General features: G+C 38.6%; 5 protein-coding genes and 3 long non-coding RNA genes across 11 annotated transcripts; 4 read left to right on the plus strand and 4 right to left on the minus strand.

Annotated features, from left to right (window-relative positions):
• Nucleotides 1-1,068: 1,068 nt before the first annotated feature.
• On the minus strand, nt 1,069-2,964 carry LOC126611544 (uncharacterized). Of its 2 annotated transcripts, none has more exons than XR_007618890.1 (5): nt 2,591-2,964; nt 2,425-2,490; nt 2,264-2,331; nt 1,630-1,729; nt 1,069-1,118 (listed from the first exon to the last, which is right to left on the minus strand). It is a non-coding gene; the product is annotated as an uncharacterized LOC126611544 (long non-coding RNA). The 2 variants fall into 2 exon arrangements; XR_007618891.1 differs by having other exon boundaries at nt 1,072-1,110.
• An 11,129-nt stretch (nt 2,965-14,093) lies between these two features.
• LOC126611536 (uncharacterized) lies at nt 14,094-17,484 on the minus strand. Its single transcript, XM_050279842.1, has 5 exons — nt 17,397-17,484; nt 16,808-17,311; nt 15,745-15,900; nt 15,183-15,658; nt 14,094-15,102 (listed from the first exon to the last, which is right to left on the minus strand). Coding segments are annotated over exons 3-5 (1,131 nt in total). The 5' UTR covers nt 15,746-15,900; nt 16,808-17,311; nt 17,397-17,484; the 3' UTR covers nt 14,094-14,448.
• Nucleotides 17,485-17,641: 157 nt separating this feature from the next.
• Nucleotides 17,642-18,985, minus strand: LOC126611545 (uncharacterized). Of its 2 annotated transcripts, XR_007618893.1 has the most exons (4): nt 18,743-18,985; nt 18,561-18,658; nt 18,199-18,296; nt 17,642-18,023 (listed from the first exon to the last, which is right to left on the minus strand). It is a non-coding gene; the product is annotated as an uncharacterized LOC126611545 (long non-coding RNA). The 2 variants fall into 2 exon arrangements; XR_007618892.1 differs by having other exon boundaries at nt 18,561-18,974.
• A 4,159-nt stretch (nt 18,986-23,144) lies between these two features.
• On the plus strand, nt 23,145-24,111 carry LOC126611547 (uncharacterized). The gene is made up of 2 exons (XM_050279850.1): nt 23,145-23,463; nt 23,628-24,111. Exons 1-2 carry the CDS (start codon nt 23,301-23,303, stop codon nt 23,855-23,857), a joined length of 393 nt encoding a protein of 130 aa, XP_050135807.1. The 5' UTR covers nt 23,145-23,300; the 3' UTR covers nt 23,858-24,111.
• Nucleotides 24,112-30,348: 6,237 nt separating this feature from the next.
• LOC126611915 (uncharacterized) lies at nt 30,349-32,079 on the minus strand. The gene is made up of 3 exons (XM_050280228.1): nt 30,987-32,079; nt 30,751-30,845; nt 30,349-30,663 (listed from the first exon to the last, which is right to left on the minus strand). Exons 1-3 carry the CDS (start codon nt 32,017-32,019, stop codon nt 30,349-30,351), a joined length of 1,443 nt encoding a protein of 480 aa, XP_050136185.1. The 5' UTR covers nt 32,020-32,079.
• Nucleotides 32,080-46,324: 14,245 nt separating this feature from the next.
• On the plus strand, nt 46,325-47,380 carry LOC126611552 (uncharacterized). The gene is made up of 2 exons (XR_007618895.1): nt 46,325-46,736; nt 46,815-47,380. It is a non-coding gene; the product is annotated as an uncharacterized LOC126611552 (long non-coding RNA).
• Nucleotides 47,381-48,290: 910 nt separating this feature from the next.
• On the plus strand, nt 48,291-51,681 carry LOC126611548 (uncharacterized). Of its 2 annotated transcripts, XM_050279852.1 has the most exons (6): nt 48,291-48,630; nt 48,744-48,880; nt 49,796-50,054; nt 50,504-50,594; nt 51,113-51,179; nt 51,259-51,681. In XM_050279852.1, the coding sequence occupies exons 1-6, from the start codon at nt 48,306-48,308 to the stop codon at nt 51,310-51,312; spliced, it is 933 nt and encodes a 310-aa protein (XP_050135809.1). In that variant the 5' UTR covers nt 48,291-48,305; the 3' UTR covers nt 51,313-51,681. The 2 variants fall into 2 exon arrangements, with proteins under 2 accessions (XP_050135809.1, XP_050135810.1); XM_050279853.1 differs by lacking the exon at nt 48,291-48,630 and having other exon boundaries at nt 48,738-48,880; nt 49,801-50,054.
• Nucleotides 51,682-58,216: 6,535 nt separating this feature from the next.
• Nucleotides 58,217-59,645, plus strand: LOC126611549 (26.5 kDa heat shock protein, mitochondrial). The gene is made up of 2 exons (XM_050279854.1): nt 58,217-58,635; nt 59,054-59,645. The coding sequence occupies exons 1-2, from the start codon at nt 58,317-58,319 to the stop codon at nt 59,464-59,466; spliced, it is 732 nt and encodes a 243-aa protein (XP_050135811.1). The 5' UTR covers nt 58,217-58,316; the 3' UTR covers nt 59,467-59,645.
• The last annotated feature ends 5,201 nt before the right edge of the window (nt 59,646-64,846 follow it).

Here is a 64,846-nt window from a genome sequence, read left to right on the forward strand (position 1 = left end):
TAATGGCTGCAGAAGAAGAGTTCTTAGCAATCATTTAATGTATGTGTGATGAAGTGAATTTGCAAATGTTCCATATATCTGCAAACACTAATCAACAAACAAAAAAAATATAACAAAATGATAATTAAATTGACTGAAAATATTCATTTTTTTTATTTTTTGATGAGCACATTGAGCAGCGAGGATGCACAGTAACCAATGGTTTCAACCCAAGGAAGTAGAATGCAACACAGTAGCTACCATCTTCTTCTAAGGAATGTTGGAGATATAATCTAGGAACCATCGAAGGTATTCAGGCTAAAGAAAAACACCATCAAATCTCAAAAAAAATAAAGACAAAGAAAAATTCTCAAAAACAGTTAATTTGGTAGAACCTAATTGAACACTCATAAATTCAAGAATCCATGTCAATTATATTCATAGAATTTCCAAAACACATCTCATCTCAAGCAAAATAATCCAAGGAATCTCTTAGGACTCTGTTAATACAAAGCTCTTAAAGCTCTGGTCAAAGAACAAAAAAAAAAAAACCTTGTACAGTTCTCTAATTGAAAGCCAATTGCAGGTTGCAAAAAGAGATTTATCTTATTTTAGCAAAATGAATTCCAACTGGCCACAAACCAATGCCTTGACCAAAATGAATTCCACTTAAGTGTCAACCAAATTTGCAAACATCTAAAAGTTCTTCGATTTTCACACACCAAAACAACATATCAAATTAAAAAACCAATGCAATGTTAGTGAAATAAATTTGCACGGTATTTTAAGCTGTAAAACAATCACCTTGCAAATGAATAGGCACATCTGATTCTTCCAAATACTTCCACCTCCATCCTAGAATTCGTCCTGTGTCACCGCAAATACATGTAAAAAATCCGAGAAAATCAAATGCTAACGAATCCAACTCTACAAAGTCTATGCAATGATTCAAATGCAATGTAGCATATGATAAGATCAAATCCACAACCTGGTATTGAAATTGCTCATAGATGGCCAAGTCAGTTTTCTCTTCACATATTCCCATTTGCTGCCACACAGGAATTACTACTCCCATTACTCACAGCTCCAGCAGTGGACTGCTCGTTCTGCTGCGGCTCCGGCATTTTCTTTCTACCAAACTTGGCATCATAAAACAATTTATAATCTTAAAAATATAAATAATTTTAGATGAGATAAATCCACGAATTCTTTAGACAATCCTATCCATCAGATCAAGATTTGCAACTGCACAATCTGTTCAACCAAAATTTAATCCAAAGCTACTAAAACTCTAAGCATGTAATTAATCCCCAAACAAAAATTATATTAAAATAAATTTGAAAACAGAGGCAAACAAAAAAACAAAAGCAAACAGAAGGTTTGATTTTGTTTGCATATAAAATTAAAAAAGTGCTTGCATTCAAAACCCACGTTATGAAGGCAAGAAGTGGATTGCGTTCATATCAGCCACATCATACCCTTATCTCAATCATTACTTTATCTAAATCCTAAATTTGTAGAAAATGCATCGAAATAACATAGTGGTACATTGTGTTGGTACAATTATATAGACACGTTATCATTGACATCCCAAAGTTTTCGTGTATACATTTGAAAAAAAGAAAGGAGAAAAAAGTGCAGAGCAAATACCTATGAGGAGTGATATCAAAGATTTCGATGGGAGCTCAAGACATCAACGTACTTCCAACACAAAGCAAGCTTCCTTCAAAGTCCAGACCATTATTTGTACCTTCACCAGCAAAAATGGTAGAATTGTAATCATCAGTGGTTAAAGTTGAATTAATAAAAAAAATTAATTAAGGAGTAGGCAGGTACCATAAAAAACATACCGAAAAATTTTTCCAACCCCCTCCTGCACCAACAAACTGTGTATCTACAATTTGATAGCGTTTCTACCAAACATATACCAAGTCGCATTAATGATTATTAAACTTGACCCTACACTACATATGAAATTTTACCCATCACTTTAATAAAAAACTTTTACAAATCCAAAATAACGTAGATATCACTCTTCCAATTTTATCACCACAACCTCAAATCTTATGAATCAAGCATAACCATCACAACAAATCAAATAAATAGAAGAAGCTATGGATTTAAATAAAATTGCTAGCACAAAAATCAGCAAGAAAATATGCATCACCAATTAACAACCCAAAGACGCACAAAAAAAGTCCCAAATCGCCAAAACAAAACCAAAAAAAAAAAAAATTCAGCCGCAAAGAAAACAAAGGAAAAAACAAATAATACATTTATATACCTTTAGCACAGAGAGTTCCAAGAATCAGAATCGAAAATCCAAAATTTGAAAGGGACTGTTTCCCGAATCTGGAAAACAAAACGCATCAGACACACACAACAACGATCCAACGAAAAAAAAAAGATCGAAACCATATAAGCTGATAAACATGCAAAACTCACCTGGAAACGCCGGATTAGATCGATCGCAACCAAGTTCGAAGCGAACCCAAGATGGGCACAAAATTTCTGAAATCAAAAAGCAAAGCCCATGAGATATTAACAAAAAAAATCCAAAAAAAACATGGAAAATCGAAACCCCGTGCGGTAATATACATGTAAAACTTACTTGGAAAACCCGGATTCAACGAACCAAAAACCCAAAAAATTATTGGAATCGAACCAAAAAGGCAGAGAAATTAACAACTGTGACCACTAATCGAAGAACAACTAAGCAAAATGGCCTGCGTTTTGAACAATGAAGTAACACGATGAAGAAAACAGAAGCGAAAGTGGAGAAAAAAGGACGGCCAGAAACAAAGCAAATGGAGATATGCGAGAGAGAATAGGCGAAAGCAAAAGAAAGATCCAGAAATAGAGACCTCGATTGAAGAGAAATGGTGAAGCCCTTCCTAAATCGAGCGGCTTGGTGCAGAGAAGAGTGAGGCGATGAGGGAGGCGGTGAGAGCAGGAGTCGAAAAGGTGGGTTTAAAGTCTGAAACGGTGGGGAAACATCTAGAGAAAAGCTGGGTCGAGAAGATATAGGAAGGAAGGGCAAAGTTGAAATAACAAAAACGAAACAGGGATGGAAATGGGAGAACACTGTTAATGAACAGTGATTTTTCTGTTGGGTTTTAGTATATGTATAATTTGTTTGATTGCTGACTGTGAAAAGAGAGATTTTTCTTCTTGCTTCGTTACGCCTGCTGTCAAAGATCTCTTGCTTTACCTAGGGATGAGTAACGGTTACGATGGAAGGGTAATCATGGTTATTTACCCATAACCATATATGTTCATACTCGCATAACCGTTCATCCGTTGAGTAATTGCATAAATGGTTATACCTATACCGATAACCGTTTATAAACAGTTAACCATACCCATAATCGTGTACTATTTAACCATAACCGTTTACCCATTTAACCATAACCATTCACCTGTTTATCCGTTTTTGAACTCTTTTATCCTTTTTTTACCCATTTACCCCTTTTTCACCGGTCTACATGTTTTTTTTTATTAACAACTTGAAAATTACAAAAGAAAAATTTGTCATAATTTTCATTTTCTGACAATTAAACACCATTATAGGTACATTTTAGCATGCATTTCCTTATTTTAATCATTTAAGTCCTCATACAATTCCAATAATTGAAATAATAGTTTACAAACAATATTTTTCTGCTACACCCAAGCAAGTCTTTAATTATAATCCATATGATTACAAAGTAAAGCTTCTAAAAACAAAAAGTAGTTATTATCGTGAATACTAGATGATTCAAAGCTCAAAAATATTCTGAAACTAAACACTTTCGAACACTAATGCTTTAGCACGTTCAATCACAATGTCTCATCGTCCCGTTGTCACCAAAAGAGACCTACAAAAGAAATGTATAAATTGAATTAGTATCCCATTTTGAAACACCGACACCAATTAGCATGAATCCAACAAAGGTATTACATAGCAGCTCAAGAAGAATTTGATTTCCTAGAAGCAATAAGATCACACACACACACACACACACACACACCCCTCTCTAATAGATTCATTTGTGTAAAGGCAAAAACCAAGGAACTATCTTATAAGCATTCATAAACAAATAAATCAATAATTAATTAGATAAGTATGAAATCGGAAGGGTAAAATGCACCTTGAGGGGTGAGGAGAGAGAGAAGAACGGCGGAGATGAGAGAGAGATGACCGGCGAGGAGAGAGAGAGATGAGAGGCGTAGATGAGAGAGAGAGCGGTGGAGATGAGAGAGAGATGACCGGCGATGAGAGAGAGAGATGAGAGGCGTAGATGAGAGAGAGGGCAGCGGAGATGAGAGAGAGGGCATCGAAGAGAGATAGATGAGCAGCTGAGATGAGAGAAAGGGTAGTGAGGAGGGAGAGATGAGCGGGGGACGGGGCGTTTGAGACTCTGAGTCTGGCGGAAAGATTGAAAATTTAGGGTTTTTAATTTTACATATATTAAATTAATTGGGTAAATGGATACCCGTTATAACCGCGGGTAATACCCATAACGATGGATACCCATTATAACCGCGGGTAATACACATAATTGCCCATTTAAATTTCACGGATAAACGGTTATACTTATAACCATTTGTTTGTCTAAACGGTTACCCATAATCATAACTGTGAACTTTAAATGAGTGGGTAACCGTGATTACCCAACTCATGGGTATTTTGCCCATCCCTAGCTCCACCCCTCAAATGGGTTTACATTTATAAAGATATGCCACCGACCATGTGTCATAATTTGAGTAAATTAGGTTTGTAAGCACGAAAAATTCTGCGACAAAGAACAAGAGAACAAGTGTACCAAATAAATGTATTGTATTAATGAGATTAAAGTTACAATCTCCTTACCATTTGAATCCTATGATTCGCTCTCCAAACATGTAATTGTGTAGTGTTGTAAGGGTTGTTGACCTAAGAGTTGCAATGACTTGATCTCGGATGAACGGTTGTCGCGAGGTTTTGGCTCTTGGCGATTTGAGGATCAGCATGGGTAATAGTGCTTGATGATTCTTCGAATGTTAGGTGAAGAACATTGAGAACGTTCTTAATTCTTCTGAGTACTTTGGTGATTTAGGTGCTTGAGCTTTGGCAACTCAGAATGCTTGAATGATTTCTGGATCACTTTTTTTGTCTTTGAGCCTTCTATTTATAGACTCTCCAAACTTTACCTACGAAAGAACCAAGACTTGATTTGTGTCTTGGTTCGTAATTTGACTCCATCAATTAATTTGTTTGATTTAAATTAAAACTAATTAAAGAATTAATAAAGATAATTCTTTAACTAAATTCTGCCAAACGTCGCCACGGGTCCTCTTGATGACTCGTCTGATTTTGATAAGTCACATGTCATGTGTACAATTTGTGAAACATATAATACATGCCACCTAAACTCTCGCATGCCAAATTTAATACGTTGATAAATATTTAGTTTAACCGAAATTTGCATGTTTACAAGATCATTAAGGGCCTAAAACTTTCCAAAAAAAAACATCTCCATTATAGCAAAAGAGAATATCCAAAACGTAATTTAAGCCGAGTTCGTAGTCTAGGACATCAGTGTTCACGAAGCCCACTACGTTACAACCGAAAGTAAATGATCTGCTGTTGCGGATTGCATGCTTTATCATGCACTCGCAGCTTTTGTGCCGCACAATAAGATTTGTTTGGAAAGCTAGCTGACGTCAGGGCGCTACTAGCCTCTATAATTTTATTAAAAAATAAACATAAAGTTAAGAAAAATTCTAACATTCCCTACTTCTCCACATAGCTTTCATACACTTCTCCTTAAAACATTTCTTCCCAATTTTTTTCTCCTCACTCGTTTAATTTTTCAAACCGTTTGAGAAATACGAAGATTCGAAATTGGACATGAAGTGAAGATCGAGTTCTCTGCAAAGCTTAACGTTAAAGTGACTAACATATCTTAAGAAACGCTTTGAAATCGCATTGCATAAAATACTTGGAGGCACAATCGCTCCTAGAACACCACAAGCCTACATGTGTGATGTCAGAAATATATATCCGCTCTTAGAGCACCACAAGCCTACACGTGTGATATCCGAAATATGCATCTCCATAGATAGATACTTTCTATATATATCTTTTTAAAAGAAATTTTGGATTCAAATAATTTAAACAATGCACAGTATTTGAATGTTTGTGTAGTGTACCATAGTATTTTTCAATATACAAAAAAGTAATAAATATCGAGAGGGATAAAATGTTGCCCCTGCACAACTGGAGATGTGAAAACAATATACTTAGGAGGCTAAAAAAATGACATGGTGGCTAAATATGGCCAACAACTAGAGATGGCTTTAGTAACTTTGCATCAGCATACACAAAAATTTAGGACTTTTGGTTAAAAATGATTTAAAATGAAATCTCAATTGTTGAATTGCTCAAATATTGACGACATATCAATTATGTATTGACGATACAATGATGAGATATAGTAAAGAAATGATAATTTCACCAGATAGAAACTGAAATTAGATCATCTTAGCCAAAAATTCAATAGTTTACCCTAGTTTATAGCTTATTCCATGATAAAACTTTTTTTTTTTTGAACAAACAATAGTATCTAAACTAAGGGGAGGGGTGGGTTAAGTCTCACAGTGGGCTAGCAATAATGTGATTTAAATTCGTCTTTGGAGATAATCGAATATAAGACATCTTACTTACAAGTGAAGAGGAATACCACTAGACCGTAATATTAAGTGGTTTCTATGATAAAACTTGTACTAACCTTTTACCATATTACCATGAGTCAAAGTTAGTCTAAGTTTTATCCATTATCTTTTCCACATTAATAATTTACAGTTAATTGTTTAATTGTTTGGATACTTAAGGATTAGATGAAATTGTAGCAATAGTCCTTAAACTTTAACTCGATGGAGCAATGATTCATAAACTAAAAATTCATGACTAGTAGTCTCTCAACTCATAAAAACGTGCAACTATGGTCATTTTCGTTAACTCCGTTAGAACTTCCGTCAAAATAGGTTATGTGTCACACACATGAGGCTGAATCAAGGGGCAAACATGGAAAACCAAATGAAAAAAATTGTAGCAATGGTCTCTCAACTTTAACCCAATTGGAGAAATGGTCTCCCAATTTTAACCCAATTGGAGCAGTAGTCCCTCAATTTTAACTCAATTATAGCAATGGTCATTTTAACATGAGTCATTTTGATGAAATTCTCACGGAGTTTACGAAAAGGATAATAGCTACACGTTTTGATGAGTTAAGAGACCAATGGTCATGAGTTTTTAATTGAGGGACCATTGCTCCAATTAGGTTAAAGTTGAGGATCGTTGCTACAATTTTCTCTATAAATTAGTATGAACTCTTACTAAAAATTTTCGTGTTCCAGTCCAAATGTTTGTGCTTATGATCAGAACCGTTCATATTATGAATAAAAATATTTTAAAGCTGTTTGTACCATACTTGACCAATCCCGAAACTACCGAGCACCGGCCAACGCTATACTGTCAAGGACCCAGAAGAGTTCCCCTCCGACCAGGAGGCCAATCACTACTCGACACGTGTCAAGATTAGAAGCCAATCAGAGCGCAGCACGTGTCAACATCAAGAACCAATCATAACATGACACATGTCAATGTGACAAAGCTACAAGTTTTTCTATAAATAGGGGTCATTCCCCCACAATATTGCCTAATGCCATTTTGTGTTAAATCATTCACAAGAACTCACTAAATTGAGAGCTTGATCCTTTGTACTTGTGTAAGCCCTTCACTACTAATAAGAACTCCTCTACTCCGTGGACGTAGCCAATCTGGGTGAACCACGTACATCCTGTGTTTGCTTCTCTGTCTTTATTCATTTACGTACTTATCCTCACTAGTGACCGAAGCAACCAAGCGAAGGTCACAAAACCTGACACTTTCTGTTGTACCAAAGTCTTCGCTGATTTTGTGCATCAACATTTGGCGCCGTCTGTGGGAAGCGACACTTATTCCTACTCTCTTCAGCTGTGTCAAGCTGGTTTCTATCATTCGTACACTTTCTTTTGACCAGGCATCCCTCTCCAACATGGGAAGCGAAGGAAGCCACAGCACACAGAATGACACCCCCCTTGCACATAGTGCGAAACAACGAAAGAAGGAAGGAAAACGAGTTCTTCTTCAAGCTAAAGTCGATGAGTTGGAAGCTCAGAACAACAAGATAGCAATAAGGAATGAGGTCCTCCAAGAGCAATATGAGAAGCTCTTCGAGACACTCCACGAAGCTAGGCAAGCTCAGACACGCGAGCTTGTTGCCCCCGTGGAAGTCAACCATCAACTGGGTGCCCTCCAACATGGAGGGTCACATGCATTCGACATAGATATCCCTGATAGGGAACAGATTACCCCTCGACTTGATAATCAACATGAGGCTTCTCTTAACCCAGTTGCTTCGACCCGAACCATGAGAAGTGGAGGAAGACACCTCTTTACTGAAGGGGCAGAAGGATCGAAAGCCGTCTTTCGCGATTGTCGGGATTTCCTGAAGCAACGTCGAGAGAATTCCATCCATATAAGCTCAAAGATTAATGACCCAAGGATTTCTGAGAGACTCGGTCCCCTGCCACGGCCCAAGCCGGCCACCAATTTGGGGAAGGGGCAACAAGTCCCAGAGAGACATGAGGGTACAGGGGACTCAGAGGTGTTCCGACAGACATACCCTGGAAGCCAGTACAGCGAGTCCAGGGAAAAATCACATGCCCTTGATCAAACCTTCCTAATTCCAAGAGGAGATGGAGATTTACGAAAGAAAGCTCCAGTGACACATAACTCCGCTCAGGACCCCCTTGTCCTACAACTTCTTGAGGAAGTAAACAAGTTGAAGGCTGAACGTCAGGCTGAAATACCTGACTGGAACCAACCCAGGCCTGGCCCTCTTACAAGGAGGATCCTCAACACCCCCCTTCAAGCAAAGACAAAGCAAAAGCTTGGCTTGCAACTTTATACTGGAAAAGAGGACCCGATTGAGCACCTTAACCTCTTTGAGTCCACCATGGCATACCGGATGCACACCGACGAAGAGCGATGTCTTCTCTTCCCCTTCACCCTCTCTGGTGGAGCTCTAAATTGGTATTGTCGTCTTACACCTGAGACGGTAGACTCATTTGAGGAATTGAGGAAACTATTTGTTTCCCAACACATTTTCCAAACCGATCGCTTGCACTCTGCAGATGACTTGTACACTATCCGCCAGAAGCCAGACGAGTCATTACGTATGTATGCTGGCCGCTTCAGCCATGAATACTCCCGGTGTGCCGAGGCAGATGACAAGACTGCCCTCAAAGCCTTCACGGCAGGCCTACGTGATTGTTTCTTTAAATACATGATCAATGCCAATACTTGGAAGACTTACTCTGAGGTGATGGCGCAGGCTTATAACCATGCCTCCGCCGAGGCAAAGACATATCAGGGGAAACCCCCTACAACCATCCTTTATCAACAAGTGGGAGGTGGAAGCCAGACTCACCTAAATGAGAAGACCTCGACTTCCCAAACAGCAGTGGCACCTCCCCATGCCTTGCATAATGCTTCACCGAATCAACAGACATATCAATTTCAAGGCAAGATGAAGGATTTCCATCCTCACCACTCTCCTTTCAGTAAAAAGAGTAAGGGACACTATCCCGATAACCAAGGGTATCGCCACAATAACGCTCGCCCCCAGGCAGTCAATGCAGTGGGTCAAACCCGCGTCAAGATACCCCCTACCCCAAGGTATGAGACATACACGCCCTTGAATGCCACATGCGCGGCCATTTACCCCAGCATAGCTCACCTGATACCAAAACCAAAGCCGAGGCACCCAGATTACACGCCCCCGAATAACGCGGGCACGTTTTGTTGCTACCATGAGCATAACGGCCATGATAGCGAGAAATGTATCATCCTCCGTGATCGTATTGAAGCTTTGGCACGAGAAGGAAAAATTGATCAATTCCTTCTTCACCCTCAAAGGGATAACCGTAACCAACGCCAGGTGAATGTCATATATTCCATAAGCGGCGGCACACCCATATCTGAATCTTCCAATAGGGCCATGAAAAACAGTGAACGAAGTCTGAGGCCTGGTCACCAAGTGTTTCACGTGGAAGACATCAGGGGAGGGAAGTATCAAAAACCTAACTGGGATCCGATATGTTTCTACCCTGAGGAAGAAAGAGGCATCATCTACCCTCATAACGACCCATTGATCGTGGAGGCTCACATAGCCAACTTTGATGTTCGACGAATCCTCGTAGACACAGGGGCTTCGGTCAATATCATGTTTGCCGAAGCTTTCAGGGCGCTCAGTGTAGCTGAACACTTGCTCGATCGCTCGATTTCTCCTCTGATAAGCTTCTCCGGTGATATCGTGCAACCCTTAGGGAGCATACATTTACCCTTTACTATTGGTACAGGCCCTTACACGGCTACCATTACCACTAACTTCCTAGTGGTTGACTGCCCAACGGCATACAATGTCATCTTTGGGCGCACAGGCATCAATGATCTCAAGGCTATGGTATCCACGCATATGCTGTTGATGAAATTTCCAACCCCCCATGGCAACGGCTACATCAGAGGAGATCAGCTTAGTGCACGATCATGTTACAACACTTCAGTTAAGCAACAACACTTGCCCGGACCCAAGGAACCCTGTCTGTACATGACCAAGTCACAAAGACCAGCCTAGATGAAGCGAACTTGGATCTTCCTGATAGCAACAATCAACCCGATGATCCTCGAGATGACTCTTTCACCCAGCAAGCCCAACCTGCTGAAGAGTTGGAGAAGGTACCTATCTCAAGAGATTATCCAGATCGCATGGTGAAGATTGGCACCACATTGTCACCACCCCTTCGGTTAGCATTGATATCTTTTTTGAAAGAGAACACTGAAGTCTTCGCCTGGTCATACGAGGACATGCTAGGCATCTCTCCCGATGTCATCTGTCATCGTTTGAGTATTGACCCCAAGATCAAGCCGGTGAGACAGAAGCGAAGATCTTATGACGCTGAACGATACGAGGCAATGAAAGCAGAAGTTGAAAAACTCAAAGGCATAGGCTTTGTCCGCGAAGTCAATTACCCGACATGGGTAGCAAATGTGGTCCTTGTTAAGAAAAATCCGACCAAAGAAAGTCTTTTGCTTCAAAAGGTCTTGTGGAGAATGTGTGTTGATTACACCGACCTAAACAAAGGGTGTCCGAAAGATAGCTTCCCTCTTCCTCTTATTGACAGACTTATAGACTCTACGGCCGGGTGTGAACTCCTGAGCTTCATGGATGCTTACTCAGGATACAACCAAATCCTCATGAACCCTTCGGATCAAGAACACACAGCCTTCACTACCGACAGAGGACTATACTGCTATAAAGTCATGCCTTTCGGCCTAAAGAATGCAGGAGCGACTTATCAGAGACTAGTCAACTCAATGTTCGCCGAGCAGATTGGGAAGAGCATGGAAGTTTACGTTGATGATATGTTAGTCAAGAGCAAACATGCTGAGCAACACATCACCAACCTATCTGAAACTTTCACTATTTTGAAGAGGTATCGAATGAGGTTAAACCCCAACAAATGTGCCTTCGGCGTAGGCTCTGGCAAATTCTTAGGTTTCATGATTAGCCAACGAGGCATTGAAGCTAATCCCGAGAAGATCAAAGCAATCCTCGACATGAAGGAACCGGTAACTTCAAAGGACATCCAGAGCCTTACTGGCAAGGTGGCAGCCTTAACCAGGTTCATTTCTAAGGCCACAGACAAATGTGCTCCCTTTTTTAAAGCACTTAAGGGAAGTAGGAAGTACATTACATGGACTGATGAATGTGCCGAGGCATTCAAAAACCTCAAGGAGTACATGAGTAAAGCCCCTCTACTCTCCAAGCCCGAGGTAGGAGACATTCTCATTATCTACCTATCGGTATCAGCTTCAGCCGTAAGTTCCGTTCTCATTCGAAAGGATGGGAATATTGAGCGACCTGTCTACTACGCTAGCAAAGCCCTACAAGATGCGGAGACACGATACTCCAACATTGAGAAATTAGCTCTAGCATTGGTCATGTCTGCTCGGAAACTTCGCCCTTATTTCCAAGCACACGTCATCATCGTGCTTACCAATCACCCTCTTCGACAGATACTCCAGAGTCCTGACACGTCTGGGCGAATGATCAAATGGGCGATAGCATTGGGTGAGTTTGACATCTCCTACCAACCAAAACCAGCCGAAAAAGGTCAAGCAGTAGCAGATTTCATTGCCGACTTCACATATCCGGTTGACATTGCTTCTACACCTGAAGCAGTGGCTTCATTACCCCCGGAAGCTCAGAAGGTAGAATCAACGACCTCAGCTTGGAGTCTGTATGTTGATGGCTCATCCAACCAACAGGGCTGTGGAACGGGACTAGTCTTGACTACGCCCGACAAGGTAGCAATGGAGTATGCTCTTCGTTTCAAATTCAAGGCATCAAACAATGAGGCCGAGTATGAAGCCCTTCTGGCAGGATTACGTTTGGCCAAACACCTCGGGGTTAAACAAATTGATATTTTCAGTGACTCCCAATTAGTGGTCAACCAGGTTACCAACAACTTTGATGCTAAGGACAGCTCCATGGCAGCATATCTTGCGCAAACACAACTTTTGCTCAAGCACTTCCACTACCAGATCACCCAAGTTCCTCGAGCGGCAAACAGTCATGCAGACGCCCTGGCTCGCCTCGCCTCAGCTGTGGAAGACAAGATTGGAAGAAAAATTCATGTCGAACTGTTGGCAACACCAAGCACCATGGCCGCAGAAGTATGCAACTTACAACAGGGGGATAGTTGGATCACCCCGATCTATAATTTCCTTGCTCATGGCACCCTCCCAAATGATAAAGTCCAGGCTAAGCAAATTCGATACAAGTCTACCCGCTACCTGATCATCAATGATCAACTCTATAAGCGAGGTTTTAGCCTGCCATACTTAAGGTGTCTTACGCCTGCCGAGGCGGAAATCGTCCTTCGGGAAATACATGAGGGAGTCTGTGGAGATCATGCTGGATCTCGGTCCCTAGCACACAAGACTTTTCGCCAAGGATATTACTGGCCAACACTCCACCAGGATGCCATCAAAGTATCCCGCTCATGTGACAAATGTCAACGATATGCAACTATTCCTCATTCCCCTCCAGAGCCTCTTACTCCTATGATCAGCCCTTGGCCCTTCGCCCAGTGGGGACTTGATTTGATCGGCCCAATGCCGGCAGGGAAGGGCAAAGTCTGTTACGCAGTCGTTGCAGTGGACTACTTCACAAAGTGGGCCGAAGTAGAACCCTTGGCAACCATTACTGAGGCAAAGATAGAAGACTTTGTGTGGAAGAACATCCTTTGTAGATTCGGCATTCCCAATGCGATAGTCACTGACAATGGGCGACAGTTTGACAACAAGAAGTTCAGGTTGTTCTGCTCTAAGTTCAACATCAACTTATGCTTTGCCTCTCCAGCTCATCCCCAGTCTAATGGACAAGTTGAAGCCATCAACAAAATAATCAAGCGCACTTTGAAAACCAGCTTGGACAAAGCTAAAGGCTGTTGGCCAGAATTTGTACCCCAAGTTCTTTGGTCATATCGCACTTCATATCGGACTTCAACAGGAGAAACTCCATTCTCACTTGCCTTTGGCACAGAGGCGGTTGTCCCTGTTGAGCTCGAGCAAGCAACATTCCGAGTCCAGAACTACATTCAAAGTGAAAATGACAAACAACTCACCCTCAACTTGGATTTAGTCGAGGAACACAGAAACCAAGCTCACTTGAGGAATGTCGCCTACAAGCAGCGCATCTCCAACTATTATGACTCTAGGGTCAAGCTTCGTTCTTTCAAAATAGGAGACTGGGTCTTAAAGAAAAGATTACTTTGCGACAGAGTCCCGAGTGAAGGCACACTTAGTCCAAACTGGGATGGACCGTATGAAGTCATTGGCATCAGTCGCCCTGGCTCTTACACACTTAGAAGCTCCGATGGCAAGACCCTTGGCCATCCATGGAACGCTGATCACTTGAAGTACTACTACAAATAGACTCACGATGTACAAGTGTTGAGCTATAGCCGTTCGGCATCCTATGTAATGAAGGCCATTTGGCAATGAATTCAATAAAGAGGTAATTTAGCCAACTCAGCCCTCACTCTTTTACATTCCTAGCAAGGGAACACTCAAGTGTTGAAACCTCAAAGCAGATATATCCAACACGAAACAAAATCTAAGTATGTGTCGACAAGACTATACAAAGAAAGGAACAACCAAACAATGGCTTATATCCAAACAATAGATCTATTCATACATAGCCAAACATGCATTAATAATAGTGCAAACACTCATAAACACCTAAAATCCAAAACTCTCAAGCTTATAACATGGGCACATGTTATACACACATCAGACTACTACATCCAGAATACATGCAGATAGTAAAGACACTGCTATTCATTCTCATCTGAAGCCGAACCCCTGGCAGTATCATTCCGCGTCCTACCATCATCCTCTGCATCCCCAAGATCCTCTTCACCATGCTGAGTCTGTGCATCAGCACTACCTTCATTATCAGACTCATCTTCGCTGCTAGGATCAACAGCAAGGACAAATGTCTCGCCCTTTCGATGATGCTCATCTATATCTTCGTGGTATTTTCGAAGAATGCTCCCATCATCATAACGATCAAGGACGGCCATCCATTTCCTTTTTTCAAAGCGAGCTTCTTGAGCACAGTAGGGTTTAATAGCAAGATGAAAGGTCGAAGAACTTAAGTATTCTTGCACAGCAGCCTCCCTTTCAGTTGGAATGCTCTTCTCCAGTTCAGAAATCTCAACTAAGGCACCATCCAATTCTCCCCTAACCTTGGATACTTCCAAGGTAGCCACTTCCAACTGTTTTTTAGTTGCCTCAAACAATTTCTTAAGCCTTAGGTTCTCACCATTTCGCCTTTTCAAGCTCTCCATGGTTTCATCCTTCAGTTGGAGAGCCTGAGTCAAAAGTCCCTTATTCCTTCGGGCCTCGTCCACAAGCTGCTTATTCTCCTTCAGTTTTGCCTTGTACCGCTCAACCTCTTGCAGTCTGTCGTGATACTCGGCCATGACCTGCATGGCAAGACGATCATCACTACCTAAATAATGATAATAAAGAGGAAAAAGTAAGGAAATGACAAAGTAACACTCACATATGAAGACAGCTTCAACATCCGGTCGCAATTCGATTCATCCTTAGCTAAGGGCTCTCCGAGCTCATCGAAGGCGAATCGACGCCCTGCCAAGCAATTGTTGATATCCCCAAAATCCTTTGGCCGCGTGGCAACCCTCAAGTCCTTCCACGGGACACTGCCAGCTCTTTCCTTGCCTTTCCCCTCATGGCGGGAACCAGGATCACTTTCCTGGACAGTGTGCTCCATAGTAAGAGGATGAGGCAACAGTCGGCTCCCTTCTCCTGCAACTACGGCAGTAGCATTATCAACGGTCTCGACTCCAGTCTTCCTAAAGGCAGGCCCCTTAAGGACCCCATCTTGGGACTTAGGTCTAACGGATGGTTCCCCTCGGAACTTATGAATTTTCTTATGCGGTAGGATGTCTTCCGAAGGAACTAACACTGGTGCTTTCCTTTTATGGGTGCTAGTCCCTGTTTTCTTGCTTACCTTCTCCACTGCATAAGGAAAATCAAAATAAGAAATACAACTTTCCAAATAAAGTAAGGAATTGAGCTAAGTTTACATGAAAGATACAACTTACTCGATCGTCCCTGGCTCTCGGAAACTAAGGGTTGAAAACCGTACCGACGAAATAAGGGTCGTAGCTTGCTTAAGTGTCTATCCTCTTTGGGCACCCTCAACACCTTCTCTATGTCAGATAGCTCCTGCCCAAACAGTTGGATGGTGCCCCGCGTCACTACATGAAGCAAAGTGTTAGAAGCAAGAAAAAACCACAACAAATAGCAAATAGTACGAACGGTTGATACGTTACAACCTACAGTCTGGAAGTGAGTAAGCACACGTCGCTCAGGCGTGACACCCTTATCATACTCCCAATCATTATACAGAAAGCACCAACGGTTTTTCCATGTGTAGTATGCCTTTTTCTTACCATACACAATACGCTCTCTCTCACTCCGACATGCACACTCGGCATAACCAGTGCATGATTTTGCTGGGCGCATCTTGTAACAGTAACGCCACTGATGGAAGGAAGGCTCACACAACCCACACTCCATCCAAATGATATAAAATCCAATCAAAGTATCCCAGAAACCAGGATTGAGTTGCCCAGGTGCATATCCGATCAAAGATAACATCTTTTGCAACCACGGATGTAAAGGTAGTCTCACCCCTAAAGTCAGTAATATCTGGGTGTAGAACATAACATGACCCTGGGGAGGCTCAGAAGGCCATTCTTCATCATGTACCAAACGTATCCCTACACTACGAGGGATATTACATGACTGCCTTAGCGCCTCAACCTGCTTCTCATTATCTAACAAGTTATTCTTTAGATGGTCTGCTGTGAACTCAGAGCGAAATATGGGTATGGCATCAAAAACAACCCCCTCACCCAACGCCATGGAGGAAGAACTAGCAATAGCTAAAGTTTGACGGTTGGGAAGATCATCCAATGTTTCTCTAGTACCGGACTCTAACAAAGACCCTGAAGACTCCGACATTGCAGACTCAGACTTAGAGCTAAAGCTAGAAGAGCCCTCATCACTAGAACTTCCAGGCTCTGACATCTACAATAAGAAGAAACAAATTCTATCACTACATGCATGATCAAAACATAAGGAAGTTCCTATATTACCCACATGAAGATGGTGCAAAGCGATGCCGGAACCCTTCTCAATCAGAAAGCAATCCGTCTTCCACAGTCACTACAAAACAAGCAAATGAAGACCGTGTCAAGCGCCAAAAAAAAAAAAAAAAAAAAAAAAAAAAAAAAAAAAAAAAAAAAAAAACAGCTTCATCCAAAAAAGCTTCACCCGAAAAGCTTCACCTCCAAAGCTTCACCCACAAAGCTTCACCTCAAAAGCTTCACCCACAAAGCTTCACCCAAAAAAGCTTCACCCACAAAGCTTCACCCGAAAAGCTTCACCTCCAAAGCTTCACCCACAAAGCTTCACCTCAAAAGCTTCACCCACAAAGCTTCACCCAAAAAAGCTTCACCCGAAAAGCTTCACCTCCAAAGCTTCACAAGGGCCCAAAGCTTCACTTAAAAAAGCTTCACCTCCAAAGCTTCACCCACAAAGCTTCACCTAAAAAGCTTCACCCACAAAGCTTCACCCAAAAAAGCTTCACCCGAAAAGCTTCACCTCCAAAGCTTCACCCACAAAGCTTCACCTCAAAAGCTTCACCCACAAAGCTTCACCCAAAAAAGCTTCACCCGAAAAGCTTCACCTCCAAAGCTTCACAAGGGCCCAAAGCTTCACTTAAAAAAGCTTCACCTACAAAGCTTCACCTAAAAAAGCTTCACCTAGAAAGCTTCATCTACAAAGCTTCATCTACAAAGCTTCACCATCAAAGCTTCACCTAGAAAGCTTCAACACCAAAGCTTCACCTACAAAGCTTCAACACAAAACCTTGCTCCAAATAAACAAATTTTGTTCACACAACCTAAACATTTTTTGTTTTACACCCACAAGGGCCCAAAATCTTCCTTCTTATTTATTCACTTATATATGTTCCCAAACATATTATGATAGATCAAATAATAATTCAAAGTCCAAAATTTAGTTATGGACAAAAATACAAGCAATTCACCAGTACTGAAGTTGCTACAAAAACTGGAATCTTCCCCAGCCTAGAAATCCAACAAAGCTTCGCCTCCTTTTCTCTATCAAATTTTTGCAGCTGCTGCTTCTCTCCAATGGAGCTGAATTTTGGACACCCTCTAGTTCTTGAGCAGATGAACAACTTTCAAGAAGGAACCATTTCTGTTTGAGCCACGGAAATTAAAGTGTTGAAGCTCCAAGCATGACAGTCGGATTCTTGCAGATTTCGAAGCTGCTGTGATGTTTCGAAGATCTGGAAATATTTAACCATTAGTTCATTCTGAATTTTTGATATGTTATGAAAGAGACGATGAGGAACAACTTCAATGAAGAAAGCATGCTGATCTGAACAATAGAAAATAGAGTTTCAAAGCTCACAACAAATCTGACGGGTTGACAGAAAAATAATAACCAGTCATTCATCATACCTGGATTTCTGGAGTTATACTTCTCCGAGGGATCTCAAATTTGGATATGTTGAAGTTCACAAGCTGAGGAACAACTTCAATGAAGAAAGCATGCTGATCTGAGCAAGAGAAAATAGAGTTTCAAAGCTCACAACAAATCTGACGGGTTGACAGAAAAATAATAACCAGTCATTCATCATACCTGAATTTCTTGAGTTATACAGCTCCGAGGGATCTCAAATTTGGATATGTTGTAGTTCACAAGCTGAGGAACAACTTCAATGAAGAAAGCATGCTTATTTGAGCAAGAGAAAATAGAGTTTCAAAGCTCACAACAAATCTGACGGGTTGACAGACAAATGATAAACAGTCACTCATCATACCTGGATTTCTGGAGTTATACTGCTCCGAGGGACCTCAAATTTGGATATGTTGTAGTTCACAAGTTAAGGAACAACTTCGATGAAGAAAGTATGTTGATCTGAGCAAGAGAAAATGGAGTTTTTGAAGCTCACAACAAGTCTGACGCGTTGATATACAAATGACGAACAATCACTCATCATACCTGAATTTCTGGAGTTGTACTGCTCCGATGGATCTCCAATTCGGATATGTTGTAGTTCACGAGCTAAGGAACAACTTTCATGAATATGGTTTTGCGATCTGAGCCACAGAAAATGGTGTTATATTGAAGAAAAGCTAAAGGAAGACTAAAGCAAAGCAAAAGAGAAGCTAAAGGAAGACAAAATCATGGCACATGATAATGAGTCATACCCTACCCCTCATTCAGCTCCATTCGAATACACCCATGTAAATGACACAAGAAAAAGGGAGGGAGTAAAAAAAAAAAATAAAAAAAAAAATAATAATAAAAAAAAAAAAAAAAGTTCCTAGGCCTCCACTTCTTTGGGCCTAACACATCTTCATAACAAAAAACAATATATGAAGAAAGAGCCCTGGGTTACCACTTCGAAAAGAAACAAGTGAAGTTTTCCTACTCATGACATTGACTACTAGCTAGACACCTCATTCGGCAACTCTCTTCGCCTGAAGACTTGGGGGACTCCCACCATATGCTACTGCACCTTGATACTCGGCAGTCTCACAACCACTCAGTGACTTGGATTTTTCAAGTCTCCAACCGAGAAGTTTTCCTCACTCGGGAAATTAAGGGAACACTACCTCAAACTACATGCTCCACTCACAAAGCTTCAACAATACAGGTTTCAACAAAAGCAAAAAATTCAAAGAACTTTATGAAGAAGGCTTTGGTGTATTTAACACAATATGTTGAAATGAAGCAAAGCTTATTTATTAATATTTTCGATAAGCCACAAATATGTACATATACATGAGTCAAAATAAACAAACAAAAGGGAGCCTTCACAAAGGTTGCTTAGGGGAAGTCTCAGCAGTCGGTAGAGCCCCAGAAAGAGAAAGCACCGGAGGGTGGTTATCCGGAGCCTCAGTACTTGACAAAACCCCAGAAGGAGGAGGCATTGGAGGTTCATCATTTGAAGCTTCATTACCAGGTACAGCCCCAGAGGACGAAGGCAATAAATGCCTTTGGAACAAACCCACAAACCGCTGATGATCAAGTAAAACCTTACCATCAGATTCCTTCATCTGGTCAAGCTTCCTCTTCATGTTTGTAGCATAGTCATGGGCGAGCCGGTGCAACTGCTTATTCTCATGCTTGAGCCCTCTAATCTCCTGTTTGAGACTCATCACTTCAGCAGCCAATGATTCAACTTGGCGGGTTCTAGCAAATAGGCGTTGGGCCATATTAGACACAGAACCTGCACACTGAACACTAAGAGCCAGAGAGTCCTTAACAGCCAACTCATCAGACCGTTTGGAAAGTAGTCTGTTATCTTTGGGAGTGAGAAGGTTCCTGGCCACCACTGCAGCGGTCATATCATTCTTCATCACAGAATCCCCAACGGTAAGAGGACCAGTAGGGGATATGAAGGATGGGCGCCATATGTTGTCTGGAGAAGGCGTGGCTGTCTCTTCTCCAAGGTTCAAGTCAAAACGACGGTCGGAGGGTCCAGACATTTTCAAATGTGTTGAAGAAGGAAGAGGTCAGACAAATCAAGATCTTAGAAGTGCAAGAAATGAGCTTCTACTGGTAGAGATTCAAGTGTGCTGTGGAACTTAATGCCAGCCTCTATAAAAATCTGCACTCGACGGAGCTTCAGAAATCGAAGAGGCGTTTGCTTTCTCAAAAGCTGGGCTGCTCAGAGACCACGAGGGCCGATCTCAGAAATCGAAGAAGCACCTGCTTTTGCAGCCTCGTCAGCACCTGTCACATGCACAATCAGCTTTGCGGAAATTACGGGCAATCTGTCGAAGATTTCTGGTGAAGTAGAAAGCACGTGAATCTTACTGATCAATCACCGCTCTCCATATGCACCATCAACTCCTCGGGTACCACATATAACTTTGTCAAAGATCTCTGACAAAGTTTAGGCACGAGAATTTCGAAGTGCCAGCTACCCTACTATTACCCATAAGGGTAAAGGAACAGCACCACTGCTTGACAACTGGAAAGTCCCTATGTGTGTCGACCTCCGTGTTTTGTGGCAAGACAGGTTGGCAAGAACGACCAACCTTTACTCACATTCGAGAAAAGACTCCCAACATAATTACTTTCTCAAAAAACCGGAGTAGCACCGCTTTCCGAATCTCGAGAGTCAGATCCTCGACGGGATTGCTTGTTCGAAAACCGAAGAGGCACAACTCTCAGAACTTCGAGAGCCAGATTTCCTTAGATAAAGCTTGTCTGTAATCTCCACACGTAATATCAGCTTTCCAGATACCACATACCACTTTTTCAAAGTGCTCTGACAAAATTAAAACACGTGAAGCTGGCAGCTCCCACTACATCGCTGTGACCAAGAAGGGTAAAGGAATAGCATTACTACTTGTTATTGGGAAATCCCTATATACATTGACCTCCCTCCTCAACGGACAGGCAAACCTGCAAAAATGCTCAACCCTTTCTCACATTCGAAAAGGCACCCTCAACATAACCTCTCGAAATACTCAGCTTTATTTCCCCCCGATAATACCTCAGCAAATAAGCCACACCAAGAACAAGAGTATCTCATATCATCAGGGTCGAAAGCAAGAGTATCCCATATCATGCTTTCTCCCTGTCTTTGTCTTTGTCTTTGTCCACACCTGCAGGACAAGGAGAAAGAGAGCAGTCAGTCGGAACCTGAAATCAAACCTCCAATTTGGAACTGACTGCCTGGAGCCTTTGCCTGGTTGCTTACTTAGCATTGCTCTCGAGTACTCATCCTCAACTGCTGTCAAGGTCACGAATTCCACCGGCAAATACCTCATGACAGTTGATCAGATATTGGCTCTTTACACTGAAGCTGCCAAGCGTGGATGAGTCACTATGAAGGAATGTTCTGAAGGACCATTTAAATGCAAAGGTTGCACACCACTTCTGCCATGCAAAAGATTGAAGCAGAAGGTTCAACGGTGAGCTGAAACAGATCACTACAGCACGACACCTTTCCATACCACATTCATTATTCCGTCAACAGCAAAAGTATCCCATATCATCAAGGTCGAACGTACTCTAGATTTGATGGACTTGTTTTGACCCTCAAATTTTTGAGTCGGCCTTATACTCTGAAGGGCACCAGAAAACCCTCCAGCACAGTTCAAGAATAAGCCTGTGGAAAGTTACTTCTTCAAAAGCAAAAGTATCTCATATCATCTCTTATCCATTTGCTTCTCCTTATCCTGGCAGTTGAATGAGAGACAAGGAGAATGAGAACAATCAACCGGAAGCCGACGTCAAACCTCTGATCCTGGGTTGCTTACTTGGAAGTTTGACTGCTTACCTTGTCTGTCACCTCTTTCGGCAGATCTCCTAGCTCGGCGACTTGGGGGACTCCTACTATAGGGTTTGTATCACACTTGACTAAGCCCGAAACTACAACTAAGCTTCAAGTGAAATTGATACATTACCTTGTGCGTCAACATCAGCTAAGTACACCATTCCCGGATGGAGGAAAGGTACTTCCAGAGAAGGGCAGATGAAGATCAGACCACACTTCGGTACTTAGAAGTTTCGTGATTACTCAAGGGATTGGATCTTGCAAGTCCCCAACCGAGGAGTTTCCCTCACTCGGGAACTTAGGGGAGCACTGTTTGTACCATACTTGACCAATCCCGAAACTACCGAGCACCGGCCAACGCTATACTGTCAAGGACCCAGAAGAGTTCCCCTCCGACCAGGAGGCCAATCACTACTCGACACGTGTCAAGATTAGAAGCCAATCAGAGCGCAGCACGTGTCAACATCAAGAACCAATCATAACATGACACATGTCAATGTGACAAAGCTACAAGTTTTTCTATAAATAGGGGTCATTCCCCCACAATATTGCCTAATGCCATTTTGTGTTAAATCATTCACAAGAACTCACTAAATTGAGAGCTTGATCCTTTGTACTTGTGTAAGCCCTTCACTACTAATAAGAACTCCTCTACTCCGTGGACGTAGCCAATATGGGTGAACCACGTACATCCTGTGTTTGCTTCTCTGTCTCTATTCATTTACGTACTTATCCTCACTAGTGACCGAAGCAACCAAGCGAAGGTCACAAAACCTGACACTTTCTGTTGTACCAAAGTCTTCGCTGATTTTGTGCATCAACAAAAGCTAAAGTAGTTTAGTCAATTTATCGTAACAAATACATAGATGGTTCTTAATACATGAATTATGTTCATCTGTATTTATATAATTGGATGACTAAACAATGTTAGTTTAAGACGACTTTTGTAGAGTGGTTTATAATATGATGAGTTATGATTATAAACTCAAAGTTCTATAAATCAACAATGAATAATTTTAAGTAGAAACTCCTACATACTTGTGAGTAATCAAATATTATTCTTATTTATTAAAACATAATTTCTTCCCCTTTTTTTATCACAAGCCAGAAAAGAGTCCTTATATATGACAACCGCCTCTACATGTCCTCTTGTACGCAACAATTCACAAATATAACATAAAACGCCTCTTCGATCGGTGACCGAAACCCTCTCGGCTACTTTCCTTTCTTCCTCCAAATTATCCTCTGTTTTTCTTCTACGCCATGTCTTCTATGCTAGGCTCTCAAGGTTTGGTCCTGGCAACTGCCATGGCCGTCTCCAGCATGCTCGTCTTTCTTCATTTCTCCAGGCAAAAGAATTTCCCACCAACCCAACTTTCCCATCAGTCTCCGAACCAAATCCCTCTACGTTCTTGCTTGTATTCACGTAATTGGGTTTCTCTTACTTCTTTACTTTTCCGGTGATATTCTAAGTACTCTAAACTAACGTGGCCGGCACACTGGCCTGACCAACTGGCTTACGTTTTTCTTTCTTGTTTCTCTTTGCTCAGTAATTTTATTTTCTTATGGTTGTTGAGTTGTTTTGTTCAGGTGATAGGAAGAGGGAGAGGAAGAAGAAGAAAGTACATTTTGCTGAAAATATTGAGGAGGAGGAGCGAGCTGGGGATGGAGAGGAGGAAGAAGAACCGATCAGTATAGAGAAGAGCAAAGTCGAAACAAGTTGCAGAAACGAAATTCGACGAAAAATTCCGGCGAATCGAATCGCTTTGTACAACGGAATTCTCAAGAACCGCATGCAGAGGATGGAGTGTTCTCATTGATTGGTCTGGAAATTTCTGGGGTTCTTGGTTTCTTGGCTACATAGAAGGAAAAAAGTCTTGGTCTTCCGTGGTTGTAAATTTGTTTTTGTCTTCTTTCTTTTTCTCTTTGTTCCCCAAAAAAATGTGGTTGTAAATACTTTGAACTTTGTCCAATTAATTAAGAAAATTTGGGCAATGTTTTTTTCTTCTACTTTCGACCCATCAAATTTAGAAATGTTTGAATATAATTTCATGTTTCTGGTTTATTACGAAAATTACTTGCTTTTTCTTTTCCTTATTTGGTTTAATTTTGAGATTATTCGTAAAACTTTGTCTTTTATCAGATAAATTAACTCGTTTACATACTTTAATTAAAAAAAAATGTTCTAAGAATTTAGAGATCTTTGCTATTGTTTTTTGGTTGGAAGAGAGAGTAAGAATCTAGAAAACTAACGTTTCCAAGACTTTGTTGTCACACATGTTGATCTTTTTCTTTCGATTGTACACATGTTGAACTTAAACTAACGTGTCTAATATGGTTGGAAGACAGATTATAGCTCATTTGTGATGAATAAGAGCTTATTTATAATTACTTTTAAATAATTGAAAACGCTATAGTGAAATGTTTTTTGAAACTAATAGTTAGTATACATTGTAAGTGAATCTTAAAAAAGCAGTTCAAGTGTTTTTGAAAACCAAAACAAAAATATTATTTTTAAAAATTATTTCAGTAATTTTAAAAATACTTTTAACAAGTCTTAACAGTACTTATGTGTTATTAACAATTCAAAAAAGTACCCTCGAAATGAATCTTTTTTTAAACCTAATGAGACATTTTAACTGCATCTAGAAAATTCCACCAAATGGGTATTTTATAAGAAAAATTAATGAAAATAGTTTGAAAACTTTAAGTTTGAACGAAAATGACAAAATAAAGGATAAAGTGAATAATACTCAAATTAACTTTTTAATGTTAAAATATAATTTTTCGTTAAAATGAACAGTATCTTCTATTTTGTATTCTTTGTTGATTGAAAAGCTTTTGAATGAATGAGTGAAAAAAAAAAGAGAGTAAAATATTCATCTTGACTGCTGGAAATGCTTTGAAGGATAAAGAATTTAAAAATGTTATATTTAAGTCAAATGTATTTCTCACGATTCATTGAACTGAACTCCGCTCCTTACTGACTCGCATTCTATCAAGTCGTGCCAAATACATTTATATGGTTCTTTTCTTTTCATTTATCTAACCAGTGTAAGCTTTTATTTTCACAATTCAAATAATCTATTCTAAAATATCGATATTATTCTGATATTTTCATCGAAATTTTCGTGTTTTTGGACTTTTGATATTTCCAATATTATCGATATTTTAGATCTTGATAGGAACTCTATGTGGTACTAAGTCACTCATGTATCTTACCATGCAATGTATGAAATGTAAAATATTGTACTAATTCACTATATATAAATGATTATGGTGTGTTTAAACTTCTTTCATTAATTACTACATATTTTCTACACTCACAATGTTTGCCAGCTCGCTATATAATCAACTTAAATCAGTTAAATCTATCATGCAATGCAATTCCTTCCAAATTTTTTGTGATAAACTAATAGATAATTGATTAAATAAACATCCTGCAAAGTTTCAATAAAAAAATTCAAGTTTTTCTTACAATTTCCGTGGTTTTTATTCAATTTTTATCGATATCGATAATATCCCAATATTTCCATCGAAATTTCCGTGTTTTTGGACTACCGATATTTCCGATATCATCAATATTTTATACCTTGGTTTTAACTATTTCATTCAATGTTTTGGGAAAAGAGTTTTAGCTGACCAAAAAATTTGGGAGTTTCATTATCTTTAGTGGAGTTTTTAAATATGGACAACTATCATATTAAATATGTATAAAATAAATATAAAGACAAAATGAATCTTCAATGGATCGAAAAGTGAGTCCCTAAAGTATAGGGACTCACTGGATACATAGTGTATGTCCTCACATATAAGAATGTATAGCGATAACCTTGAGTTGAAAACATGATCCATAATCTTAATTGAAACTTATAATGCTTTTAATTAATAAAAAAAAGGTTAACATAAACAAAAAATGTGCACCTAGTCAAATTATCACACAAAATCATAAAAACTTCAAATTTAGGGATTATACTATAAGGACTCTCCCATTTTTTTTTTTTTTTTTTGAGAAACTGGATAAATTCATAACCAGGGCCGGAGCCAAAACACAAGGAAGCCTACCAGGAGGCAACAACCAGAGGAGAACAACAGAAAGCAGTGAAGAGGGGAGAAAAGACTAAAGACACAGCACCGAGTGCTAAGCGTCACCCCTTTCACTACCAAAATACAATTAAGGATGACAAGGGAGGCCATCCTTGTTCAAAATATGAACCAACGACGATGGGGGACGGCTAATCCAAGTAGACCTGCACATCTCCGTGTTACTTCTCGACGCCAAGCGGTCCGCCGCCAGATTGGCCGATCTCGGAACCCAAGACCAGCGGCACGACTGAAAGATATCCTTAATCCTTAAAATTTTTGTTAACGTCGGATAAGCCTCCCAGCGGCCAGAGGACAAATCCTGAGCCAAAGCAGAAATGTTCTCTTTAGAATCTGATTCAACAATAATTCTATGCAAGCCCATAGACTTAGCAAACTCACAACCATACCAAATGGCAAGTGCCTCAGCCACGGCAACACAAGGAGCAGAAATCCTGAGTTTTCGAGCCCCAATAAACTTACCGAGAGCGCATCTAGCCACAATCCCCACAGAGCCCTTAGCCGAAATGACATCCCAACTAGCATCAACGTTGAGCTTGATAAAGGAGGAGCAAGGCGGATACCAGCGAGCCACAACCAGAGGGGAAACCAGCTGAGGTAAAGAGGTTCCCACAGTCGGACGGGACGCCTCCAAAAAAGCTGCAGTCGAAGAGGATATAGACAGAATAACTTGATGAGGTTTGATAGCCTTCTGGTTATAAATAAAATTACATCGAGCCTTCCAAATAAACCAGCAAGTGAAGGCAACAACAGGCATGAACCAAATAGAAACATCCTTTGAGCCCAATGGTGAACATAAAATAGAAGAAAACCAGTTAGCTAACGGAGAGAAGCCCACTCTGTCCACCACATAATTTAAAGAACCACCAAACCAGACAGTAGCGACCCACGGGCACAAAAATAAAATATGCTCAACAGATTCAACCTCACAATTACAAATAGGGCATATAGGAGACGGGGAACATTTACGCCGAAATAAAGCCTCCATCGTAGCCAAAGCTCGGTTCAACGCCCTCCAAAGAAAGCAGCGAATTTTCGGGAGGGTCTTCACTTTCCAAATAGCCTGCCAAACTGAAGAAGGAACCATAATCGAAGATGAGGTACCCCTAGATATCGCTGAAACCGCACGAGACCGCATCCAGTGATATCTCGATTTTACAGAATACACCTCATTCCTCGTGTTCGGCCAAACCAGACGATCATTAAACAAAGGATCACCAACACAAGTATCATAAATCGCCTGGCACTCATCATGAGAAATAAAAGGTTTGAGAAAGTCTATATCCCAAGACCTTGAAGATCCACTTATTAAAGAGCTAACACACAAGTTCCTAGAAACCTGCACATTACCTGGAGGACGAGGATGCTCGAGCGAGAGAGAAGGAAGCCATCTATCACACCAAACTCTAACATTAGCCCCATTCAAAATTTGCCAATGGGCACCCTGAAGGAGGATGTCGCGGCCCACTAAAAGACTGGACCAACCCCAGAAGGCCCGACCTCCTCGAGTGGCCTTAAGAAACGAACAGTGGGGGAAATAATGGGCTTTAAGAACTTGCGCCCATAAGGAGTTAGGATCCACCACCAGTCTCCAACATTGTTTAGCAATGAGGGCATCATTAAAATCCTTGAAATTACGGAAGCCCATACCCCCCATTTTCTTCGGCATTCCCAAAATCTCCCGAGAAACCCAATGTATCCCCTTATTCCTCCCTTGATTCCCCCACCAAAAATCAGCAATTAAAGAGTCCAGTTTGGAGCATAGAGTAGTAGGGAATTTAAATAAATTCATAGGATACGAGGGAATAGCTTGAAGCACAGCCTTAATCATAATCTCTTTTCTCGCTTGTGAGAGAGTGCATTGTTTCCAGCCTTGAATTTTTTCTAAGATCCTCCCCTTGACATAAGCAAGGCCATGCTTCTTAGAGCGGTTCCAGATAGAGGCCAAACCCAAGTACTTCCCCGGGTCATCCACCAAATGCATGCCAAGAACTTGACTAAGCTCCTCAGCTGTACCCCCCGGAATGTTAGCACCAAAGAAGATACAAGATTTCTGAAGATTCACTTGTTGTCCATACGCCAAGCAATAATCAGCAAGTATCTTAACAAGATTCTCACAATTTTAACGATCCGCCCTAAGGAAAAGCAGAGTATCATCGGCAAAAAATAAGTGTGAAATAACCGGGCCAGCAGGATTCATACAGATGCCCCTAAGATCCCTTCTATCAACCGCCACTTGGATAAGTCGAGATAACACTTCACTAACAAGGAGAAACAGATACGGGGATAGAGGGTCGCCCTGCCGAATCCCCCTAGAAGGAATAAACCGCCTACCCGGCTGTCCATTCAGAATAACCGCAAAATCAACAGATTTCACACACCCTATCACTAGAGAGGTCCATCTCGTGCAAAATCCCATCTTCTCCATTACCGCCTCCAAGAATCCCACTCCACTCTATCATAGGCCTTATGCATATCCAGCTTTATTCCCATCTCAAACAGACGTTTCGCTTTCCGGAACTTTAGAAAGTGGAACAATTCATGAGCTATGCCAATGTTATCCTGGATTTGTCTCCCCGCCACAAACGCATTCTGCATGGGAGAGATGATGTCTGGAAGCATAGGTTTGAGACGATTAGCCAGCACTTTAGAAAGAATCTTATAAGAATAGTTGCATAAACTGATGGGCCTAAACTGTCCCACAGATTCAGGAATTTTCACCTTTGGGATTAGAAAAATATGTGTAGAATTAATTCGTTGAGGAGAGCTAACACCATTCACAATATCCCTCACACAGCATTAACCTCCGAAACTAAGGAGTCCCAGAAAGACTGATAGAACACACCCTGGAATCCATCAGGACCCGGGGTTTTCAGACCCCCCATTTGGTTAGCAGCAAGTTTGATTTCATTTTCCGTAATCGGGCCCATCAACACATCATTCATCTCCCTAGTCACAGAGCATTGAATACAATCTAAGACCTGATGCCAATCACGAGGCCCAGTAGAAGTAAAAACAGTGGTGAAATGTTCCTCAACCAAGTTCCGAATCGCCTCCTGATTGTCGATCCAGTCATCATTCCCATTTTTTATCTGTAGCACACTATTTCTCCGACGTCTTTGAAGCGTGGATTGATGAAAAAAAGCTGTATTAGCATCCCCTTCCCGAAGCCACCTGACCCTAGATCTCTGATGCCAGTAGCTTTCTTCAATCTCCCACAACCGGTCAAGTCTTTCAGACATCACCTTAATTTCCTCCCAATTTGAATTCCAATCAAATTGTAACTGATCAAGTTTATGGACAAGGCATTCCATCTCCCTCCCCCGCGCCTTAAACTCATACCGACTCCATTTAATAAGCTGTGCTCGACACAAATTCATCTTTTTCTTCCACCGAGAGATCCCATCGCCACCAAACGAACGTCTCCAACAACTATCAACAATCTTTTTACAACGGATCTCCTTAGTCCAAAAAGCTTCAAAACGAAATAGCTTTTTCAACCTATAATCCCGGGGGTGATTTTGAATGATTAGAGGGCAATGATCAGATCCCATAACCGTGCTGTGAGTAACAGAAGTATTAGGCCATTTATCCAACCAGAGCCGATTTGATAACCCACGATCTAATCTCTCCTCCACTAATTGCCCATTCCTCGTGCCCCTCTAAGTGAAACAAGGCCTATTAAAATCTAAATCCAGTAATTCCGCACCATTCATAAAGTCTTCAAGAAACCGAGGTCTGTTATATAACACAGCCGTTCCCCCAACCTTTTCAAAGTCCCAAAGGAATTCATTAAAGTCACCTCCACAAAGCCAAGGAAGATTAGAAGGGCCAAACCTATTCCTCATCCACCCCCAAAATTCAGCCTTCTCAACCCTATAGGCCGTTCCATAGACCCAAGTGACTCGGGTCCAGCACTCCTCGCCCACCATCCGAGTCCGAGCATCAATTATATGCTTAGAAGAGTAGTCCACTTCCACCTCCAACGAATCGTCCCACCACATGCTCAGACCTCCCGCTCGTCCAATAGGCGTAACATGAAAACCATTAGAATACCCTATACGACGTTTAACTCCTTCAATTCTATGATCCTTCATTTTCGTTTTAGATAGAAAGATCATAGAGGGTCTATATTTGCGAATCAACCCATGAAGGGCCCGAACTACTGTGTCCGACCCAAGACCACGGCAGTTCCACAAGATGTAAATCATGGTTCCCTTGCGGCTGTTGTGCCACAACAGCCGCCACCACCCAAAGAGAATACACCTTTTCCTTTCGCCTGCCTTCTGCTGTTCTGTAATTCAGACCCCACTTGAACTTGCTTCCCAAGTTCCTGATGCTCATCGGGGACCTTTAACGAAGCCTCGTTCACCGAAGTAGTGTGTTCCACCTCTAAACAGTTCCCACTGCCTTCCAAACTACATTCGCCCACCTTATTCTTCTTTTGGCCCCCATGCTCCAACTGATATGGTTCCCTTTTTGAACTCCTTCGAATAATGCTATCTTGCAGGTCCTCTCTGAGCTACCAAGCCCCAAAGAATGGAGACTCAGTTTGGGATAAATCGACATTCACTATCATCCGAGGCTGATAATGGGTATATAGGGAAACCAATTGTCCTGGGTTACTCTCCACCCCCAAGCTCGCAGAAATTTGGACTCCCTCATCGTCAATCTCATGGATCATCACGGCCTGAGTGTCGAGACCTGGGTTTTGAGACACAGATAGTGGACTGGGTCTGTTGCCCAATTACCCCAAGCCCAAGACCACTTAATGTGGCGTTATAAGGGGAGTTTGGTCCGCAATCCATCGCCCCGTGACGCATCCTTGATTGTCCGATCGATTACGAATTCTCTGCCATTTCCTACTCCCACTTCTTAAATTGTGTGCCTCGTCCTGCTGATGAGGGCCCCGCAACCCTCCCATAGACCGCCCAGTTTCCATCCCCTCTATAGCCCGCACGCGCCGCTGAGAATTAGTCCCTGAGCCTCCCCTAGTAGCTCCAGCAACTCTCATTTCCCCTACATTTAGTGATAGTGGGTGTTGAACCTTTACTTCATCACGGATTGGAGCAGTTCTTGTCCATTCGCCATAGGTAGCAACATTCCCTTGCCTAGGAAGACCAGAGCATTTAGTGTTAGCATGGCCAATCCTTCCACAGCGATAGCAGAAATCCTGTAGTCTTTCATAACGAAATTCAATCCACGTATCTCTGTTGTTATCCCGTGGTATCCAGCATCCTGGAATCAAAGGCTTCTCAGAATCGACAACCACCTTAACACGAAGAAAACCTCTAGCTTTGGCAGGGTCCTCCATTTCCACAAACTCTCCAATTTCCTTAGCTAACCGTCGCACATTTAATTCAGTACTGAGGGAGAGAGGGACCCCCCGAATTTGTATCCAGAATGGGACCAATGCCATTTGAATATCCTCTATGGCTAAGTCTGGTGACCAACGCTTCACATAAAAGTTCAGTTTCATTACAGCCCAAGGTACCTGATTCAGAATCTTCAGTGCCGTAATCTCATCCTGTGCTGTAATGATATAGGTATTGTCGTGGACCCATTTAATCTCCAAGACCCCCAGATCCTTCCAAGCCGAGAGCAAGATATTCCTGACCCCCCACTTATTCAAAGATTTTCTCGTCAGCGCCGCCCCTACAAGCTTGACCCCACTTTCCATGGTTGACAGATCTAAAGAATGCTCCAGATGCACCACCAAATTCTCCACATCCGACCGCTCCATTTTTCTTCTTTCGTTCTGAATCCGAGCTTCCTTTATATCACAATTTAGAGCGAAAACTAGACTACCACTCTGACAATAAGTAGGTCTCCTGATGCTGAAAATGAAACTTGAAATTTCAAGAAATTGTCCCCCCATATCCCTTCTGATCAGGTTCACAGTAAGAAGATAAAAGAAGGCTAAGACAAACAGGATATGCAGAGTACAATGCCTAGTAAAGTCCGCCGAGCATTTAAGATCACTAAATAATGACCTTCTAAGAGTAGTTGGAATACCCAGGGCTTCAATTAATGCAGGGGAAGAAAGTGGGTATGAAATTTGCCCAACCCCCTTCATTACAACAGGAGAGGCGCAATCAAACCTCAAGGAAGGAACCACAGAGGGGTAGGTGAAACTCTAACCCCAACCCCAAAATCAGAACACAGACCTAGAAAGGAAAATAAATACTTGATGACGGAACAGCAGATCAGAGCAAGAAGAGGAAATTAACTCTCACAGAGGAGAGAAAAACACTCACCACGGAGGTCTCTCATCGAGGAAAGCAATCAGCGGCATATCTTAGGATTTTAAAATTTTAAGGACTCTCCCATTGGAGGCAATATTCCGTTAGGGAAACAAAGATTCCTTAAATGAGTACTCAAAAGTGGTGATGGGAGTTCCTAATAGGGATTTCTATTGGAGATGCTTTAAAGAACGTAATCCGCAAACCAAACAGGTTATAAATGTTTTTTCAAATGAAGTGTAACCAGAAACATTGACCTAGTGTCCCTATATATGAGGACTACGTTTTTTCAAATGAAGTGTAACCAGACACATTGACCTAGTGTCCCTATATGTGAGGACTATGAGACTTCCAATAGGAGTCCTCAAAGCTGTCCTTACCACCGTATGTCTCTATATATGAGGGCTATGAGACTTCCTATAATATAGAAACTCGTCGGAGTATCCACATAAATCCTCATATATAGGGACTCCATAGTGGGGACAGAGGTTGATTTTGAGTAGAATAGACAGTTGCGTCAGACATGGCCCCACATCACCTTATTCTTTTGGATTTAACTTCGCTGCTAAAGAATTCAGCAGCTACTGTTGCTTATACCCAATCCCGGTTGGACACGTGTCCAAGTTTTTATTTTTTTAATTAAAACTTGGACACATGTCCAACCGGAATTGGGTGTAAGCAGCAGCCAAGTCCAGTTCAATTTTTCTTTTTTTCAACCGATAGGAAAACGGTCTAGATAGATTGTTGGTTCTTTTTGTTTTGTTTAGAACAATGGCCACAATACTCCAACTAAGTTAATAATGATTTTTTTTTAATCTTTTAGTCCCTACATTTAGGGATTATTCTATAAGGACCTCTTATAGGAGATAATATTCTTTTAAGGATCCGAATATTCCTTTAAAGTCTTTAAATGAGTCCTAAAAAATGGTGGTAGAGTCCCTAAAATAGAGACTCTCATTGGAGATGCTCTAAATGCGTAGAGTCCCTAAAATAAAGACTCTCATTGGAGATGCTCTAAATGCTTCCAAATCTTTAAGTCTTACCCCTACTACTCTTGTCAAATATGTGTATGCTATATTTTTCTCTAATGACCCATTCTTATATTAGTTTCTAGTTTTTTTTTTTGGTTGTTTTTTTTAATCTCATATTCATTCCTAGTTTGTTATTTGTGATATTCTAAGGGCACGTTTACTGATAAAGAAGGGGTAGCATTCACATTCTTGTGTTTACAGACGACCAAGGAATGAAAAAAAACTAGTGTACTTGAGTATCTCATACCTAAAAAAGTTCAAGGTATAAGATTATTATAGAGAAGACGTGTCCATCCTGTATTTAATTATTAATATTCAGATTCTTCGATAACCTATATTTTTCTCATGAAAAGTAAATATGACCTAAACGTAACTATAGACTCTGTCAATAAATCTTAATCAACTTTGTTTTCAGTAGAAGTACACAATTGATTTTGACCAGAACTAATCGTATTCAATTAGTACATCGATTTGATGTGAGGTTAAAACCCTGAACCGTCCAAAACTTGAGTCGAATGGACCACCTCCCACATTTGCATGATTGTTTCAAGTTCGAAATGAACCAAGAAAAAAAAGGGAAAATTCCAAGTCGAAAGGAGGTGCCAAGTGCCACTGCCAACTAGCAACCCAATTCGGTGCCCAACTAAGTTGACCAAACCAACTCAACTCCAGTTTGTTCGACAACACCACTTCCCTTATTGCTTTTGTTTACTTTTGGCTCTAACTTTTCTTTAAGTGAAAGGGAAGGGAGAGGCTGGGAATGCTGAGCTTAATTAGTATTTCTCTGATTAATGGACGTGTGGCAGGCAGAATGTGGGGTTGGTGCCTAAAGTTGGTATTCCTGGCCAATGAGGACCGCAGAAGGCAGCCCAGTCATCTCAATGTTACATTAACAATTATCATGACCACGTATTCACCGTGCACCCATTAATTTAACAACTTTTTGGTGAGAGATGCCAGATGGTTGTGATTTAGCAAACACAAAATATATTCTAGTTTCAAAAGTTGGTCTAACTTCTAACTAGCATTATTCTTTCTCATATACATTAGTCAATGAAATATCTAAACTTGGTCATAGTAAATACACCCAATAATGTTGATATTATTATACCAAAATTGTCCTTAACGGTGTGGACGTTAAATTACACTGTAATCGTACAAATTGAGAGCATCTCCAAAGGAAGGAAATGCCAAATATAAAACATCAAACAATATTTGATGGCTTATGTGGCAATTGGACATTTTGTACAATTTGTTGCTCCACCCGACATGTTAAATAATAATGTCTTTATAAAATTTTCCATCTCCTTGTGGGATCCAATTACTGAAATAACCAATCAAATACTCGGAGCACACAATATTTATTATATAATTGCATCACGTTTATTAAAAAATCATTAAATAAATGTGACAGTTGCTATGAAATTTGACAACATAAGGTTTTGTCTTCAATTGACTCAGGGCCACCGCCACGTAAGAAATTGAAGGCTCAATTTGAGAGAGTTTGTTGTTACTTTTTACAATTGCAAGTCTATGTGGTAGTTTTGACATTTCCTTTGGAGATGGTATAAGGTTACATAATTATCTAAACATTACATTTTTTTAGAACAAACAATATTTTTACATTAAGGGGGTAGGGAAGTAGGTTAAGCCTCATAACGAGCTAGCAATAATGTGGTTCAAATTCGTTTTTGGCGAGAATCGAACTTAAGACCTGTCACTTACAAGTGAAGATGAATAACACTAAACCATAGTACTAAATCACATCTTAACATTATGTTTAATTACACCAAATGATATTGGTATTACTGTCACATCCCGGCCCGAGCCCCCACCACATCCCAGGCTCGACTCCGCCGTAGCACGATATTGTCCGTTTTAGGCCCCGACCACGCCTTCACGGTTTTGTTTCTGGGAACTCACACGAGAACTTCCCAGTGGATCACCCATCATGGGATTGCTCTCGCACAAACTCGCTTAACTTCGGAGTTCCGATGGAACCCGAAATCAGTGAGCTCCCAAAAGGTCTCGTGTTAGGAAGAGGTGGACATATACATATAAGGCTTAGAGGATCCACTCCCTTGAGCGATGTAAGATGTTACAATTACTATATCCAGATTGCCATTTATGGTGTGGACGTTAAATTATATTGTTAATGTAGTATATTGTAGTTAGAAGTTATTGCATTGCAGTTTAACATTCAATTAAATGATACTGATACCTTACTTTTTATTAAGATACCGTAAACGGACTCTTCCTTAAATTACACTATGAAGTCGTTTTGTGCATAATCATCATGTATTTGGGAAATCTAGAAGGGCTCGTTTGGTTGACAAAATAAGTTGCATGGGATGCAACTCTCAATCTCATTTCAAAGAGATTAGATTACTAACTAGGAATGGATTTATAAAGCATGGACATTATTCCTATTCATGTGTTTGTTAATAATTAAATATTTGAAATAAATAAGTATGATTGTCATTTGTGTATTTACTAAGAGCATCTTCAGTGCTCTTTAGAGACAATCACTGTATAAAACCAGTATAAAATAAATATAGGAGCAAACTGAATTTCCAATGAATCGAAAAGTGAGTCTTAAAGTATAAGAACTCACCGAATACTTAGTATATGTATCTATACGGTATGTATCTATACAGAAGGATAGATGACGGAACTAAAATGGTGGAGCCCGTTAGGCAATTTGAGGAGAAAAAATGGGCCACCAACTTAAGTGCTGCTGTGCAGCAAGAATTTCACTTACCAGGGACGCGCGAGTGCTGTTGGAGTTGCAAGACAACTGCAAGCGTGGGTCCCAGCGCGTATGGGGTTTTTTTTTCTTCGTTTCAACAGTTTTCAAATGAAGGGTCAAGATTCATTTTGGCTTTCAAAAAGGCCAAAGAGCAAAAAAGAAAAGCAAAGGAGGCGGATGAGGGTAGAGCAAACAATAAAAGCAAAGGAGGTGGATGAAGGTAGAGCAAAAAATAAAGAGAATTTTAATGAAAAATTATATTTTTACACTAAAAAGTCAATCCTGATACTATTTGTCACAGCCCGTTCCGGAATTTCATTTCCGAGGACGTGAAGTTACGAAATTACCCTTGGTCGTCAAGTGGGGTTGTGTGTATGTGTCAACTTAATTAAGTTGACACATACACACAACCCCACTTGACGACCAAGGGTAATTTCGTAACTTCACGTCCTCGGAAATGAAATTCCGGAACGGGCTGTGACACTATTTATTTTACGCTTTATTTTATCCTTATTGTTAAAACTCAATGTTTTCAAGTTATTTTCATTAGTTTTCAAATTATTTTCATTAGTTTCCAATCAAATTATCACATAAAATCGTAAAAACTTCAAATTTAGAGATTCTACTATAAGGACTCACCCATTGGAGGCAATATTCCTTTAGGGACACAAAGATTTCCTCTAAGTCCCTACATGAGTCCTCATATGTGGTGGTTGGAGTCCCTATATAAGAATTAATGTGCGAAGGCGGCCAATATATAAACCATATACAGTAAAACCTTCATAAATGAATGTTTGATAAAATAATAATACAGTTAAATAATAAAATCTTCTAGTCCCAACTCGAGCCTATGCACTAAGATAATAACCTCGCTAAATGCATAAGATAATAATTTTTTCCAAAAATACTTTAAGGCCCAATGAGTGTATAAAATAATAACTGATGAAATACTTGAAAGAAATAACGCATAAAATTCATAATACTATGCTTAAGAATTTTTACTTAACAACTTCTATTTTCTCATTTCAAATTTTTCTCAAAATATGCTTCAGTTTTGCCTTATATTTTTACCTAAACTTAACTGAGACTCATCTCTAACTTTTTGCCTTTTCTAAAGTCTTTATCTCACCAGTCAATGCAATTTTTTGTACTCTTTTCAAATGAGACGCCATAGAGAAACAAGATATGACAATTGTAATGATTTGAAGTCTCTGAGATTACTTGTATATATAGAGAATTATGTTCTATGTACATAAAACATCTTGAAACACTTTATCTTCTAGAGGATTAATTTTTTAAAATAATCTTAAAAAAAATTTAAACCCTAAACGCTATACCTGTATCTTTAATTTTTTTTATAAGATAAGATACATGTATTTATAAATTTTTTTTGGTGGGTGGGTTTTTTTTTTTTTTTTTTTTTTTTTTTTGTGTGTGTTGGGGGGGGCTAAATCTGAGTATTCAACACTTTCTCGTACCTAAAAGCGTTACGATGTGAGGTTGTTTATCCAATACTCGATCCTTCATAAAACCATTCCTTTATATTCTCACACACTCTCATAATAAGTATCGGAATTGCACAATCATCATATATCCATTCACACTGACAAATTAAACCTAATTATCCGAATACAATCTCAATCTGATAATCCAAATAATAGAAAAAAACAGATATGAATTTTGGTTGATTAATTTAGTTTTCTACACCCTATAACATGTACAAAAACTACTTCCCTCGTGTTTTTTGTTTTTTGTTTTTTGGGTTTTCCTCTTTGTGTCTTGGCTCAAGTGTCTTTTATGGGTCCTGCGTAATCAACTTATGTCACCTAAGGCCCGACTCTCTATTTGGGTTCCTTTTCGGTCCAAGTTACCTTTTTTTTTTTTTTTAATTTTATTATTTTTAGTCTTTGGAGAGAATTTAGGCTAAGTTACAGTCTACACAATGTGTTGGTCATAATTCGGTATTAAGCTTGCTTTTTAGGGAACTTAACTTAAAACTTTTCATTTAAAAGTGAAAATGAATATCATCATATTATTAGAAATGGGTCAAACTTAACCCTGGAGTCTATTGCCACTTTATGTTTCACTTGGCACAATCCGGATCGGATTGGTTTCATCTCAAAACCACAGCAGAAAGAACGGTTTGATTTTGAAAACATTTAAGGAAACCGAACCAACTCAAACGGATGTTAAATAGTTTGGTTTGGTTTGGTTCAAGTTGTTTGAGCTTAAACCCCATTTTTCCTCATTTTCTCAACTTTTTAAGCTCAATTCCAGTAACAAAAAATCAATGATCTGCTACAAAATTTTCTTCTAGTAAATCAAACCATCCTCAATTCAACGTAATAATAAACCGATGTTTAGTAACTGTTATAGTTACAACTTAAAGATCTTGAATGTTCCATAGACCTTCAATGTCATCATCCATACCAACCTTCAATGTCATCATCCATACCAACCTTCAATGTCATCATTCATACCAAGTTATTAGCTAATAAGAAGACCACATGTAAAATAAAATCATTTAAATACATGTTGACTTTTGTATTTTAGGTAGGATCCCCAATTGATATGTAATCCTGTGTATTCTCATGTAATCACTTGTAATTAGTCTCTTTCCATTTATGTTAGGGTTGTACACCTTTAAATACCTCTTATTGAGAAGAATACATCAAAATTCAAAGCATTCTCTTCTTGGCACCAGGGCCAGGTCAAAAAAAACAAAAAACAAAAAACAAAAAAAAAAACCCTAGCTAGATAGCATTATTGCGGCTCAGCCGTGTTTGGTTCGCCTTCCTTGATTGGCGAGCAATTATCATCGTTGCTATCCCTCGATCAACGAGCGACTGTTGTCGTTGCTACCCTATCTAAATTCGAAATGAACAGTGAGCGATGTTGTCATTGCTGACCCGAATCTATTGAATCGATTCCCTCCATTGTGTGACGAACTAGACCTATTGCCCCGTATCGTTGCAGCCCGACCCGATTTCGCACTAGACCACGACCCCACCGCAACTGATGTCCCACCATGCCCAGAATCCCCGAACTCAATACAAATTTGTTGTTCTGATTGCAACCCTGAGATTTAATCCGTACCCACATCAAACCATCTTGCTTGACTGACTTCTGTCAGCCGCGAAGAACCCACCATCACCATTGCTACAACTCGCTTTGAACATTGTTGCTATTGTCCTTGCTGTATTCTCTGTGTGATTGAATCACCCACACCACCGCTGCTGTTTGAAGAAAGGAAGAAGAAAAAAAAGGAAAAAAATGAGAGGAAAGAAACAAAAGGAAAAAGGAAAAGAAAAAAGAAAAGAAAAGAAAAGAAAAAGGGAATCAAAAGTCCACGAGAGAGAAAAGAATTGGTTGGTTATTAGGCTTCTTTTTTTTTCCTTCTTCGGCCATCCTAATTACAGTCTAGCTTAGGCATGGTTTATTTGGGCTTAGACTTTATTAATCAGTTACTCACGTTGCACCCAGAGCAATGGTAAGCCGAACTTATGGGACCAATAGTGACCGGTTCAAGTTACATGCATTGGTTGCCGAAGCTAAGGTAGATTCTGACCATACAAGTAATGATGGTAAGACTTTAAAAGTTTCTACATCTGTTATGAATAGTACATGGATAATTGATTCTGGTGCTACTGAACATATGACTTGTGATTCTAAACATGTATAAACCTTAAAACCATCCATAGTTAGTGTTGCCAATGGTAATGTTGTCCCCATTATTGGAGAAAGATATGTCTCCCTCTCTGATACCCTAAATCTTGACTTCATACTTGTTGTTCCTTCCCTTGACTATAATTTATTGTATGTTGCTCAAATAATTGTCGCCTTGTTATTTTTTGGCCTTCATTTTGTGTTTTTAAGGACATTCGAACTCACAAGACAATTGGTTATGGTATTAGGAGGGGAAAGCTCTACTACTTGGAGTTGACATCGAACAGTTCTCAAAATTTGATTCAAGTTCTTGCCGTGGAAGGATCTCATGGGGAGAACGATAAAGCTTCGAAGGTATGGTTGTGGCATCATCAACTTGGACATGTTTCTTTCGACTATTTACGAAGGTTGTTTCCTAGCCTATTTGTTAACCTTGACGTGTCTAGATGAAATGGCTAAAAGTCATCGTACTTCATTTCCATCTAGTATGAATAAAAGTTTAGTTCCATTTATGATAATTCATTCTGATGTTTGGGGGCCATCTAAAACTGCTACATTTAGTTGTTCGTTACTTTCATTGATGATTGCACACGTATGACTTGGGTCTATTTGATGAAGTCCAAAAGTGAAGTTCCTTATTTGTTTCAGTAGTTTTATAAAATGGTATAGGTACAATATAAGTCACATATACAGGTTCTCAGGAGTGATAATGGCGGTGAATATGTTAACTTTGACCTTCGTGCCCTTATTGATCATTATGTCATTGTTCATCAAACCACATGCCCATATACTCCACAACAAAATGGGGTTGCAAAACACAAGAACCGTTAGCTTTTGGAGGTTGTTCGTGCTTTTTTGCTCGAGGCTCATCTTCTATTATCCTATTAGGGAAAAGCCCTTACCTCAGCTGCGTATCTAATTAATCGTGTTATATCCCGATTTGTTGATTTTCAAATACCGCTTTAGGCTCTCTCTTCACACATTAATGCTCATTCGGTCCCTAATCTTCCACCTTATGTGTTTGGTTGTGTGGCCTTCGTTTATCTCCATAAACAGAAAATGAGTAAGCTTGAACCTTGGGCCTTTCGGTGTGCGTTTATGGGGTATGCCTCAAATAAAAAAGGATATCATTGTTATCACCCTCCGACGAAAAAGTTGTTTGTTACTATGGATGTTGCCTTTCATGAGAACAATATGTACTTTGCCAATCCCGAGGCTTCACTTTAGGGGGATAATCAAATAGAAGTTTAAACTCTTGATTATACTATTCCGGAGACAGATTATGTGAATGTTTTGGATTTAAGTGGTGATGTCTTGGAAATAAGTGGTGATCATTCACAAGAAAATAATAATGTGAATGAATTGGAAGTAAGTGGTAATATCTTGGAGACAAGTAGTGATCCTTCACATGGAAACAATGTTGAAAACTTTGAAAGTAACGAGTTGACTGTACTAGATAACTCATAGTCTTCCTCTCCGCCTGACAGCTCACTACTAGTTTCCTCACCAGCGGACAACCTTGTGTCACCAACTACCTCACAATCGATCTCACCGCCCTTGAGCCCCAATAACCATAATCAATCAGCTTCGATCCCGGATGCACCACTGCCATGTCGCCTTCCTGATCGTGTAAATCGAGGTATTCCTAAACCTACTTATGAAGCTGGCCCTAAATGAAAAACTAGGTATCCAATGAATAAGTCCAATCCTAAGTCCAATGTGTTATACCAATTAACTAATTATGTGTCTACCAGTCACCTGTCAAAATCAAATAAGTCATTTGTGTATCAATTATCTACTGTATCTACTCCTAACAATGTGCATGAGGCTTTAGCTGATCCACGTTGGCAAGCAGCAATGAATGAAGAGTTGAAGTCTTTGAAGAAGAATGCTACCTAGGAGATCACAGACTTGCCATCTGATAAGAAACATGTGAGTTTATAATGTGAAGTATAAAGCTAATAGGACGGTGAATCGCTTCAAGGCAAGACTAGTAGCAAAAGGATACACTTAAAAATATAGAATTGACTATTTAGATACATTTGCTCATGTGGACAAGATCAACACAATTTGTGTTTTGTTGTCCTTGACTGCAAATCTTGATTGGCCTTTACAACAGTTCGATGTGAAGAATGCCTTCTTGCATGGAGATTTGACATAAGAGATTTACATGGATCTTCCACTTGGATGTAATGCTCCAGATAAATACAAAAGAAAGGTATGTAGGTTGAAGAAATCTTTGTATAGCTTGAAGCAGTCCTCTTGAGCATGGTTTGGAAGATTCACAAAACCTATGAGAGCATTTGGTTACAAACAAAGTAACTCTAATCATACTTTGCTCCTGAAAAGACAGAATGAGATGTTTACTGCACTTATTGTGTATATAAATGATATGGTGGTAACAGGTAATGATCCAAAAGAACATGTGGCCTTGCAAAGATACTTGTCTACACAATTTGAAATAAAGGACCTTGGATCCCTGAAATATTTTTTTAGGGATTGAGGTATCGAGAAGCAATTTTGGAATTTTCTTGTCTCAGAGGAAGTATATTATTGATTTGTTGCACGAAATTGGCATGTCAGCTTGTCAATTAGTAGCTACACTATTGGAAGAAGGATTGAAGCTTAGTGTTAATCCTAATCAAGTACTAGTTGACAAAGGAAGATACCAAAGGTTAGTAGGCCGTTTGATGTATTTGACACACACAAGACTGGACCTTGCATATGCCTTGAGTGTAGTGAGTCAATACAAGCATGATCCTGGAGAACAACATATGAATGCCGTGATGAGAATATTACAATATTTGAAGGGAAGTCCGTGCAAATGAATTTTGTTTAAAAGGAATAATCACCTTAGTGTTAAAGGTTATACTGATGCATACTGGGCATGTTCGATTGACGATAGGTGCTCAACATTTGGTTACTTTACGTCTGTTGAGGGTAACTTGGTTACATGGAGAAGTAAGAAACAGAATGTGGTTGTCCGTTCCAGTGCAGAAGTCGAATGCAGATGTATGACTTTGGGGATTTGTGAAATTTTGTGGTTTAAGCTTCTGCTAAGCGATTTGGGTATACAACATAATAAGCCCATGAAATTATTTTGTGATAATAAAGCTGCTCGAGACATTGCACATAATCCGGTACAACATGATAGAATAAAGCATGTTAAAGTTGACTGGTTCTTCATAAAAGAAAAATTGGAAAGAAAAATAATTGAAGTACTGACTATAAGAACAGAATATCAGTTGGCATATATCCTCACAAAAGCTGTTTCAAGTCACAAGTTTTCAAGTTTCTTACACAAGTTGGGCATGAGCAACATATATGCAGCAACTTGAGGGGAGTATTGACTATTGTATTTTAGCTATTGTATTTTAGGTAGGATCCCCAATTGATATGTCATCCCGGGTATTCTCATGTAATCACTTTTAATTAGTTTTCTTTCCATTTATATTAGGGTTGTACACCTTTAAATACCTCTTATTAAGAAGAATATATCACAATTCAAAGCATCATCTTCTATACCAATATGTAAGTGATTTGGTTCGATTTACACCGATTTACAAAAGGCCAAAGCCGTAATCAAACCAATTCATTACGGTTTAGTTTGATTTTTAGACTGTTGGACTTTATTAGTCAAAACGAAGCAAACTGACCATGATAATTTGGATTGACCAGTTTGGTCGGTTCAGTCTGATTGATGCCCCACCCCTAGTTACATAATGACTTTTTATGGTATTTTTTTTCACATTGATTAGAAGGAAAGAGATAAAAGGGTTTAGGAGAGAAAGAAGATGGAATAAAATGACCAAAACTATTCAAAAGATTGCTCACACGCATTGCTTGTGACTAAATTTATTAGAAATGATGAGAAGTACTTCTCAGTTTTGTCATGTGTCACTATTTGACGAAAAGATATATTCTAATAGACATAGATGTAAAGATTGTAACACGGAGTGTAGGTTGTTAATTTATTCATGTAGTAATTGCACAAAATTAGAAAAAACTGTTGAACTCACTTGTGATCTTTACCTCAACGAAGACTATGTTTTTATGCAACGATGTTCTACACAAGGAAAGAGAGATATTCTACTATAAGGCCTTCCATAGTGGACCCAAAAATTAAGTGTAATACCAATAATAAAAGAATCAAATTCCTACATATTGACTTGTTATGCTTATATAACAAAAAACACAAAGGAAAGACGACTAACCTCATCTTGAACCAATAGCCATGACTACCGAAGTAGAGAGGATGAAGGCCAGTAGCAACACCTAGGTCTTCTATAATGCACCTAGCCGGATACAACTACCAAATGGAAAATTTTTGTGTTGTGTATCTAGGGTTTGCATGGACCTTAGTATTTATATTGGGCAGCACATTAGGATTCGTCCATAAAAAAAAAAACAACCCAAATCCTATACATTTCAAGCCTTTAAATTAGATATCAAATTGGTATATAAATCAAACATCCTATTACCCTTATTTGCAGTCTAAGAATGTTTAAAATATCCACGAAATTGTCAATATTTATGTCGAAAATATCCAAAAATTAAGGATCGATTGGGGGGGGGTGCAAACTTCACCCTATATCGACAAGATATAGGAAAATCAATGAATATTGATGATATTTACCAATTCACTGCAGAAATTTGTTCTAACCTATTGCAAATTTTGAACATTTTTTAATTCTTTTTTTTAGAATTGTTTTCTCTAATTATGACTAAATTTGAATGAATTAATATACCCACCATTGCAAATTTCAATAATTGCAGTCGAGGGCAACTGATATTTATATATCCATCCATCCATCCATAATTTCATAAGTTTGCATATCTATATTTCCACTTATGTCGATATTTTAAACACTGAGTCCAAGACACAAGTTTATAAGCCTAATATGATATAAGATTTTATACAGTCTTTAGCATTAAACCCTAATATCACATTCCTATTTATGACCATTTATATTTGATTTGTATTGAAAGAAAATCCAACACAATGAGCCGAAAAATGTGATTCTTAAATTTATGTTTAATATGTGAAAAGATAAATTAACCACATCTAATAAGAGAAGGACAACGACTATATGCTTACTTTGACGACTTTACTCTTGACGTCGTGAGTAGACCACATATTACCTCAAAGGAATATGACATTAGTCTGCCTTGTGGATAATAGGCTTTTGAAATACCAATATATCATGGGTACACTAGGCACCAATGATATGTCCCACTATCGAGCCATACTTGACCTAATTGTGGCAAAAAAATGACTCTTCAGAGTCTCCCCTTGGGTATCTAGTGTGCCAGTGCTCCTACCAATAGAGACCTTCATAACTACTAGCTACCAGGATTATGAAGACTAGTCTGCACCATCAAGGACTGCCTAGTATGGTCTGCAACCTCCCTTCCCAATTGCTTGCTAGGGTTTAATCTCTATAAATAATCAGGTCAAACAAAGGAAACGGTGATCGCCACTTATTATTTAAAACTATCTCAAGTTCTATTTTTCTCTCAAACTACTTAAAACTCCCCCTTTTTTTGGGTGTTCATCGACCAAGCTAACGGTGCTTGTTCTTTTGTGTAGGTAAAATTTCATCAAATCAAATGTGTATGAAATTTGCATCCATATAATATATTGAACGTATAAGTGTGATTCGTATACAACAAATGACAATAGTGAGAAAATAGATAATCAATCGTAAAAATAGAGGAAAAAAGTAGACGAGTCCCATATTTTATGTATAAAACTACTCCCATCAAACTCACATCATGTAATACAAACGAAATTTATAGTGTCTAGTGTAATACAAATAAAACTCATACTGTCTTATTCTTATATATAGATATCACACTCACCTAAACCAATGTGGAAGGCCTAAGGGGAGATTAGGTTATGCTACACAATGAGACAACCACTTACTATGTATCAAACTTAAAACAAGTATAATACATTATTTTCATCCATGTGAGTCGAACGTGAGACATCTGACTTAAAGTGACAACTAGACTGTAATACTGGTTGATATGGGTGGGTTAGCAAAACTAAAAGATAAATGAGAAAATAAAGAGTATAAAGAGAGGATGGAAATTGGAATGTGACGTAGATAGTTATAGATGAATGGATAAGGTGGGGTAATTACTAAGGGTTTGGCTTTTGGGCTTCTAGGTTGAGAGTTTTTAGATAGATTTTTAGTTTGGATTTAGTATTTATAAAACAAGGGCTAAAAATTAGATTTTTAAAAAATTAATATAGACAGGCTGGTGCAATTCCGACAGTTTTTGAGAATTAGAAACCGGAACAAGAACCATTGCAAATCGATTTAGTTCGGTTCAGTTCTGGTTCAAATTTGAACGGTTTTGGTCAACCCAGATTTTTACTATTTTTTTCATCTGATTCAGTTTAGTTTCACGGTTTTCCGATTTCTATAGGCACCCCTATCTGCAAGGCTGTAACACCACGGCGCCATCGGTTCCATGAGCAATAACATGTCTTATATCCAACTTACGCTAAATCAATCTCCCACTCTTCCATCTTTGCATTCACCACCCTTCCCTCTTAACCTTTCCAAAAGTACTTCTCCAACTGGATATCCCAACTCTTGAAATCGATCTTATCAGCATGAAAAACCACTTACTCAACTCTTCCTCCCACATCCTTCCTTTCGAATCCAAATTGCTTGACCTTTGAACTCCCTCAATTTCCATTTTTCACGAACTTTCCCAACTTTTACTCAAATCGAACTTCAAAAATTGCTATATCATTTTGTTCTAAAATAAAGCCATGCGGAGGACTTACCTTGATGGTGAGGTTGGAAAAGTCGAAGACAAAGTCTGGCAATTCGGAGAGGTCACAGTGAAGAGGGTGGTCACAGATCACATAAGAGGAGGGAAGCGTATTGCGGTAAATTGAGAGACGTGGGAGAGCCGACGGTGAGCGAGTTAGGCGAAATGTCAGGTGTGCGACGTCAAGATGAAGGAGTTCTAAGTTTGGAAGCGAGCGACAAGGTCGAGGTATTGAGTTTGAAATTTGAAGTCTGGAGGCTGAAAGCAGGTTATTGACTATTGAGTCTGGAGTCTGGAGTCCGGAGTCCGGAGAAAGGAGGGGAAGATGGGTGTATTAGTTTGGTATAATGTAATACAAAAACGAGGTCATTTTAAGGGTTTTGATGGATTTGGATCCTCTCATGAGCCAATGGAGATTATCCTCCTGACCAATCATTGTAGGCCGTTGGAAGAAAATTTTAAGGGTTTTGATGGATTTGGATCCTCTCCTGAGCCAATGGAGATGATAATCTCCTGAGCCAATGTAGAGGATCCTCCTGACCAACCATTGTGAGCCGTTGGATTTTCATCTAGCGGCTATAATTATTATAACTTTAAAATGACCTCCCCGTTTATAGCCGTTAGATAAAAATCTAACGGCCCATAATGCTTGGTCAGGAGGATCCTCTCCATTGGCTCAGGAGAGGATCCAAATCCAATTTTGATGTTCTGTTTAGTTCGTTTGAACCACTAAAATTGAAACTGAATCAATAAATTATAGTTTGGTTTGATTGTTTTACAATTCGATTTAATTTGGTATTCGATTTCGTTTTTCTTTCTTTTAGAGCAATTATAGCCCTCTCTTTTAGGCTGGCCCAAAGTCTACCCCAGTTTGTAGGCCGGCCCAAAATGGGCTAAGGTAGGAACCGGCCTATCTGGCGTCATGCTGATGCCAATGAACAACGGATTTTTTTTTTATGCATCAGGCGCGTGGAAAACACTCGCGTGTGGGCGTGCGTCCCCGACAACGTGACAGAGGCCAGGCCTACGCTGCAGGCTCACTAAAAGGGCGCAGGACATGGGCCACGTGGCTTGGCTACGGCCGTTGGATTTCCAACGGTAAAAAAAAATTGAATTTCAAACCCAACGGCTAGTGACGTGGCAAAATTTGGGCCGTCCAATTCCTAGATTAACGGTCCAGGTTTTTCGACCAAAAAACTTGAAGAAAAAAAAATGTCAGAATTATTACCGTTGGCCACGTGTCCAATTTTTGGCGGTTGGATTTCAATCTTTTTGAAATCTAACGGTTCAAACTAATTAACTTAATAAAAATTATTAAAAATTGTTTAAAAATACAAAAAAAAAAAAACAATTTTTTTTCTTCTATAAGTACCTAACCATCATACTTTCTGATAATGACACGTAACGTAACAAAATTAGTTAAAAATCATATCCGAAATTAAAAATAAAATTATTTTGTAAAAAAATTAATAATATTTTAATACGAATTGACTAGACTTTAGGCTAGCTTATTTTTTAGAAATGAAGATGCACTTGATCAGTTGTTGTTCATTGAAGTTAATTACTATTTATTTAGGCGGATTAAACAGACATTGCTCTTAACCTATTCCAACTAGTTGGTACCTTGACGAATAGTATTTGACTTTATCAAAAGCATTTCTTTTTTATCAGTATCAGAAGCATTTACATGTGGCCAAATTTATGGTGGGGAAATGTAAAAACATGTACGGTAAATAAGCGAGTACAAGCCCCACGAAAAATAATTAAATGGTGGGGAATCGAAGCTCCCACGCACGAATCCCATTATATAAACTTTCCATCTCAGTCGTACGTTTATTGTTCCGTTTCCTGCCCTTGCCATTGCCATCGAAGAACCAGAAGAAGGAAAACTCAAAGAATCCAAAGGGCCATCCCTTCTGGGCTTCTTTGCTTCAAGAAGTGGGTGCCTTTGGATTTCGATTTCAGGAATGAGAGCAAGAGACTGATATCAAAGCAGAAACATTTTCTCACGGGTCAGTCTCGGTGTCATCAAATATTCTTCCTTTTTATCTTAATTTTTTTCCTTTGATGAGTTTCAATCGTGGGATTGAGACACATGTGTTTTTTTTTTTGTTTGAATTCTCAGGAGGAGGGGCTCTCTGGTTTTTCTTTCCTGCAATCGGTTTTCCATCGGATTTTGTTGCTGATTGGTTTTACATTTTCCTGGGAAAATCCTTAGATCTGATACTGCTTTCTGGGTCTTCCTTGTATTGCATGCATGGGGTAAGTTTTCTGATTCCTTTTCTGGATATGGAAATTTTATTGGATAGGTAGTTCAATGGGATTTCTGGGTGTTCTTCATTTGTTATTTTTGTGGAGTTAATTAGATTCAATTGTACTTGATTTGATTGGGAGGCAAGTAAGAGTAAATGGATTGCATCGTAGCGTTGCGAATTGATGAATCGAAAATGGGATTTTGGGATTTGTACTTGCATTTACTTTTAGGAATTTCACCAACTTATTAGCTTGGCCTAGTGATATGATTGTATGTGGTTAAGTAAAAGCTAAAAGCTTTTCAGATTTATTCTTTTGTGAAAACAGGAAACACATGGAAATTGGGAATTTATACGGTTGGACTTGAATTTTTTATTTTTATTTTTTATCAACGGGTTATGATTCAATTAGATTAAAGTCAATCCAATCAGATGCCAATCAGAGGAGATTCAACATCTCTTTGGTAATAATGTTGATTGAATGAATATCTTTGGATAATATCTAATAGAGCCGTCCCATCATGGTTTCTTCGATAATTTCGATTTTGGAATTTGGCTGTAACCTGTTAGCATATCCTGATTAAGAGGTTTAGCAGAGTACTCATGGTTAGTAATGATATCAGGAGCTGGAGTTATGTGAGTGCGGTGGATTTGTGTTCTTTTTTGCTTATGTTGAGCCCTTTGTAATTATAGTCGAGGACATTTTCTGTTCAGTGTTCACTTGCCATACTACACATTTGTATTGACAATGCAAGTTCGTATCTTTTTGAAGAAATAAAAAGTTCTTTTATGTTTGTTCTTTCTTTGCCTGTTCTTTCTTGTGGTGATGGTTGCGAATCTATCGTATGATTTTATGTTTAGTTAGTATTGTTAAATTATATAACTATATATGATTTCTAACAGAATCAGATGTGGTTTGTAACAGAGCAGTGGTTGTCTAGCATGCTATAGTAAGAACGCACCGAAAACTAAAGTTAATGAGCCACCGAAAAGGTTGTTAAACGAACATCGGACTGAAAAGAAACCAAGCATATCAGAGGATTTCTGGACCACCAGCACGTGGGATATGGACAACAGTGCAGTTCAGTCCCAGGGAAGCATCTCATCAATCAGCACAAACCAGACGCTTGATCCGCATGGTGGCTCTGGCAGCAATAGCACCCCTTCCGAATTTGTAAATCATGGCAAGTTCTATACTTATTTGTTGCTTTTTAAGGTTTTATTAATTTCTGGGGATTTCATGTTCACATTTCTGAGAGTCATTTTTTCACATTGGAAATTGGTTTAATGACTCATTGTCAGGTGGGTCATATACAGACTCCTCATGACATTCCAAAGCCTCAGCCGCTTCGGCAGTTTAATCACCTGTAATGAAGTCAACTAATTATGTGTTACTAACAACCCATTTCCCATTTTATTTTGAACTTTTTCCTACTAAATTTCATTGCAAATATGATCTTGTATGGTTTTTTTTACAGTTACTGTACTTTCTATGATTTCAAGAATGACGTACAACTTTTATTCTTGTCATTTTGTGTATCTTGCTATCATATGTGTTTTTTTTCCTTGACGAATGTGTGTGTGCGCGTGTGGATCCTTGTTTAAGTTATATTACTTGGGATTTGTGGTGCAGGTCTTCTTCTCTGGAACCAGACTAGGCACCGTTGGGTAGGGAATAAAAAGTCTGAGAGCCCATCAAAGAAAATTCGAGAACCCAAATTAAGGTAAGTTGCTTCTTCTGTTCTTTATCGATTCAAGCTCATTGGACCTCTTATGCTTAGATCTGCCAGAAAGAACTATTTGTTCATAGGACCTCTTGCTTAACCAGATACATGCTAGACAATTGAATACAACCTGTCTTTCACATTCATCGGTGGATTTTCAAAAATTAAAAAGAGAATAATTTTCGCAAATGAGAGTTGTTATTGGCACTTCAAAAATCTGATTTTGCACTCCAACTTTCTATAATTAGGAGAAATACACTTTTGAGGAGTGTAGAATGAGATTATTGAAGTGCTAATAATAGTTCCCATATGCTAGTTTTATTCACGAGAACACTATGAATGCAAGGATTTATTCATTCCAAGTTGCATTGCATGTACTAAGTGGGGACTGGGAAATTGTCCGTAGAGTGCTTCGTTCACTCTTAAGTGTAAAGTAGGCGATGGGTACTCATGAGTACCTATCTGTACTTTGTCAGCACTCATTGTCTCAGCATGGTTAAATCATTGTGCCCTTGCAGTTGGAATGCGTCATATGAAAGTTTACTTGGGAGTTCCAAGCCTTTCCCTCAGCCTATTCCTCTCCCGGTGAGCTCCTGCCCCTGCCTGCCCACTATTATCCTTAAACACGCTATCTAATTTGTTTTCCTGGTTCCTACATTAACAGGAAATGGTAGATTTTCTCGTTGATATTTGGGAGCAAGAAGGGTTGTACGATTGAGCGGCAGAGGTACTAGAGATTTTTAAGCTGGCTAGTTACGAAAGTTGATCCAGGTGTTTGTAACACTATTACCGCCTCCTAGAAAATAGGAAGCAATAGCATGGCTAGTGCATTATCAACTATCACATCATTTTTTGCTTGCTTGTTCTTGGATTTTAACTCTCGTGGCATTTTAGATGCGCCCTTGTGTTGCATTCAAACTGATTTTATAGGATTGGTTTCTTCCACTGTTCTTAGTGGGGGGTTTTGGAAGACGAAGATTGACCTTTGTCTGCACTTTCCTTTCATTGTCATCCTCCGCCCCCTTGCTGTATCTGATTCAGTGTTCATTTCTGTTTATATCTGGGACCGAACCCACTTTCTTTGTTAGTTATGGGTCAAAGTGGAAATATGATTTCTTTGAAATTGTGCACAGGGTTGTAAATGAGTTGAGCCAACCTGAACATTCAATTGGGATTTTAATTTTTTTGATGATTTTAGGGTATTCAATCATAATTTTAATTGATTCTATAAAATTCGAAGTGTATTCAATTAGGGGTGGGCACGGTTTGGTTTGGTGCGGTTTTGAGTGAAATCGAAACCGACACCGAAATTGAAAATTTTTGCAGTTCAGTTCGGTGCGGTTTTGAAGCCAAAACCGAAATGAAATCAAACCGTTTGGTTCGGTTTCAAACGGTTTCAATTTGGTTTTAGTTTGGTTTTTAAGAAGAAAAATTTACAATTTGTAATTTAACATATTAATAAGCATTTCCCAATAGCAATAGGAAAAAGACATTTGTTATGTAAACAATTAGCATGTTGAATGCAGTTGTGATGTTAAAATATGTTTGTGCAACAAAAGAGTATCCCATACAAGGTATAACATAAAACAAGTTGAATAACTTTGAATTCATTTAACGTGAGAAGTTGAATAACTTTGAATTCATTTAACGTGAGTGAAACTTTCATACTAGAATATGTGATATCATGCTTCAAATGAGTGGACTTCATTAGATCATTGTTCGACTCTTGATAACAAGATTAGTCCACCCTTTTACATATATATATGTGTGTGTGTGTGTGTGTGTGATAGTATAAAATAACAGAGGTTCTTCAAGTAAAAAAGTGATGAATGATGATATTCTTGTGTGATTGAGTCCGTACTAAGTGTATGGATTCTAACAAACAACAATTAAAACATGAAATCTAATATGAACATTTAATTAAATGTTTATTAATATTTACGGTGCGGTTTTCAAAAGCCAAAATCGAAACCAAATCGTTTTCTATGTTGTACTTCAGTTTCAAAATCGCAAAACCAAACCATTCGGTGCGGTTCGATTTGGTTCGTGTTTCGATTTCGGTTTTCGGTTCTAAGTGTCCACCCCTATATTCATTTAGGATTTTAAGACAATTTGTTAAAATTCTTAGAAATCCAGATATATTCAATTAAGATTTTAAGGGCAAATGTAACATCCCACATCACCCAAGGGAGTGGATCCTGAAAGTTTTATATGTATATTCTCATCTCTACTTAACACGAGGCCTTTTGGGAGCTCACTGGTTTCGGGTTCCATTGGAATTCCAAAGTTAAGCGAGTTTGCGCGAAAGCAATCCCAAGAGGATGGGTGACCCATTGGGAAGTTCTAGTGTGAGTTCCCAGAAACAAAACCGTGAGCGCTTGGTAGGGGCTCAAAGTAGACAATATCATGCTACGATGGAGTCGAGCCGGGATGTAGTGGGGGCCCGGGCCGGGATATAAAAAAAATGGTATCAGAGTCAATTCCTGGTCGAAAGTGTGCCGACGAGGACGTCGGGTCCCTAAGGGGGGTGAATTGTAACATCCCACATCGCCTAGGGGAGTGATCCTTAAATGTATATTCTCATTCCTACCTAGCACGAGGCCTTTTGGGAGCTCACTGGCTTCGGGTTCCGTAGGAATTCCGAAGTTAAGCGAGTTCGTGCGAGAGCAATCCTATGATGGGTGACCCACTAGGAAGTTCTCATGTGAGTTCCCAGAAACAAAACCATGAGGGCGTGGTTGGGGCCTAAAGCAGACAATATCGTGCTATAGTGGAGTCGAGCCCGGGATGTGGTGGGGGCTGAGGCCAGTATGTGACAATTTGGTATTAGAGCCAATCCCTGGCCGGAAGTGTGCAGACGAGGACATCGGGCCTCTAAGGGGGTGGATTGTAACATCCCACATCGCCCAGGGGAGTGGATCATGTAAGCCTTATGGGAGCTCACTAGCTTCGGGTTCCATTGGAACTCTGAAGTTAAGCGAGTTCGCGCGAGAGTAATCCCAAGATAGGTGACTCACTAGGAAGTTTTCATGTGAGTTCCCAGAAACAAAACCGTGAGGGCGTGGTAGGGGCCCAAAGCGAACAATATCGTGCTACGGTGGAGTCGAGCCCGGGATGTGGTGGGGGCTCGGGCCGGGATGTGTTAGCAAGTACTCCTTTACCACAATGGTGGAAATGAGTTTAATCCTTACATGACGGCGTGGGTTTGAATTTCGTTGGTGACTAATCTAACATTTAATCTAACAAAATTTATTGTTTGACAAAAAAAAATTAGGATGTTTAAGAAGTATATAACATTCAAGATGTATTCAATTAAAAATCGATTTCACACTATGTTTGGATGAAGAAATTTAAGATTATTAAGGAATTTTAAAATGATGGAAATTGAAATGAAAAGATTTTATTTTCTAGAATTTGTGAATTTTCTTGTTTGATTAATAAAAAAGAATAATGAAATTGAATACGGAATTTGTTATTTTTAAACTCTCAATCATAAAAATCAGTAAATGACATTTATTTATATGAAATTTAATCTTGGAATTGGAGGTCTCAAATTCCTTTTTTTTTTTATGCGGAAATTCTAAATTTCTATATTTATGAATCCAAATAATGGAATGAATGCATATAAATTTATAAATTCTAACTTTAATCTAAATTCCAAGTTTATTTTCCTTTTTCAAACATAGTGTTAAAGAATTTGAAAATGTTGAGGAATTATACGATCTTCAATGGTGATGTCAAATTTTGAACAAAAAATATAAATTTGGTAGCTTATGTGGCATTTTGACATCTTTTAAAATTTTAATCTTTATGGGATATGTTAAATTAAACTATTATTTTATTACATTATAAAATAAATGATCAAACAAATAAAAAATTAATAACAGACATTAAATTAATTATTAAATGGCACCGTTCACCCTCGTTGATTTTTTTTTATTTTTTATTTTTGAACCAAGAAGAATTTCATTGGAACAGAGGGAAGCTCCAGCGAGAAACAATGGGAGAAAGGCACAGACGCCAAAATCCCAAAACAGCACAAGGAAACCAAGAAATAATCAAACTGAAGAAAAACCCAGTAGCTGGACAAGGACGGAAGGAGAGGTTAAGGAGACCATTCGTCGGTTGAAAAAATAGAAAGATGTACGATATAAGAGCTCCACCACCAAAAGAATACGTTGACACTTAGGCCATTTAATTTACTTAGTAAACAGTTATATACTTCAGTGAACAATAATTGGCTAAATGCATCATCATCCTTAAAAAATGCATGAACACAGAGTCTAAAAAATGCATTGGCACAAACGATCTTCATCCCTACAAAAAGCATTAGCACCCAGCCCATTTATAATTATTTAACATTATTTAATTCATATTTAATATTATTTAATTCATATATTTATCCTTCTTCTTTTTTTCCATTCTAGAAACCTCCCTAGTCCATTCCTACTTCTTTACCGTTCATCTCCCTCATCCTTCATAATTTTGCTCTGTCCTTGCCTTCTTTTTCTCCCCTCTCCCTCTGTTTTGTCCTAATTTTTCTTCGTCCTAGTCCCTCTTTTTCTTCGTCCCTCTCCCTCCTCATCTCCATCATTTTCTTCATATTTTTCTCCGTTCATCTCGCTTTTTTTTTCTTTTAATTTTTCTAGGAACCAATTGGCAAATCAAAACCCAGATCAGAGTCTGGATCATCTAGTTAATCATCGGCCAGCTTCTCCGGCAGCAACAGCGAAGGTCTGCGATCAGGGAGTTTGGAGTGCATGTGTGATTCGAATGACTGTTGTGCATGTGTGATTGGACAATTGCTGTGCGTTTCATACGCACAGTGATTTTGTAATGTTCTTTTTGCTTTTTTGTTTTGAATTTTGGGTTTGGATCAGGTTATGAAAATGGAAAGACTGTAGAATTTTTTACCTTTTTTGTCTCGATTTTTAGGTTTGTAAATGGTAGATGAGAGGGGAAAAGCTAGGCAGAGTTGCTATAGGGGATCTCGGTTTCGAGAGGGGCAAAGCAGGGAGTTGGTCTTAGCAATCCGGCCGATTTCGGGGGCCTGTGATGTCATGCCATCACGCTAACACCAGCATGACGTCACATAGGTTGGGCCTTGGCTCAGCACATTCTGGGCCGGCCTAGAAGACGGCTTGGGCTGGAGGACTTTGGGAGGGTGCAGGACCATTTTTGGTGCTGTGAGCTGACCTACCCCATTGGGGTGGACTTGCTCTAAACAAATTGCGCAGGTCAACAATTAACATCAATTATAATAAATAATTAAACCAATAAAAATTTAATAAATGACATTTAATAATTAATTAAAAAATATTTGAAGTTGCTGTCAAATTTAACAGTAGCCTCTTTTCTGTCAAATCATGTCATCAACATATAGAAATTGGCATTTTAGTTGGAGTGTATTAGTGTTGTCTTTTTTTATTGTTATAGATGATGTAAACATTTTGACATCTCCCTTGGAGATGCTTTTAGAGGGAATTAGAGAGATTTTGTAGTGTAATTTACTTATTCACAAATCTCACCTCTCTATGAGATTTTGAGGAAATTGAATCAAAATTTTATATGGAATCTCTACAAATCTATTAAACTCTATAAAAATCCATGAATTTATAAATCTATTGAAATCTCTCAAATTCACAATTGAATACACCCCCTTAGTCTGCACATTTAGTCTCTAGCATTACCCTTTACTTTAAGAAGTTAGTTATGTTCTTTAATATATGAAAATGTATTTTTATAGATAATGCTAGAGAGACTAAATTTTTTAGCCAAATAATTAATGTGTCACTAGAAAAAATAAGCACGTTAATTGACACGTACTTAATAATTCAATCATTAACAACTGCATTATTTGGTTTGAAAGTTTTGGTTTAAAAAATTTGATCATCTTAGCATTATCATATTTTATAGTGGTCTTTGGTCCAATTAGTATGACTTTCTTGGCCCTTTCGTTGCATGTGATTTTGGGGTTAATTGTCAAAAAGTCATTTCATTTATGATAAAAACGGGTGCTGTTATTATCATTTAAAAAAAAAAAAACTTATTGTGCACTTTAAGCTTTCTATATTTAGGAAGAAAAAACAATACATTTTGAAGAATGTTAACGGGGCTCTCTCAAATCCACTTCTACTTGAACTCTCTATCATCTCATAGCTTAACGTCAATTTTTGTGAGGAAAATGCAAAGTGCCAAGAGAGAATTGTAACTAATATTCCTCTCTACGAATGACCCTTGTGTAAAGATAGCTATAAAATTTAATATGAATAAAATAACTTTATGAAAAATAGTAAATATTGTTTTCAAAATGAAGATGTTATTCATATATTTATTTACACATTGCTTGTTAATTTTTGTCTTTCTATTTTTTTAATTTATTTAATTCAACAATAAAAAATAAAGAGAATATGTAAGAAGCAAAAAGAAGTACATAGATAGTATCACCCTTTCAAAATAATCTTACAAAAAGTCTTTAACATGTTTTAGATTCGATTATTTCTCAAAATAGTAAGCTAGAGAGATTAAACTTATAAACTAAATTTTAATAATTAAATAATATGTTACTAATAAAAAATAAACACGTTTATCAACATATAAATAATTAATTTCTATGTCATCTAATTTCCTTAGCTTATCCCTTAGTAATCGTTAATGTGAAAAGCCAGAAAGTAAACATAGTGAAAAGACGTGGGATCAGATGCGTTCCCCTTGGCAGCATGGAAACACTAGTCAAACAAAAATGATATTCTTATCACATTTTAATACTATATTAGTATCGTATTTCTTATAAAAATTAGATTTTTGTTTATTGATAGACGTTACTTTTAATAAAGAGATAATACAAGTATAAATATGATACGATAAATGCAATAAACGTAGCATTACTCTTCAATTCATCGTGCTTATACTTTATCTCATGACATGTTTGAGAAGGATTGAAGAACTTCGATAGGAAAAGGAAAGAATTATCAAGAACCATCCTTCAAATTGATAGGAAAAGGAAACAAAAATGATATTCTTATCACATTTTAATACTATATTAGTGTTGTTTTTCTTATAAAAATTAGATTCTCGTTTATTGATAGACTTCACTTTTAATAAAGAGATGATACAAATATAAATATGATACGAAAAATGCAATAAACATAACATTACTCTTCAATTCATCGTGCTTGTACTTTATCTCATGACATGTTTGAGAAGGATCGAAGAACTTTGATAGGAAAAGGAAAGATTTATCAAGAACCATCCTTCAAATTGATAGGAAAAAGGAAACAAAAATGATATCTTATCACATTTTAATACTATATTAGTGTCGTTTTTCTTATAAAAATTAAATTCTCGTTTATTAATAGACTTTACTTTTAATAAAGAGATGATATAAGTATAAATATGATATGAAAAATGCAATAAACGTAGCATTACTCTTCAATTCATTGTGCTTATACTTTATCTCATGACATGTTTGAGAAGGATCGAAGAACTTCGATAGGAAAAGGAAAGAATTATCAAGAACCATCCTTCAAATTGTGACGTGTCCACTATTCCACGCGCCAGAACTTGTCAGACTCTTCTACACACTTGTCCAAAACCCAAGCGCCCAAGTCTCACTAAATTCAGTCACTGCCCTCCTCCTTTCTCCATCAGCAAACATCCTAACAATAAATACCCACAAATCCTAAATCTTCATAACCTTTAAGTTAACTAAGTTATCTTTCAATGGCTTTGGCACGATTGGCGTTGAAGAAGTTGCACCAGAGCCAAAGGGTGCTTTCTCCACCACCTTTTTCTGCTGCTTCTTCTCTTCTAGGTCACGGTGTTGGTGAGAGGACAGTTGGAGAGTGCAGAGGCAAAGTTGGCAATGAGATTGCGAAGAGGTTTTCCACGGCAGCTAACGACAAGGCATCCGATGAGAAATCGGAGAACAAAGATGTCGCTGTGTCTCAGGGCAAAAGGTCGAGGTTGTTCCCTAGAAGGCAACGCAGAAGAGGGGACCTTTGGAGGGATAATGACAGAGACTTCGCCCCTTCGCTTTATGGTACTCTCCTTCACTCATCTACAATTTTATTTTTCTTGCTAGTCTGTGATGCTAAATTTTCTCATACGTACTAGTATATTTTGCTGTCAGATGGTTAATTAATTCAAAATATCGTATTAACAACATATTTTCAATCTGGATCATTGATTATTTCGACTCCTCTAGAAATCTTATTTAAATGTATAATTCAATTGATAGCCTGACAATTTATTTTAATATTATGTTGTTGGACTGTGAACATGAATCATCAGTTATTTACCCTATTGTTTAATTGTATTTAAATGTGTGATTCATATTCACTGTATGTGGTGTGTCACCTTGTTTTTCAAAGTCATCTCAAATATGACTTGATGAAATGGTTGTAAAAGCACAGCGCAAAGTGAAATTTCTAACGAATTAATTCTTTTGGACTTCCTAGAATTCTTCCCCTCAGGCCTTGGAAATGCACTTGTACAAGCAACTGAGAACATAAACAGGCTGCTTGACAACCTAAACATATCACCATGGTCGCTGTCCGGGCGTGTCAAAGAGCAAAAAGATAGCTACAAACTGCAGTATGATGTGCCAGGGCTTGCCAAGGAGCACGTGAAGATCATTGTTCATGACGGGTTTCTGGAAATCAAGGGAGAGCACAAAGACGAGGACGAGGAAGGGTCGGATGATGAGTATTGGTCATCAAGGAGCTATGGTTACTATAACACAACTCTCAGTTTGCCTGATGATGCCAAAGTTGATGATATAAAGGCAGAGTTGAAGGATGGGGTACTGAGCATAACCATTCCTAAAACTGAGAAGCCTAAGAAGGAGGTGAAGGAGGTCAATATAAATTGACGGGGAATCTGATCGATCGAAAATGATATATTTGTGTATGTGTGTGGTTGTGTATTTGTTCATGTTGAGATGACCGTCCATCTTGTTGAAAGATCTGTGTTTTAAGATTATGAATAAACATTTGCGTCGACTCTTATAGTAGCCCTTCGAATCAATTCAACTTTATTGTTTCTCTTTCAGATGATTGGTGATTAAATTCTTTTTTTTTTTTTGCACCATCACTTTTCTGAATAGTCAGAAAGGATTTTAAATAATATATATCTTAAGGTGGTGTTCAATCAAAATTTGTGAATCTTGAAAGTTTAGAGTATTCACCTGTAATTTTAAAGGAGTTAGATATACAATTTATAGAAATTCAGGATTTTAAAATATCTTTTCTCTTTCGTTCACTAAGTACAATAAATTATTGAAGCCTCATTTGATAAGTTGGTGGATCGTCATGATTTATACTTTATTTTGAGTCCATATTGAACCTAAAAATTATTTAGCCTACATAACACGCATGCTGAGCAATTAATGAGCTAATTACGTCCTTCTAGTCAATACAGACGTGTCAACTTGTGACCGAGCTTGGTTTGCAAGTAGAATTAATGTGGTGCTCTGCTGACTTCTATGTCCAAGCGACCACACAACGGAGGGAGGAATGTGTTTCAGTCTTGAATCCTAGAACCTAAAGACAAGCTTACTAGTGTGAAGTTCAATAAAAGTTCAGCTTTTAATGTGCCGAACACCGAGTAAATTGGTACACCTCACTTTGCTAATGGGCTAACGACATGACCTCTTTCATGAGAATACCAAGGACTCCTCACGAGTTGAGGTTTGGATAGGTAATTAACTGAACCCAAAGCAGTGTTGTTACTCTAGATTGAAGAGGCTTCTTGGTTGCCTGATTCTACAGCCCCAATATTGTTAATCCAAACTGAAGAGGCCGTCAATTGTCATCATAATACTGTTACCAAAGTGAAGATGTGTTGACGGAGTTAGGAGAGTTAGTGATTTTTCAAAGAATGAGAAGGTTTCGCGTCGAGAGAGATTTTGTGCAGTGTGGTTATGTGTTGAGTTGAAGGTCCTTTTCACGTTGCAAGATCACTTCTATTTATAAGAGCAAGTTTCGCAATGACCAAGTATGCCGAAGTAGAGTCTTAATGTAACCATACTTCCTCAGCACTTCTCTGGTATTCTTAATGTTATCTTATCACTAGCCAAAACCAATTTGCACATGGTTTCGACTAGAACTAGGACTCTGAACCTAGTCCTCTTATGCTTTAGGTACATTCCTTATCTTATCAGCAAAGAGTTTTGATTCTTAGATGATTCAAATCTTATCAAAACTCGTTCTGATCCTGTACAATTCACTTCAATTAGGACTTGGCGGAATCATTTATCCACCTGATCCTTTTAAAAATCTCACTTTTGTTAAGACCCGGCCGAATTCATCAAGGGCTGGATATTTGAATACCATCTAGCCTGAAGGAATATCATTAGGCCGAGAATTAAACCCTAATGTGAATTATCCACCTTCGGCCCAAATCTAATATTTCATGCTCAAACAATCTGTCATGAAATCCATGAACTAGACTATATTTTGGGTCTGTCATGAAATATGTTGAATTGGAATAACATCATTTTCAATGCTAGTCCTAAAAACTGTCCTTATGATCATATAGACCCTATAAATGAGGAATAATATTCTCCAATGCACCAAAAACTGAGTCGGTAAAGTATAGGGACTAACTGGATACATAAAGCAAGTCTTCACATATAGGGACAGTATAGGAACTAAAGTGGTGGAGCCCAGTGGGCATTTTGAGTGAAAAACTTGGCCCACCCATATGCTGCTGTGTAGCTACATGCATGGGTTCCACTGATTTTTTTTCTTTTGTTTATTGAAGGGAAATCAACTATCCTAATAGCTTTTTGCTTTTTTTTTTCTTTTGAAAATAAGGATGATTTTTTAATCTTTTAGTCCCTAAATTTAAGGCCTATATTATAAGGACACATTCATTGGAATTAGTATCTTTTAGGGACAAGTATGTTCAATCCTTTTGAGTCCCTCAATGGTGGAGGAGGAGTTTCCAAATAGGAACTCCCATTAAAAATGCTCTAAGTTAGATTAAGTAACGTCCTACGTTTGTTCAGTTCTTCGAGGTCCTTATTTTGCGAATTGTACCCCTTGCACGCATCGCTATCTCCTTTCACTTCTGGAGACGGAAAAAAATATAGCAGATGGCGAGACTATGCACATGAAAAATAATATCCTGGTGGGCTAAAACATAACACTCCACATTCTTTAGCCCTCCATGAAGACGAATTAGTACATGTGTACTAGAATATGCCCGACCAAGTACTTGCGTGATAGAATATGGTTGTATCAAACCATAAACAAGTTCATTACCACAATTAGCATTACTCCAAAAAGAAGAAAGCTGTTTTGTGGTGCTTTGTTTGAGCTAAAATCACGCCGATCATTTGGGGCCAACTCTGAGACATGGAGACTCAATGTGCCCCGAATTGGAGCTTTGTCCAACATATGCACGACTGTTATGAATGGCAAATTGACCAAGAACAGCAATTTACTTTCTTTACTATTTCAACGTCCCTCTGCAAGCAGCTGCACGGCTGCGAACCCTGCAAGGGTAAAACAGCTTGATTATATTTATATTCTTTTTGCTAGTCCAAAAACACACGAACAACCAATTTTGGGAAAGGAAAAAAAAACTGAGATTAGAACAGATCTAATAACGCTCCATAAGGAAAAGATAAGGCCTAGTTTGGTATTATGGTGTTGTGGAAATAATCGACTTTGTTGAAAACCAAACGCTCAATTTTTATTCATGAAACTCACCAATTGCAAACAAAAGGGGGTAGAGTGGTTAAATTAAATTGATAAAAGCAAAATTTTAGTGACTGAATGCGTTTTCGTAATTAACCGAGTGACCAGTAGTGTGTTTCCAACATGGGAATTGTTATTGACAATTTGACGCTCTAAAATTTTTACTCTGTATTTCGAATTTTTTATAATTAAAAAAAAGTTACACTAATGAGGAATGTAGAATGAGATTTTTGGAATACTAACAACAATTTTATAAGTAAATACTATTTTCGAAGTTGCAACACTTCTTTGTAGAAGGTTTATCAAACACGTTGGCATTGATTTTATATGATTTGACAGACAATAATTTTGAAATATAAAATACTATAAAGCATAATAAAATTTCAAAAAGAAAATTAACGAAAAGCTCAAAAAAAAATTTTGTTTAATAAAAAATGACAAATAAAGATGTAAGTGAATAGTACCAGAAAAGGTAAAAATGCGGTTTTTTGTTAAAGTAAACAATATACTTGAAGTTTTTTGTTAAAACTCTCAATTTCAAATTCATGCGAGTCTATTTAGCATTTAAAGTGATCATGTATGTTATCAAAATCTCTAGCATTTATGGTGTGTTTACCAATTGGGATTGCAACGTGAAGAAACGGAATTGGATTCTTTCCAAAGTATTCTACCGTTTACCAGCAATTGGGGAATCAAAAATCATGTAGGGCCCACCCAATATCGGGAGTCTAGTTCCTTAGGCCATCTCTAACCGAAGGGTCCAGAGGGCCGAAATTAGCCCTAAAACTGTCTCCAACCGAAGGCTAGGCCAGAGGGCTCTGGAATTTGGGAGGGCCCCACGGGATCAGAGAGGGCTGGAGGGTTGGCTGCTTTCGGCCAGCCAGCCAGCCCCGGGCTGGCTATTTTTTTTTTAATGTTTTCCTATTGCTGTCGGTTATAACCGACAGAATTAAAGAAGAATTTTTTAATACTGTCGGTTATAACCGACAGTAATAGTTATTCAAAAGCAAAATTTTTATTTTTAATTACTATTAGTGTCGGTTATAACCGACACTAATAGTTTGAATTTTTTTTAATATAACGGCTAGTAGCCGTTATATTAACTTTTTTTTTTTATGAATTTAAACTTCTTTTTTTCCCTTTTTTTTCCTTTTCATATGAATCAAATTTTGTTTCATATTTTGTTTCAATTCTATTTTACAAAATTTGTTTCAATTTTTTTTTTAAATTCTATTTTTTTTCCTATAACTTCTATTTTACAAAATTTGTCTCATATTTTTTTTAAATTCTATTTTTTTTTCCTATAACTTCTATTTTACAAAATTTGTTTCATATATTTTTTTTAAATTCCATTTTTTTCCTATAACTTTTATTTCACAAAATTTGTTTCAATTTTTTTTTAAATTCTATTTTTTTTCCTATAACTTCTATTTTACAAAAATTGATTCATATTTTTTTTCATATAACTTCTATTTTACAAAATTTGTTTCATATTTTTTTAAATTCCATTTTTTTTTCCTATAACTTCTATTTCACAAAATTGGTTTCATATTTTTTTTCAATTCTATTTTTTTCCTATAACTTCCTAGGCCATTTATACAACATTAAATTAAATTAAGTAACATGAAACAACATTAAACAATATGAAACAACATTAAATAATATTAACCAACATACAAATTATACAACATAAAAAAACATTTAACAACATGAAACTTAAACAACATTTTTAAAAACATTTAACAACATAAAACTTAAAAGCCTACTCCATGCTTCTTTTGGCCCAAAGATGTGCAACAAGATCCTGTTGTAGGTACTTATTTGTGGCACGAGAATGTATCATTCTATAGCGCCTCATATACTCATTTATAGAGATACTACCAGTTCTTGGATTGAAAGGCAAATTAGGCCCATCATATATTTTTGCTAAAGCCCTTCTTGACCTATTTGGATCTTTTTGGTCATCATTGGACTCTCCATCAATATACCCATCTCGCTCATCCTCCACTATCATATTGTGTAATATGATGCAAGACATCATGATGGAGTTCAAATTTTCTCGACTCCACCCTCTTGCCGGTTCGCTGATAATCTTCCACCGTGCTTGTAGAATACCGAAAGCTCTCTCAACATCTTTCCGGTATGCCTCTTGGTATAAGGTAAACAATTTTTCTGCCTCATTCCTAGGGTTTGGAATTGCTTGGACAAGTGTCGCCCACTTTAGGTAGATGCCATCTGCCAAGTAATACCCCATATTGTATTCACGGCCGTTGATGTAGTGGTCAAGTTGAGGTGTTTTACCTTCCGTCAAGTTATTGAAGAGGGGTGAACGCCCAAGAACTGTAATGTCATTTTGGGATCCAGGGACTCCAAAGAAAGCATGCTAGATCCATGTGTCATATGAGGCAACTGCCTCTAACACAACAGTTGGCTTTCTCGACCTTCCGCTAAAGCCTCATTGCCATCCAGTGGGACAGTTCTTCCAATCCCAATGCATGCAGTCTAATGACCCTATCATGCCCGGAAACCCACGGTCTTCAGCTTTGT

This window comes from Malus sylvestris, chromosome 17 (genome assembly GCF_916048215.2).
Source record: "Malus sylvestris chromosome 17, drMalSylv7.2, whole genome shotgun sequence".
Taxonomy (NCBI): domain Eukaryota; kingdom Viridiplantae; phylum Streptophyta; class Magnoliopsida; order Rosales; family Rosaceae; genus Malus; species Malus sylvestris.

Excerpts from the sequence above, each read along its gene's own strand:
- LOC126611536 (XM_050279842.1), bottom strand. Across the intron at positions 15,103-15,182 it reads TGTTGAAGCTGTCTTCATAT|GTCATGGCCGAGTATCACGA; the intron begins GTGAGTGTTACT and ends CTTGCCATGCAG.
- LOC126611547 (XM_050279850.1), top strand. The coding sequence starts at position 23,301 with ATGTCTTCTATGCTAGGCTCTCAAGGTTTGGTCCTGGCAACTGCCATG. Across the intron at positions 23,464-23,627 it reads ACGTTCTTGCTTGTATTCAC|GTGATAGGAAGAGGGAGAGG; the intron begins GTAATTGGGTTT and ends TGTTTTGTTCAG.
- LOC126611915 (XM_050280228.1), bottom strand. The coding sequence starts at position 32,019 with ATGGGGGGACAATTTCTTGAAATTTCAAGTTTCATTTTCAGCATCAGG. Across the intron at positions 30,846-30,986 it reads TAGGAAATGGCAGAGAATTC|GTCTCGACACTCAGGCCGTG; the intron begins GTAATCGATCGG and ends CTCAAAACCCAG. Across the intron at positions 30,664-30,750 it reads AGAGTAACCCAGGACAATTG|CTCAGAGAGGACCTGCAAGA; the intron begins GTTTCCCTATAT and ends GGGGCTTGGTAG.
- LOC126611548 (XM_050279852.1), top strand. The coding sequence starts at position 48,306 with ATGTGGCCAAATTTATGGTGGGGAAATGTAAAAACATGTACGGTAAAT. Across the intron at positions 48,881-49,795 it reads CCTTGTATTGCATGCATGGG|AGCAGTGGTTGTCTAGCATG; the intron begins GTAAGTTTTCTG and ends GGTTTGTAACAG. Across the intron at positions 50,595-51,112 it reads ATTCGAGAACCCAAATTAAG|TTGGAATGCGTCATATGAAA; the intron begins GTAAGTTGCTTC and ends GTGCCCTTGCAG.
- LOC126611549 (XM_050279854.1), top strand. The coding sequence starts at position 58,317 with ATGGCTTTGGCACGATTGGCGTTGAAGAAGTTGCACCAGAGCCAAAGG. Across the intron at positions 58,636-59,053 it reads CTTCGCCCCTTCGCTTTATG|AATTCTTCCCCTCAGGCCTT; the intron begins GTACTCTCCTTC and ends TGGACTTCCTAG.